The sequence below is a fragment of the Heptranchias perlo genome, chromosome 2 (assembly GCF_035084215.1).
Source record: "Heptranchias perlo isolate sHepPer1 chromosome 2, sHepPer1.hap1, whole genome shotgun sequence".
Taxonomy (NCBI): Eukaryota; Metazoa; Chordata; class Chondrichthyes; order Hexanchiformes; family Hexanchidae; genus Heptranchias; species Heptranchias perlo.
Window position 1 is genome coordinate 63,225,772 of NC_090326.1, and position 72,089 is coordinate 63,297,860.

Sequence of the window (72,089 nt, forward strand, 5' to 3'; positions counted from 1 at the left end):
TTGAGTTTACTATATGGTACCTTATCAAAGGCCTTTTGAAAGTCCATCTGTGTCACATCCACTGCATTACCCTTGTTTACTCTTTCTGTTACTTCTTCAAAGATATCAGTAAGGTTGGTCAAGCATGACTTTCCCTTTTGAAATCCGTGCTGACTATTCTTTATTATGTTTTTGGTTTCTAGATGTTTTTCTTTTACATCTTAGAGTAAAGATTCCATCATCTTTCCTGTCACTGACGTTAAGCTAACTGGTCTATAGTTCCCTGGATTTTTCTATCTCCCTTTTTGAATATATGAATAACATTAGGGGCTCGATTTTAGGGTCGGGTTTCCAGCGGGGGGGCCCCGAAAATCCCGATATGAGGTCACGTGACCGGATCGCGCCGCGATCCCGACCACTTCCGTGTTCCCCGATGACGTGCGGGGCTGCGTGCGTGGCCCCCGCTGGTGGGAATCCCGCAGGCAATTAAAGCCAGCGGGGTTCCACTTGAGAGTACTTACCTTGCTTGTTGAGGTCAGTTAATGAGCTGAATCAGCTGTCAAAAGAGGAAGTGTGGGATTTTACCTGCATCGCAGACTGTTTCACACACTGGGGGAAACAGTCTCTCTCCAACCAGGCGTGTTGCAGCCAGCAGCCTGTGGCAGCTGCCAAGGTGCACTCCACGGGGGAGAGCCCTCACCCACGCAGGAGGCCACCGCGTCACATAGGGCAACCCCTGCCCCCCACCACCCCCCGCCAAGCCAGAGGACAGACCGACACGAAACCGCAGCCCCAGTCCGAGGAACCACCCACCTACCCTGCACAACCCCTCAGACCAACACCTGCCAGATGGGTGGTGCGTGGACACCCTCGGAGGACGAACAGCATGACCAGCCTCGCAGTCCACGCCGTCCGCCGCAGAGACATGGAGCCCCCCAACACGGTGTTGTTGCACGCCCACCTGCACAGCAGGAGGGAGGGCTACCGCAGAGAGAGACGCATCGCAGAGGGCACTACCCTCGCCACATGGTCCACAGACCGAGGCGAAGCTCCCCGGACCGCTCCGAGCAGCAGTGCACACGGAGGCGCAGATTCGCTCGACATTTAGTCGTGGAGATCTGCAGGCTCTTTCATGCCGAGCTGCTCCTGGCTGGCCCCAGCACCAAGTGCTTACCTGTCGCTGCCAAAGTCACCACTACCCTCCACAACTTCTCCTCCGCATCCTTCCAGGGTGCAGCCGGCTACACCGCCGATGTCTCTCAGTGGTCTGCACGGAAGAGCCCTGCAAATACACCTGCACCTACTCTGCAGTAACACGATGGGTGGCATCAGTGGTGGGTCCTCATAGTGATACCCAGGAGCGGGCATTATTGGACACAACAGACAGGATTCGCGGAGACATGGCAGTGGTGGTGCCAATATAATGTGTGCTGTTTGTTGCTCTGAAATTCAATATAGGTAACACCCATGGCAAACCCTCCGACACCCTTGTGCACCCCCTTCATGCTCACGAAACATTTGCCTTACGCTGCCTACTGCACATATGTGATGCATGCCCTGTGGCTGCAGCACAGGTGGTGGCAGGTTGATTGAGGCTGGCCGTGAGGGAGATGCACGAGAGGGCGAGTATGGGATAGAGCCATGAGATTGTATGAGGATTGGGTCGCGTGTTAGTGGCAGGATGAGTACTGGCGAGGTGAGTAGGTGGAGGTAAGATGAGGATGGGGTTTGAGTGGGTATGAGGGGTGATATTACAGAATAGTGTTGGCGGTGCCGAAGGAGATGTGGGGTTGGGGCAGTGTTGTGGCAGATGGAGTGTAGGGGAAAGACTTCGTGTTCTCACTGTGACTGACCTACTGAGGTCATTGCAGCGCCTCCTGCACTGTATGCAGGTGGGCGATATGTTGGTTGCGCAGGTGACCCCCTCTGCCACCTCGAGCCAGGCCTTCTTGGTGGCAGAGGCTGGCCGCTTCCTCCCGCCCGCCGGGTGGAAGATCTCTGTCTTCGCCCTCCTCCTCACCCCATCTGATGATACCTGGGGTGAGGCATCATTAAACTGGGAGCAGCCTTCCCCCTGGGCTGCTCCATGCTGAAATTTGTTCCATTGGTTGCAGCATCTGTCAGTGGAGGACTGCCCCTTTAACTAGAGAGCCTCCAGCTGACAGATCGTACTGCGCATGCGCAGCCCGCCCGACGCGCAGACCAGCAGCGTGGATCCCGGAGGAGCAGGTAATTGATTCCTATTAGTGTGTTGCCTGCTACGATCGCGTGGGCAACCCACTAATTTCACCGAGCGTGTTGACCACGCTCCCGAAACCCAACCCGCCGGAAACCCGCTGGCCTGGTAACATCGAGCCCTAGCTGTCTGCCAGTCCTCTGGCACTATTTTCTTTTCTGTTGAGTTTTTATAAAGATATACAGTACTTGTGCCTAATAATGCAAATTAAATTTATTAGACTTGCGTGTGAACACATTTACCAATCACAACAAAATATATTTATACATCATAAGCTTTCTGTGTGCATATATAGTAGCTGAGTATAAAATAATTTACATATATATTTGAGCATTCAGCAAGGTAACTTTTCAGGGTTGTCAATGCAATTTGGCATAGGTTGTCTCATCTTATTAGTAGCAAAGATTGAATTAGTGATTACTGCATTAATATAGCCTTTATGGAAAGTACATTTTCATTGAGCTAATAATTCAGTGGGAAAGTATCGTCGCAACAGTTATATTTCAGGGTTGATTGAATTCTTCTCCAGGAGCAAAAAATGAATATAATTAAAAGTTTTGTATGTAGCTTGCATTCTTTCAAAGGCATCATCCCTGAAATTCAAGATGTCACACATTTATACAGAAAAAAATGTGAGTGACTTAAATAACAACTTACCTGTTAAGCTAACATTAAATATCTACTTCAATAAATCTGAATAAATCAAAGCTAGCATAAAAAGTACCAGTGAAGAACGAGTAACTTAAAAAAAAATTGAATAGTCAAATCCCTCAATTTCTTTTCCGAGCTGCCATTCGACCAGCAGGTACCGTACCACAAAAACAACCATTCAAATAACATCTGTTTTCAACTGCCATTTTTCTTCTTCGGACAGTGAAATAACACAAACACATAAAAATTACATGGTTCTGAGAAAAAATCACTTACCCATAAAATTGATTGTTTAATGTTAAAATTGCCTACAAAAATTACTTCTCACATAGCTTGCCCTTCTGTCTGGATGGAGCCTGGGACTTGATTTGGAAATTTCATCTTGGCATGGGTATGCTTGATCTCCAGCTGGTTGTGGATGAATTCTGTATATGAGAGAGATGTAAATCATGGGAGTTGTATTGGAAGTACTATACCCCCCAGACTGCAGCACAACAAAATATTGTCAGATGACAACCGGTTAGATGAAGATTTTGAAGTTCTAGCTTCGGTGGAGAAATTCCTTGTATTAGAGAGATGCTACAGAGCGTACTGTAGCAATTGGACACAAAATTTGTGAATAACCAACAGTCAGGCATAGGGAGCTGGGTAAAGAATCAAAAATCAAAAAATTCCCTTTTTTTAGTGTTTTAAATAATTTTAAGTTGAATTCTGAACTGTTGTTGTTTGGGAAGAGCGATAGATGCTTTGTGACCAAAAGAGGATGCGACTGTGACAACTTTGGACAACTGCTGAACTTGGACATTGTGGCTGGAGTTGGTTGCCAGTCAGGCCTAGGCCATGGGGAAGGAATAACTGTTCAGGTTCTGGTCATCGTAGACCTGAAGTAGGAGTACCTCCCTGCTAAATCAACTACTGTTTCAGTAAGAACTACAAACCACCAAAGGTGAGAAAAATACCTTTTATAATAGTTGTGTATATGACTTAAAAAAAAAAGGAAGGTTTTGAGGAGGGAAGAATGAACAGATATGGTTATTTGTATCTTAAAAAAATGCTGAACCTCCACTGGGGGAGGTACAGAAAAATAAATGATCATGTAAGTAACTGGGATTTGGGCATTTTGGGAATGGAAGAACAAAGTTGCTTGCATCTTAAGCAAGTTTTGGAATGGTAGATAAACAGTATTACAAAGATTATATTGTCAGTTGTGATGCATTGCTTTAGTAAATTTGCTGTATTACTGCTGTCATGTTCAGGCTACAGTAGAACAGCAGTAAACAGAAACCACACTGGGCTACCTGTGAGGCCTGTATTTACCTTCACTTGGCACTTTTTTAAAAAAGCTCCTCTTATTGTAGTTTATTTTTTGTGTTGAGAGCATAAATGTAAAATCATCTCAAAGAACAAATGATGAGTTTAGGAGAATTTTTTTATTTACACAGAGGGACATGGAACACCATACCAGAAAAAGTGGTAGAAAGAGAATTCACAATAGCGTTTATAAAGGAAATGGATAATTTGGAAAATACATTTTTTAAAGGGCATAAGGAAATGGAACTAAGTGGTTAATTTTCAGAGAGCTGGTGTAGACGCAGAGGGCCAATTGGCAGCTTCCTGTGCTGTAAAATTTGTTGTATGGCAGACTATGAACAAGAGCCCAATGCTCTAGTCTGCAGCACTGGACCATCTAGTTATCTTTTTTCCACTACTGTGATGGTTACTGGTTTGGGAATTTTTGAAAATTAAATTATTTGTACAGTGTTCTTTTACTGTAACAGCCTCATTCACTATGTTAGTATAATGAATAAAAATGACTTTTGAAGAAGCTGAGGATGTTGCGATAATATGGAGTATATATTTTATATTGTGACTAGGTTTGTCTTCAGATTTCACCTGTGAAGTACACGGACACCACAATATTCACATACTTGAAAATAATGTTAAGTATAATGTAGAATAAATCTACTGTATTAATCTTGTGATATGAAAAACAATTGAAGAGAAGGAAATGTAGATTCAATACAAATGTCCTATAACGTTGAGGGGCATTGATTTTAAATTTCACATTCTCCTTTGCAACCTGAGTTAATATACATGTAAAAGGTTTACCTGCGTTTTCCTTAACAAATTATTACAACTTCAAAAAACTGAAAGGTAAGAACATTTTTTTTCTTATTTTTCCATTGTTTTTGAGTACGAATGTAGTGCATTATTTCAAAGTTGAGAGGTTAACTTTTATTGCTGAAGTTATTTTCTTTGCATTATTTAATTGCTATGAATGTTTGTTGAGAGTTTTTCATTCATCAGTGAGATTGCCAATCAGGTACTGGATTAAGACTGACCAAACTTATTTCTTGTATAACATTTAGCTGGCAGATACAGAAGGCCCGAGACCCAGACATAAAAAGACATTATGTAAATTTACCCTGCTGCCCATTCTCAATTTTTTTAAAACAAGTTTGATTGTTGTAGGTTGTCACTGTCAGTTATTGAGCTATCTCCACAATATTACACAAAAGTAGCCAACATAAAACTATGTAAACATGCTATATGCATTTAAATGTTATTAAAAATGGATATTTTCTTCTTGCCAGTTTTTTTTTCTCTCTCCCTCTCCTGAAAGAGTTTACTTCTGGCTGTGGTTTGGTTCCACAGGTGCCAGTGGCCCTGCAGTACCTTCCCCAAGTGGCTATTTTTTATTAGTGAGCTTTCACCACGAGTCTTGGCAATTTATTTGACTGTGGGGAACAGCACAGCCAAGTTCAGTTCTATCCTCGCCCAATATCCATAGAAGTGCACTCCCAATGGGAGTCACTGGATAGTGATCAAAAACGAGGGCACAGTTGACATTTCCCTCTCCCCCCCCCGCCCCCCTTCCCAACCTGGGGCACTAAGTTGGAGATCGAACCTGGTGTGTTCTTAGTCAGTCTGAGTCATTTGTTCACTAGATAAACCCATTGAGCCATAGAGAGATTACTTTAAAAAAAAAATACATTTGAAGATGAACTGTGGAGATTTTTGTGGAAATTCATCATCGTCCCTTTCATTCTAATATAAAACAAATAGATAAGTCTCAGTCTTGGTAATTTTTTGCAAATATATTTTTTTACAATTCACAGTCTAGTTTCATCCCATTTAAATGTTCCTTTTTAATGTCACTTCTTTTCCTCTACAGGGATTGTGAAACACTTCGAGATCAACTGGATGAGTTGTTGCAGAAATTTGCACCTCTGGAAAAATGCAAGGAAGAAATGGATGCTATGAGGGTAGAACTGGAGGAAAAGAGGGTAATATGGTCTGGATGAAAAGGGCTGTTGAATTTAAAGTTTAAAGGCCTGCGGGCACTTTCTCTTGAGTCCATGTTAATTACTAAATCTCTTTGATTATGTCTGAGAGATATTTGAGAGATTGTGCTAAATCATTACCCTTACCAAGTTAATGGGATTATTATTATGGCAACAGGTTAAATGTATGCTGAAAACTCACGTTAAAATAAAAACACATCTCATTGACGGGTCATCAAATTGAAAAGTACTGACCAACAGAGACTCTTTATCTCCCCCCCCCAACCCACTTCCCCAGTTTAAAAAAAACAATTCTAGGTCTCTAATGCATTTCCTGTCTTTGTTGATTTTCCTGGTAGAGCTCCATCAAGATGTACCAACAGACCCATTTAGAATTCAGTGAATTGCAGCAAGAACAGACCAGAAATGATGCTCTGTAAGTGCAGAGTTTTATGTTTGTTGATTTTCTTGTTTTAGCCAACATGATCTTCTTTTAGATTTGATTTTTTTTCTTAAAATTATGTTTTAGGAAGAAGAAATTGGAAGCACGGATAAAGAGACTGGAAGGTAACTAATCATATAATGCACTATTCTATTTTCAGAAGTTTAGTTTCTTTGGTTCTGGCAACTTTGCACCCAGCAACTGAAATCTACAGTAATCTGATTGCTATAGGCCTCAAAAATGTTAGTGGGCTACTATATTTCTGACCTTGAAAGCCCAATTAGTTACCTGTATTTTGTCATGCAGCACTCTTCTATTGGCAAATGTTCACTCCAAACATCTGGTAGAAACCTATAATATATACTGTTTTCATCAAAATAATTGGAGCCCACCTGCAGTCACAGTATTACATCGAGTCTACAAAACAGAAACAGGCCATTCGGCCCAACTGGTCTATGCCGGTGTTTATGCTCCACACAGGCCTCCTCCCTCCCTACTTCATCTAACCCTATCAGGATACCCTTCTGTTCTTTTCTCCCTCGTGTGCTCATCTAGCTTCTTCTTAAATGCATCTATGCTATTTGCCTCAACTACTCCTTGTGGTGGCACATTCTTACCACTCTTTGCATGAAGAGGTTTCATTGAATTCCCTATTACATTTATTAGTGACTATCTTATATTGATGACCTCTAGTTTTGGACTCCCCCACAAGTGGAAACATTTTCTCTATATCTACCCTATCAAACCCTTTCATTATCTTAAAGACCTCTATCAGGTCATCCTTCAGCCTTCTCTTTTTTAGAGAAAAGAACCCCAGCCTGTTTAGTCTTTCCTAATAAGTATATCCTCTCAGTTCTGGTGTCAACCTTGTGACTCTTTTTTGCAACTTCTCCAATGCCTCTATATCCTTTTTTATAACATGGAGACCAGAACTGTGCACTGTACGCCAAGTGTCGCCTCACCAAGGTTCTATACAAGTTTAAATTAACTTCTCTGCTTTTCAATTCTGTCCCTCTAGAAGTGAATCCCAGTGCTTGATTTGCCTTTTTTACGGCCTTATTAACCTGCATCACTACTTTTAGTGATTTTTGTATCTGTACCCCGAGATCCTTTTGCTCCTCTATCGCATTTAGACTCTTATTATCCAAGCAGTATGTGGCCTCCCTATTCTTCCCACCAAAATGCACCACCTCACACTTATCATTATTGAAATTCATTTGCCAATTACACGCTCATTCTGCAAGTTTATTAACGTCTTCTTGCATTTTAACGCATTTTTCCTTTGTTTTAACTGTACCACACAATTTTGTGTCGTCTGCAAATTTTGAAATTGTACTTCCAATTCCCGCGTTCAAATCGTTAATGTAAATTGTGAACATCAGTGGTTCCAGCACTGATCCCTGTTATTAAAACAGATCCCGCAGTCTCTTTTTTTTTCACCCTCCACCCCCCATCAAGCAAATAAAGACCATTGTTGGCTCTAGAACTATAACTAGTGAAAACAGAAAACTTTTTTGTGAAGCATCTGGGGTTTCAAAACTCAATGAACTTGCCAAATGGATAAATTCTAACTTGCTGATGAAAAAACATTACATTTTTGTTTCAGTAAAATAACACCATACTGTATCAACAAAAGCATTCCTGTAACTCGGTACAAGTGTGAATTTTTGGAATGTCTCACTTGACAGTCCTGTGATCTCATTATAACAAAGTTTTATTTTTCCTTTCCAACAAAGAAACAACAACAAAACAAAATGCAGAAATAAAACAGTTGAAAAAGGAGAAGAAGACATTGGAAAGAAATTTAAAGAAAACTCAGGTACAGTTTAAGTATTTTTAGGTAAACAATGTAGAGCCAATTTTAAGAAATTACACTCCATGTAGAGAGCCTTGCCCATTAGCTTTAATAGACAAAGAAGTGTGGTGGAGGGGCAAGTACTCAAATTCCTAATATGTACTCCTGGCAACTGAAACTCCCTGTCAGGAGCACGAATTTTAAAATCGGTCCTTCTGTGTAACTTAAAAAAAAAACAGCTACTGGGATAGAGTCGGGTTAGTCACCTCATTATTGACAGGTGATCTGCTTCAGTTTGCTGTTTTTTGGACTATTAAATGGGAATGCAAGATTATGATATGGAAAAGAGAATAATTAAAGGGAAGGGCAATTATGGGAGGTACTCTTTATTCAAGAGACGTCTCCATTTTATAGAGAATGATCTCACCAAAATGTTCATTTTCTTTTTTTTAAATTCTTAGATGCTGGGAGGTTCAGTCATTCCTCCCCCCTACAAGGCTGCTCTGAAGTCACAACAGTACCCAACCAGCAGTGTGGTTTCTGAGGGTCCTACGGCTTCAGAGTGACTCTGGAGCTGATCAGAAATCAGCCCCTTGATGTTTGCAGTCCAGCTGCTTTGGGACACCTCCCATTTCTATGACACATTAAACCAAAGCCCTGTCTGCTTTTTCAGATGGACTTAAAGATCCCATGGTATTATTTGAAGTAGAGTAGGAGAAGGGAGTTCTCCCAGTGTCCTGGCTAATATTTATCCCTCAACCAACACCACCAAGAACAGATTAACTTATTATTTATCTCATTGCTGTTTGTGGGACCTTCCTATGCACTAATTGGTTGCTGGTTTGCCTACACAAGCAACTGTGAATACACTTCAAAAATAATTCATAGGCAATGAAGCACATTGGGACATCTTGAGGACATGAAAGGCACTATATAAATGCAAGACCTTTATTTTACATTATTTTTCTCTCTAAAATAGAGAATAATAGCTACTCCCCCAGACTTGTCCTCTCCAAGTTATTTCTTTCCTAAGTCACAATCTTCATTGCGCACTAGCTTCCACTGAATGAACAGGCAATAATGTACTCCTGCGTTAAACCATTATAGGTCTGTGACTTGGTGAGCTAGAGTGACCATAGCATGGAATAATCTTGAACTTATTTTAAGAACATCTATGCTAATAGGTATTTGCTCTTCTTTAATTCTTGCTGGTTTCTTTATTTTAAGCACAAGTTTCAATTTGTGTCAAATATACTTCAAATCAAAAGGCTTTTTATTGTACTTGGCAATCGAGGCCAATGTTTGGGGATTGAGAATGGAGAAACAAAAAAGATGAAAAGTAAACGTGAAACATAAACATTGATTTCTAGCTGTAGATTATAGTGACTGTTGCAGATATAGCTAACAGCAAAAAGTACAAGATCACTCAGTGGATGTTGATGACAAATTTAAACATTATATTATACAAGTCAGCTGCTGGGGAATGATACGCAGGAGGATGGGGGATAATGGATGCCACTACATTATGCCAAGATCCATCGCATCTTTAACTGAAAGTTGTATAGGAGTTTTCTATTGTGCTGAAAGAGTTGTACTTTGTTATTTTGAGGTTGGTAACTTTTTTTAAATCAACAGGAAAAACAGATGGCTCAGCAGAAGAATGGTATAAAAGGTAAAAAGCACAATCTGTATTCTGAAAAACCTTTTCACTAATTTTGTGTCAAGTACACCTTTTTAAAGTATGTGCAATATGATGTCTTACAGTTTTGAAAGATGCACAGACACAGAATGCCACACAAGAGGAACCAACAATTGACAAAAGTAAGCAATTCAGCAGTCTCAATAAACTTTGGTGTGCATGTGTATTATGGTTTTGTTTTGATTTTAAAGGGGCTATTGATCATACCCCTAGATTATATAAGCACAGTCGTTGTGGAAGAGTTTGTGTCTTTGCTACATACACGTTGATTAAGAATGTAGTTATCATTTGGCTACAAATAGCAAAAAGTAAATCTACCCATCTCATGATTAAACCTGATGATGTCAATCTCTATGTTGGTTGTGAATACTGGATTTTTTTTAAAATATAAAGAATATTTAGCCATCAATAAGATGCTGAGATGTGTATAATTAGCAGTTGTTGAATTTAACTTATAAGCAGAAGATATTTGTATTTTGGGCTGGATAATCAAAGATACAGGAAGAAATAATAGGGACTTGTGTGAAAGGAACAGCGATAATCGTGGGTGATTTTAATCTGCATATAGATTGGAAGAATCTGATTGGCAAAGGTAGCCTTGAAGATGGTTCATAGAGTGCTTTCGGGACAGTTTCTTAGAGTAGCATGTTCTAGAGCCAACCAGAGAGCAGGCTATTCTAATCTGGTAATGTGTAATGAGACAGGATTAATTAATGACCTCATTATAAAGGAGCCTCTAGGTAGCAATGATCACAATATGATTTGAATTTCGCATTCAGTTTGAGGGAGAGAAGAGTAGGTTTTAATTTTAAATAAGGGCAGTTATGAGGGCATGAAGACAGAGCTGGCTAAAGTGAACTGGGAAATTAGATTAGGGGATAGGTCAGTAGAAATGCAGTGGCAGACATTTAATGAGATATTTCATAACACTCAGTAAAGATACATTCCAGTGAGAAAGAAAGACTCTAAGGGAAGGATGTTCCATCCGTGGCTCGCTAAGGAAGTTAAAGATAGTATCAAATTGAAAGAAAAAGCATACAATTCCATGAAGATTAGTGGCAGGTCAGAAGATTGGACCGAATATAAAAAACAGCAAAGACTGACTAAAAGAATAATGTAAGGAATCTTACAACACCAGGTTATAGTCCAACTGTTTTATTTGAAAATCACAAGCTTTCGGAGGCTTTCTCCTTCGTCAGGTGAGTGACGAAGGAGAAAGCCTCCGAAAGCTTGTGATTTTCAAATAAAACAGTTGGACTATAACCTGGTGTTGTAAGATTCCTTACATTTGTCAACCCCAGTCCATCACCGGCATCTCCACATCATGGCTACTAAAAGAATAATGAGGAGGGCGAAATTAGAATAAGAGAGGAAGCTAGCTAGAAATATAAAAACAGATAGTAAGAGTTTCTACAGGCATTTAAAAAGGAAAAGAGTAAGTAAGGTGAGCGTTGGTCCTCTAGAGAGTGAGTCTGGGGAATTAATAATGGAGAATAAGGAAATGGCGGATGAATTGAACAGATATTTTGCGTCCGTCTTCACTGGAGAGGATACAAATAATATGCCAGAAATAATTGTGAATCAAGAGGTGAAAGGGAGGGAGGAACTTAAAACATTTACAATCACCAGGGAAAGGGTTCTGAAAAAATTATTAGAACTAAAAGCTGACAAGTCCCTAGTCCTGACGGACTTCATCCTAGGGTGAAAGAAGTGGCTGCAGAGAAAGTGGGTGCATTGGTATTAATTTTCCAAAATTCCCTAGATTCTGGAAGGGTCCCATCAGATTGAAAAATAGCGAATGTAACTCCTCTATTCAAGAAAGGAAGGAGACGGAAAGCAGTAAACTACAGGCCAGTTAGCTTAATGTCTATCATAGGGAAAATGCTAGGATCTGTTATTAAGGAGGTTATGGCAAGGCACTTAGAAAATCTCAATGCAATCAGGCAAAGTCAACACGGCTTTGTGAAAGGGAAATCGTGTTTGACTAATTTATTAGAGTTCTTTGAGGAAATAACAAGCAACGTGGATAAAGGGGATCCTGTGGATAAAGTGTACTTGGATTTCCAGAAAGCATTTGACAAGGTGCCACATCAAAGGCTACTACACAAAATAAGAGCTCATGATGTAGGGTTGAGGTCACAATCAGATCAGTCATGATCTTATCAAATGGCAGACCAGGCTCAAGGGGCTGAATGGCCTACTGCTCCTAATTCGTATGTTCCTATAATATTTGGGAATGTTTTGATAGAGCAGATAGTGTTAAATGGGAAGTGATCAGGACTTGTATTTATATGGATGATTTGTAAAAAGGAGAAAACTCTGAAATGGAGATGTTATTTTGGCTGCTTCCTTGGTGTACTTCAGAAAAGAATTTCAAAAAATTTTATTAGTGATGAGCTAGAATTTTTACAACTCCGTTTTTCAAAATGCATTAACTGCACTAACGTATAAAAAATTCACAGCATCATATTTTTACTTGGGCTCCTCCTTTAATGCTTGAGAAACTTTCTTTGTAAAATGTCAGAGTAATTTGATAGCAAAACATTTAAACAAATGCAAGCTTTCTATTTCCTGGGATCTTCAGCACTCAGAGAATTAAGCGTTTTTTTAAAATATTGACTGATAGGATTTCAAAAGTTCTGTCTTAGAATTTAAAAATCATGGTTAATTTCCTGATTTTGTGTTCCTGTCAAGAGTCTCATCCACCAAGAGCACATATTGGAAATTCGGGCATGCATTGCCACAATTTTCTGACCATTATTTTAAATGGTGAAGAACAGCAGACTCTGCATGCTTGAAATTTCAATATGTACTCTCAATGGGTGAGGCTCCCCACTGGAAGCACGACATTGGAAAGTTATCCCAAATATTTATATGTCCATGCTTGATTTCTTCTTTAACATCATGTAAATCTTAATTGGTGAAGCTGAAATAGCAGAATGATGTGTTGACTGTTGACTGTCCCCACAGAGAAAGTAAAACTGTTGCTGGAAGAAATATGGATGTGCATTGAAAAGCCTATTGTAGAAGAGAAGCCAAACAAGGGAAGCACATACAGCCCAGGTATGCCGAGCCTAATTTGGATTGCTTGATCCTGTCACTGGGTATAAAAGTGGATAGCATGAACATTCCTCACCTTTATAAGCAAAGAGCTTAAGTGATGGTGGTGGTTGATTGGTGGGGGGAACCTATTTAAAATGTGCAAATGTTTGAAGATGTTTTAAAATTTTTGTTAACTTTTTTTTCAATCTATGCTGTTGTAGGCAAGAGAGGGAATTCAAGGAGGAAATCTAAGATCCTTAGAAGCAGTTTAATTAACCCAAGTCACAGCAGTCCACTAGAAACTGCAGAACTACCAATATCCCCGCCCTCACGTCAGCTGGAGTGTGACCATGGGGAAAATGATCTCACAGAGATGGATGAAAGTTTGGCTGAAGAAGGACTGAAAAGTAATAGTGACAGTGCCTTCTATGATGACAAAACTGTAGAACTGACTACACAGAAAGATCCCGTTGACAGTCCAGGTGCTTCAAGTACTGATACCAATAGTGATGATGATGATGATGATGATGATGAGCAAGATACCTTAAGCCAACAACTTCAAGAGATACTTGATTGGACTGAACCTCTTCCGCCACAACTGTCTCCGCTGCCGTGTTCCCCTTCAACTAAAAAGGCAGGTCTAAACAAAAAGTTGGTAGTTGTTATAGAACAACTTAATTTGATACATTTTAGCTCCACTTGTTTTCTCTTTCAGGCTATGATGACCAGTTATTATTGTAATCAAATATTCTATCGGTTATTCCAATTACCGGTTTAGCACCCATACTCTCTCAGGTCCTTGGGCTGCTATGTTTTCAGAATATTGCAGTGCAACACTAAATATTTAATTAGAGTTGTTGCAATCAATGCCAAGGTCATTTGGGCAGGGCTGAGAGATACCACAGAGAATTACCACTCAGTTTGTTCTTGTTAACGGTCTGGGAAAAAATGTAAATGCTGTTTGAGATAATGAGTGATTCATTGAGTTAGCACGCTGTCTTACCCCTTTTAAAACCTGGGCTTGAATCCAGCCCAGACTAATGGGATGAACATTTCCTTTCTCTGTCCAGTTCTTGGTGGGCATAGGCCCACAACACAAGTTGACTTCCTGTAACTCAGCACACATAGGAATTAAATTAGTAATCCTACACAGACAAAGAGCCAATGGTTGATCTGCAGCCTAAAATTTACAAGCGATTTATTGACTACTGCAGTTTGCAACCATCTACAGTTAACCTGCATTTATATATTTATATCATTTCCCTACGCAGAGTACTTAAAGGGACAGGTCAGGTTAGCATTTAAAACATCAAAACTGTACTCCAATCACCATACTACTCACAAGCACCACGGAAGGATCATAGTTGCGATAGTCACATCCTTCTAGATTATCTTTAGGTTTAACAGTACACAAGAAAGGCTACACAGGAACAGATGGGAATTATGAGCCCAATTCAGGTTATATCTTTCAGTCCATATATGTTAATAGAGAAAGCAAATGATACTATTTGGTTTGTTTTCATAATCATGTCAGCAGTCTTCTATTTGGGTATGGGATTATATGATATATATATATATATATATATATATATATATATATATATATATATAATGTAAACAGAATTCACTCTTGCCCATACTGGCATAGCTGGGAGGTCAATTATTGGTCAGTTGAATTTTATAACTTAATCTAGTTAATCACATTTTGGAAGCCAATATTTATATTTACAGTGGTCTTAATGCATGATAGTGCTTGCATGCCTTTGCATGCTCAGTGGTGCTCCAAGCTTCACAAGAAGGCAGAGCACCCCATGTGTGTAGTCAGCATGACTGAAGCAGTATCATGTGATGTCACACTGGTTGATATATCAAGGGCATCAAAGTCTATCGATGCACAGGTAGCTGTTGTCAAACAACATTTCTAATACAACCCGAGATCCAAGAGGACTATTGGAAGTGGTAAAGGATCAAAGTATGCCAAAACTGATCTACAATGAAAAAGGATGTTGTCAGTTGTGTTCTTAAATCTTAAAAGCGCCAGTAGCTCAGAGGAATTCCAGCTCACTGGGGCAGACATTTTTTTTTCCTTGCAAGTTGTGTCCCCTACCCTCGTCTGAAACTGTTAACTCTTCACTTAGATACAATTCCAATCTAGTCAGCACCCTCCACCTACTGGCCCAAGTAACCATTATTTGTATGTGAACCTAGGATTGAGTGTCCACTGGCTATTCAGACATAGAGCATCACAGCCAAGTCTGATTTTGTCGTCATCTATATTCACACATCTGCATTTCCAGCGGCAGTGTTGAATGGCAATCAGGAATCTGGGAGCAACTTTTTTCCCTTCCACAATCCATGGATGCTTAAGTGATTTATAGCATCCCAAATACTACCCTGACTGAAATTAAAAACTCGGCTGAACATTTACACTGGGACCTTCCTGATCTCTATGGCTTGGCTACTAAGTAAGATATCATGGAAGCCATGGCCATGATTTATCTTACCTTTTTAAATGATGAAAGGGTAATGTCATGCTAGTTCACCATTTTCTGCTCAGCTTCTAGATAGAAACAACCTGAATATCAAACAACTGAATAAAATATTTTTTTTTCCTCTTACGCAGCAAACCTTATTTGGAGATATTACGGATTCAAGTGATGATGAAGGTGGTAATCTTCCTGGAAGAAACTGCAGTGAAAGTGTTTCCGAGACTGATTTTCCTGTTGATCAACTTGATAGTTCTGGATGCACCGAGGTGCTGATAACCGATCAATTATCAAAGGTGGAAGCGGGCATTTCTGAAAGTACGGCTGGAGAGTTATCTGCTGAGAAAATGGATTGCACTGAGGCACAAACCGAAGACCTGAATGAGCAATGTTTGACAAAAACTGAAGTGGAGGGTGAATTGTCAGATCTTTCTTTGATTGTTGGAGATGTTCAGTGTAAAAATGAGAACAGGACTGAAGCTCAATCTTTATTTGAGGAAACTGTAAAGGACTCTGATGTGTCCAGAACGCCAGAAAAATACAACGCTGAATCTCTTCTTGCACCCAATGCTGTTCATGAAAAGTATCTGACATCTCTGCAACACAATTGCAATGACAGTATGCAGGGAGATGATATTGCAGAAGGTTCAAAAGACACTGTGATTTCAGTAATATCTAATCTTAAAACAGTGGAACCTGAACTTGAAAGGTCAAGGTCATGCAGCAAAGAAGAATATGAAATAGGCACTTGTGTTAAAGAACTGGACAGGGCGGAGCTCATATTACAAGAAGCCAATGCTTGTGGACAGCTATGTACAACTTCTGAAGAAATGGAGGTGGAGGAAATTCATTCCAATAGTTTTACATGTGACAGTCAAAAAGATGAATACGCAGTGGCTTTAGTGCTGCCCTCTGATCTGGAGCACACCAAATCAGAATCAATGACAAATGAACAAATTGGCACTAGCAAAGTGGAGGAAGTAATACCACTTTCACAGTTTAACAGTACAGTGGTACATGGCGTTGCTCAGGAGAAGTCAGACGAGTGCATTCCTACTGGGGGTATGGAGATGGAGGAAGTTAATTGCAATAGTTTTAAGTCTGACAGACAAAAGGGTGAATGTATGTTGCAGCCAATTGATGTGGAGCTCCCCCAAGCAGAGTTACTGACGAAAAAGCAAAATTTTAACAAAATGGAGGAGATAACACCACCAACTGAGGTTTACTGTTCTATGGAAACCGGTGTCTCTCAGGACAAGTCCAAGAACTGCATTTCTACAGAGTATACAGAAATGAAGGAAGTTAATTCTGATAGTTCCATATCTGATGTTCAAACAGATAAAAGCACACTGAATTCAGTGCCAGCCTCTGATGTTGAGCAGACCCAAACTGAATTTGTAGCAAAGGAGCAAAGTTTACATGACAAAATGCAGGAGATAACACCACTAGCAGATTTTGACTGTTCTATGGAAACTGGTGTATCTCAGGACAAGACAAAGAACTGTGTGTCTACAGAGGATACAGCGATGGAGGAAATTAATTCTGATAATTCAATATCTGACAATCAAAAAGATAAATGTACACTGACTTCTGTATTGTCCAATGATGCTGAAGAATTTGTAGCAAAGGAACAAAATGGGTTTGACAGAATGCAGGAGACAACTGTACTTGCCAAGACTGATAGTTCTGTCATAGCTGATGTTGCTAAGGACAGGTCCAAGGACTCTGTTTGTACTGGAGGCATGGAGATAAAGGATGTAGATTCCAATAGTTCTACTTTAGACAGTCATAACAATGAACTTACAGTACCTTCAGAACAGGAATTTATTCAACAGACCCAATCAGGTTTAATAATAAAGGAGAAAGACAGTCTCAACAAATCTGAGGAAGTATCTTCATTTGAGTCTGACTGTTCTGTGGTAGCTGATATCACTCAGGACAGTTCTAAGCACTACATTCATATTAGGAGTATGGGGACAGAGGAAGTAGATTCCAATGGTTCTACATCTGACAGATTAAAAGATGAATGTATATCAACTTTAGAGCCATTCAGTACTCAACTGACCCAGGAAGAGTCTGCAACAAAGGGTCAAGATTGTCTTAACAAAATGGAGCAGACCTCTCCACTTGCTGAGTTTGACAGTTCTGTGGTGCCTGATGTTATTCAGGACAAGTGCAAAGACTGCGTTTCTACACAAGATGTGGAGGAAGTTAGTTCCAATAAATCTACATCTCTTGAATGCGCATTGATTACAGTGCAGCCCTCCATTGAAGAATCTGAAACTAAGTTCACAATAAAGGAGCAAGACATCATTACCAAAACAAAGGAAGCTTCTTCATTTCTTGAGTCTGATTGTTCTTTTGTGGTAACTGGTCTTGCGCAGGACAAATCCACGGAGTCTATTTCTACTGTTGGAATGTCCAACAAATATGAAAAGCAGGATTTTCTTTACACACGGCCAGAATCGACTGAAGATACTGAAAAGGTAAAACACCCTGTTTGTGAAAGTCCAGTTGATAAGTTGAATGAAGGAAAAGACAAGTTAATGGAAAACAAGGAAAAAGAAAGAAGTGATGTAGGGGAGAAAAACAACCTTACTGTAAGGCTATCAGGGGAGTGTTTGTCTTCTGATCAAACTGCCACACAGTTTGAAATTGATGCTTTTTCAACTGAATCCTCAAGTCCATATTTGTTACTGGATATTGTTGGGCCAGAAAGTTTTGTTAAAGTTGGACAGAACAAAACAGGGGATACTTTTAATAATAATGTAGTGGATTCTGAAGAAAATGCAAACTCAGAAAAAAGTGAGGACATGCCTTTGAAAAGTAGAAAGGTCCTTGGTAATGAGATACAACAGTCAGTTCAGAAATCTTGCACAGCCTCAACTAAGATTTGCGAGATGAATGAAGATCCACAAAACTCTGAGGCACAAGTCTCAATGTTGGTTAGAAAAATCAAGAAAAGAAAGCAATGGCACAGAAAGATTCTGACTCCTGAGAGGGAAACACAGGACACCATTAATCATAAAGTGGTTGAAATGGAAATTACAGCTGAAGTTTGCACCGCTGAAAATCTACCTCATGAGTTAGAAGTTCAGACCGGGAGTCACAAAACTGAAACTGAGCAGCACTCTCTTCCTTTTAATAACCATGTTAATGTTCAATGTACGGACTTGCCTTTTGATTCTAAAAGTGTATCAGAATCTAATGAAAATGTTTGTAATATTAAAAGCATAGCAAATGCTAATGAGGAGTCAATAGCTATCCATCCTGGCTGCAGTGGGAATAAAACTGAACTGGTGACTTTGGATGAAGGTTTTTCACAAGAAACATGTCAAACTCCCTTGCTCGAAGCAAACAGCGACACAAATATAAATTCTGAAGATGCAGGTGAAAATGGTAACTATACCACGTCAGTAGAATGTGAAGCTTCAGCTTTAGACTCCGATACAGATAACCCTGCACTAAAAAATTGTGACAATGAGACTCTTTCAGAATCGAGCCCTAACAATGACATGTTGTTAGGTTGTATGCAAATAGAAAAAAAACATTTGGTGGGAAATAATTGTCTACAGAATAATCCAGAAGTTTTGGAAAAATCAAAAAGCTCTTCAGAAGTCTGTTCCAATCAAGATAGTAACATTTGTACAAAAGAGCACTTTGACATCCAAATAAACAAGAATACATTTGGAATTGCAAAGGAAATGCCCAGTTGCATCGGAAGTGTAAAAAAAGTGAATAATTCTACAAATACACCTCTAGTGGGAACCTCCAGTTACATATCTCTTGTACAAAAAGTAGATAGTTCAACACAAACTGAATTAATAAATGATGTTTTACAAACTGTGGTTTACACTAGCAGTGATCTATTAGCTGCTTCTAAATCCGTTCCTCAGATAGACACTGTTGATGAAGGTAAAGTGGGAGCGACAAAGGCAAAGAGACCATCGGATGATTGTGATCTGTGGAACCTGTCACTTCCTGATGTTCCTTCAGAATATCGGAGACCCATTCACTCAGTGGCATCACATGGAACAGAGGTATTATTGGAAAGTACAGTTGGCAATTCAGTGGATATGGAGTCATTTGGAACTTCAGAATGTGAGCAGACCTCCAAAATGACTGCAAAAAACAGAAAAATACAATTGTATAAAAGTTTACCGCGTGCTTTGACTGAAGGAGATGGAAGTGTGCAACAAGATGGCAGTTTACAAAAGTCAAAAATGCAGTCCACCTACAAAAGTCGTGTAGTTTTAAGGAGAAAGAGCAGAGGTTCGAATCCAACCAATCCACCTGTACTAGCCAATGCTGACACTTCCGCTCCCACGTTGTGCACACAAGAAATCCACCAAGTGATGTTAGAAATGGGACAACCTCTACCACCTCTGCTGCCACCACTTGTAGCCACACCTCCAAGAACTGCAAGAGCTACAAGATCAATATCCCCTCTTATCACTACATCTAGTGTAGCCTCCTTGTGCTCCCCTGTAGATGATTTGGCTTCCCCTTCAAAGGCTGCTTCAGTTTCACCTCTGTTTGATCACACTCAACAAAAGTCTCCATCAATGCAGTCTCCATCAATGCACTCTCCATCCCCATTAGAATTTGCAAGAAATGAAAGAATCCAGTCCTCTCCATTACAGTTTTGCACTGCAACCCCAAAACATGCTGTTCCTGTGCCCGGGAGACTACCCCAGTCTGCATCAGCAACTGCAGGTTCAACTTTACCTCAGGAGAACTCTGTAAAAATTCTGGATGCTATGTATCCCAACCTCTCTGCCCGTGCAAGAACTTTGAATATTCTCCGTGGAAATGTTCAGCTCAGCATACGCGGCCCCGTGGATGGTGAGAACCAAGCCGGGGCTGTGAACCAAATCATGGGGTTCAAAGCAATCAATTCAACTGCAACTGCATTTGTGAAAGCAGGAAGCAATTCTAGGTCTGAAGGCACAAAAACTGACGGACATGCAAAAGATTTGGAGCAGCAACAACCAGTTGTTGCTGGCACGTTGAATGCAGTGGAGAGACCCAAACAAGACCAAATGGCTGCCAAAAGAACTGCAGAAGATGATGGAGCAGGAAATGCTAAACGATTGAAAACAGAAAACAGTTGTCAGCATGGAAGTAATACTGCTGATTTAATCCCCCCAAAAGAGTCCTCTACTGCAAATTTTATAAACACAACCAAGCCACTTTATAATGGGCTAGTAGAACAGAAAACAGGAAGTAAAGCTGATCTTGAACTTTTCTCCCAGTCTCTTGAACCTGTTAATTCAAGTGAAGAGGCTGTAGCCAGTGCCTTATTGAAAATTACTAAATCCTGCTTTGACCTACTTCCTGTTATTCGCAGCCATGTGTTTGTTGGGAATATTCCTCAGATCCCAGTGCTGCGCGATGAAGAGAAGGAAGTGATCTGTGAATTGAGTGGCAATAAGGTAAGCATATGCAGCCAGTTCTATTATTGTGCTGCAGTAGAATATGCTTAATGGGCTCTTGATGTTCAATTGATTTTGTCAAACTATTCTCATGGTAGTAATTAATGTCTTGTAAATGTTCAAAAATTCTACGGTAACTGCCGATAATGGAGGAAGACAAGGACATATAAAAGTCCCACTGAAGGCTGGGTTTTTTTGTACTGTCTGGTAATAGTAACTACACTTCAGAAGTAATTCATTGGGTATGAAGGGATATAGCGCCATATATCGCTCAAAAACAATTGACTGGTCATTCATTTCACTTGCTGTTTGTGGGATCTTGTGCACAAACTGGCTGCTGCCCTTGTCTACGTAACAACAGCAACTACACTTCAAAAGTAAGTTGCTGTTTGGGAAGTGCTTTAATAGGTCCCAAGGACATAATTAAGCATTATACAAATGCAAGTTCTTTGTTTCATATAATTATAATTTTTTTTTTCATTCCTTCTCTCATTCCTTCTCTCTTTATAAAATTTGCTTACCTATCTACACATACGGCATTAAACTCCCCAATGAAAACACCTCAAAAAGGACACTGCTTAGTTACTGTATGCAAACAAAAATATTGCCCTTTCGTTCGTTGTACATACATCTCCTAATACAATAATGATTCTGTTGCAAGACTGAATAGTTGCTATGATTCCAAATCAATTTTCTTAGTCTAGTGTATCAGACTCTTATATTGTCCCTTTTTAAAAAAAATACTAATAACATAAAATCTGTGTCACAAATAACATGGAACCCCAATTCTCAGTAGTTCCCAAATTTAAAGTTACATAAGTTAGTGCAGCAGGTATTAAAAAAAACAATTCTGTAAATTTTTTTAATGAATATTTTATTTCAAGAAGCCAAATACCAGAAGCAACCGGATTACAAGTTGAAACAGGAAAACTAGCAAACTAATGGTCAGGTATAAACATTTCTTAATTTTTTTTTAAAGAAAAAAATCAAACACTGGTATTGTTCTCAATGGGGCATTTACAAGAGATACATTGACTTGATAGTTACCCATATTTGTACAATAATGAACACATTTCAGGTCTGAGCAACGCAATTGGACAGGATACACGGGCTATTCCACCTTTTCTTGGGTGTTTTTGGTTTGAGTATTTATTCTAAATAGTTGGGGACCATTTGTGCGCTATGCTCATACTGGCATCATCCGGTCCTTCGTTCTGTAGGGGTGCGTTATGAGAGCGGACCTGTTGTATAGGCTTCCAAGAAAGAGGTCCAGACTGCTTGATTTTTTTTTCCAATTGTAGGCAAAGACTGCACATCACATTCAGAGTTTTGAGGGCAACAGTATTTATTTACATTGCCAGAGTAAAAGTGTAATTGAATAAGAATAAGTAAACATAAAACTCTTAAAATATCACACTATTCATACAATGAATGGCCGTAAAATAGGGGAGATAGTGAATGTTACTGAACTGGTTCAGGGAGAGGCTGATATGGATGTGATAATGGACTTGACACTTGCCATGTCCAGTCATTATAGGAGTAGTAATCAATAAAACAAACAAAATGTTTTATTGCCAATCAGTAGAGTATAATTCTGAGATCATCATGCTGTGGTTTCACATTGCTGTGGTCAAATTGCACCTTGAATATTGTATTCAGTTCTGGTCACTGAAGCACAAGGAAATACCTAAGCCCTGAAAAAGATGCCGAGCAGGGCCACATAACTGATCCCCAATGTCAGAGAGGGATGTGTTGGGAGGAAAAGTTAAAGTTCAGATCCTTCAGCCGCGAAAGGAAACAAAAGGGAGAGGACCTTTTATAGAAGTTTATAATGTATTAATTTAAGAGCTAGTTAGATGTTTTGATGGGGTGTGTAGGTTTCTGTGGAAGGATGAGCTAGATGGGCTGATTGGCTTCCAATTTATATACTTAGCTGTATGTTCTAGTGAGTACTTGAGCAATACAAACCAAAAGATTCTAGCCTGCCAATAGTCAATGTCGAGGCTCACACATAAATTATGGCCACTTGCTGAGATACCTGAGGGCGACTGGCCAAACTCCAGTGAGAAATAACTCCTTGAGGGTAGGGGAGAAAATATAGTGCAAAAACAAATTACAAACAATTTTCAATCAAAAGAACACCTTTCTTTATAATAACTACAGATAACGAAACCTCAATAGGCTGCTGTTTATATTCAAAATTGCTCCAGCAGATGGCAGCTAGGCTAAAGACAGCTTATGCCATTTGAGTGATAGAAGTTGAGCTGATGGGCACAATTTTCCAATAGAAAAGAAACTGCAAATGCTAGAAATTTAAAACAAAAGCAGAACATCCTGGAGATACACAGTAGACATAATGGGGTAGAGTTTCCACTTTGGGCACAATCGATAATTGAGCACAAATTGTGCCGGTTAGATTACAGTTCAAGTTTCCGCTAAAATGTATTTGCATAATCACAAACGTGAAATCTTCCATGAATTTATTTATTTTATTTTATTTGCAATAAAAAATATTCATTGATTTATTTAAGCATGGTAACCTGGTGCCGTTTTATTAATTCAGCTGAAAATGGGTTAAAATAAGCATTTTTAACAAGTGCCTAGTCCTCTGCCTGTGAGTAACCTGATTTTAAATCACTGAAAATGACTAGGAAAAAACTATACTGAACCATTTACAACTTTCATTTGTGAACACTAGTCAGTTTCTTAGTAAATTAAATATTTTTAATATGTAAAAACGTTTAAAATGTGCCTACTAGTACCTGTGCACCTAAGAAAACGAGCTCAATTTGAAGGCCCTCCTCGAATGGGTAAAATCGGCAGAAACTCGCTATCCTCATTATTTCGATCTGGGGGCGTGGCCAGTTTTGTGGGCGGGGCCGACTACAAGCGCAATGAATTTTGAACCAGCGCTAAAGATTGCGAAAGTTCGATTTGTGCCTGATGTAAATTGCGCTTCATTTTCCGCGATTTTCCATGTTCTTTTACGCTGGTTCAGGCGGATTGCACTGATAAAACCAGCGCAGTCTAGTATAAACTCTACCCCATTATCTCATTTGATGCTCTGACTTCACAGGCTGCACAGGGTGTTTTTTTGTAAAAAAAAAATCAGATTTAGCTAAATTTAGTTGTACCATAAATAGCCGTCATAATTCTTTGAAAACACCTGTTAAAAATTAATTTGATGTATACAGGATTGTTCGATCTATGTAAAACGAGTGCATTGTTTTTCTATAAAACTCACTCTTCTCGACAGTTAACATTATAATCCCTACTCTAATGTCATTGGGCTGGATTTTGCTGTGAGCAGCTAACAGAGGGCTCTTGCTGTTCGTTAGACTTGCACTTGCCCACAGACTTACTGTGAGCTCTTGCACGGCAACTTCCTGTAAAATAGAGAGCCAAAAAGCGAAGTGCCCTCTACAGGGCATCTGGGACCTCTGTGAACAGGGCAAGCAACTATGTATCCCCATAACCAATCAGATTGAAGCAGCGTTAATAAGCCGTGCAAAGACTGAACCAGGAAGTGTGATTTAGAATAGTGAATTCAATGTCAAATCAAGTACAGAAAGCGAAATAGAGAGCAAAAGAAAGATTGGATTAAAAGGCAGAGATAAAAGAGACAGAAAGAAAAATTAAACATTATTTAAATGATTTTTTTTAAGAGTCCAACAGCAATTCAAATCTGTAGGAATGAGACTCCACAGTTGTTAAAGTTAATTTTCAGTGCCAGAGAGGTTGTTTGGCAGTAATTAAGACTTACCGCGCCATTAAAAGGGTACTTACATCAGAACGGACAAGCCCTAACTTTTCCCCCTCTAACTACTGCCAGGGAATGATTACTTCCTCTTTCGATGATGCGCATATGTGGGACAGCGATCTTGCCGCGCACGTGCATTGTAGGTAACCAAGTGCCCTCGCTGCCATTCGCTAAAAGCGCGGCCTGGAGGCCAATGGCCAAGCACCAAAAATGTAGCTAGTGCAGATAACTCTAAGGGGGGGGGGAGAAGAGCAGAGCCCAGGGAGAAGAAGCAAGAGGAAGGGGGGAAGCAGGAGCCTGGGGTGGGGGGAGAAGGGTGAACTCAGGAGTCTGGGGGGCAAGGGAGAAGCAAGAGCCCAGGGGGAAAGGGGGAACAGGAACCTTGAGGGGTGAAGCAGGAGACCAGAGCGGGGTGGGGCGGGTGGAGAATGTGATCCATATTTGAAGGGGCCCACAAGTCAATTGCTGAGTTGGCCTGGCGTGGAGTGTTTTCAGAGTCAAAGCGAGGTGGGAGGCTGCTCAATGTGGAGGCCTCACTCTTCCAGCAGACAGGGGAGTTTCGTGGGGGTTTTTACAGATCATTGTGATAGTGTGCCATGCATGATGCCAGGTTCACAATGACTGGCACAAATTGGTGCCATGCAGCCTTCTATAGAGTGGCTTGCTAGTGGAAATAATCTTTCACTGTTTACCCACAGTAAGGTCCTCAGATTTCCCTCACCCCTTTACTAGCTGCTCCTCTCTTGGCATCGCTCCCACTCACCATGTTCTTGCTGCTGCGCCCGACTCTGCCCGACTTAACCCATTCCTCTCTCCCCACCCCCATTCCCCAATCTCCATTTTATCAGGTCGCATTTAAGTCTACACTGCTGTAAAGTAAATAGACCCAGCTCTTTATGCCTATCTGAGTAACTAAGGTTCTTTAAGCTAAGAATTATTCTCGTAGCTCTCCTTTGAACCTTTTCCAAGGCTACTATATCACCTACCATGTGAGGGGACCAAAACTGGGTGCAGTTCTCAAGATGCGGTTCAACCAGCGACCTATATAATGATAGAAGAGGGTCCTCAATTTGTATTGAAAGGTTGTATTATTAGAACCAAATACCGTTAGCTTTAGCTACAGCTTCTCTACGTTGGTCATCAACCTTCAGTGATCTGTGCACAATAACACCTGGATCTTTCTCTCTCAACCTCTTTCAGTATTATTCCCTGTAAATGATCACGTATTCTTTGCTGGTCCTACTAACATGCATGACACTACATTTATATGTTATTTGCCATTTTGGGGTTTAGCAGCAGACAGGCCTTCATGGTAGCTTCACTAGGTTCATAGGCCATTCAAATGTTCACCTGCTGCAGCTCCCCAGATGCCTTTCCACACCACATATTGCAGCAGGCCTAGTCCTCAGACATGGTGGTGATCGATGACAACTGGCCATGAGGTTGAGGACGAGGGGGGGATAGTGCACCATTGCGACAGTGAGTTCCTCACAACTTAATGGAGGTGAGGGGTAGGTAGGGGCAAGTTTATGGAAATGATTGATGGTGCAGTAAAGAAGCAGAGGGTTATCGTTGCTCTCCATGATGACCTTGGAGTAGTAGGCGGTCACTGAGGCACAAGGGAGCAACTGATGTGCTGTCATCAGTGCAGAGAAAAGCCACAAGGAGGATTGCTGGTATAGGAGAAAACAACATAGGTTGAAATGTCGGAATAATATCAAGAAATCATTCTTCATAAAGAGGGATCAACACTTGATTCAAGGCGAGCCAAATTTCCTTGCTTATCCATAGTTATCTTGTGATTTTTGTTGAATGAAGAGAAGGAGCAATGCAAGGAGGATGAGTAGCATTCACTGTGCAGTCTGTGTTGCCTGCAATTCCCAACAGCTATCACCTGTATTCCAAAAGACACTGTGCGTTATCTGCAGCTAAGGAGTAGAAGGCACTGCTGCTATCCATTGGCCCCATATCTGTCTGACATCTTTCCCACAACTCCATGTTTGAACCTCTCCAATCAGACTTCGGCCCTAATCAAAGTCAATAGTGACATCCTCTGTGGCTATGGATGTGGTGCACGATCCCTCCTCATCTTTATTTCAGTAGTTTTTCAACATGGTTAACCATACCACCCTTCTCCAACACCTCGCCTCCGTAGTCCAGCTGAGTGGGAATGCCCTTGCTTTGTTCCACTATTACCTATTCAGTTGTAGCCAGAGAATCTCCTGCAATGGCTGCTCTTCCCACCCCTGCATCTTTATCTCTGGAGTCCCCATGGATCTATCCTGGGCCCCCTCCTATTTCTCATCTACACGCTGCCCCTTGGCATCATCCAAAGAAATGACATCAGGTTCCACGTGTGTACTGACGACACCCAGCTCTACCTCACCATCACCTCTCTTGACCCATCCACTGCCTCTGTGTCATACTGCTTGTCCAACATCCAGTCTTGGATGAACTGAAAATTCCTCCAATTAAACATGGGGAAGACCAAAGACATTGTCTTCAGTCCCTGCCACAAACTCCGTTCCCTCGCTACTAATTCCAGCCCCCTCCCTGGCCACTGTCTCGGGCTGAAACAGCCTCATCCATGGCTTTATTACCTCCAGATTCAACTGTTCCAATATTCTCCTGGCCAGCCTCCCATCATCCAAAACTCTTGCCCGTATCCTAACTCACAGCAAGTTTTGTTCATCCATTACCCCTATGCTCACTGACCTATATTGGCTCCCTATCTGAACTCAGTGGCATCAGCGCTGTGCGGTCTCTGAAATCGATAGTGTTAGCACTGTGCCTTGTCTGAACTCTGTAGACTTCCTGCCAATGAATGGATCAAATTACACATTCCAGACAAAGGTTTCTGTGAGTATTGCGCCCGATTTCCTGTTGGTGACAATAGCGAATTATCTTAGTCCCACCACTGTGGTGGAAATAGACGTGACCAACTTTTTTTGGTGTGATTAGCCCATGCCTATGATGTGAGTGCAGGAGCTTCACCCTGTTCCATTCATTTGAATGGGGAGCCAGGCGGTGAGGTGCCGTTTTTGAGGAGCTTTTTTTTGACTCGTTGATGGGATGTGGGCGTCGCTGGCAAGGCCAGCATTTATTGCCCATCCCTAATTGCCCTTGAGAAGACGGTAGTGAGCCGCCTTCTTGAACCTCTGCAGTCCGTGTGGTGAAGTTTCTCCTACAGTGCTGTTAGGTAGGGCGTTCCAGGATTTTGACCCAGCGACAATGAAGGAACGGCGATATATTTCCAAATCGGGATGGTGTTGTTCCCATGTGTCTTCTGCCCTTGTCCTTCTAGGTGGTAGAGGTCGCGGGTTTTGGAGGTGCTGTCGAAGAAGCCTTGGCGAGTTGTTGCAGTGCATCCTGTGGATGGTACACACTGCAGCCACGGTGCGCCGGTGGTGAAGGGAGTGAATGTTTAGGGTGGTGGATGTGGGGTGCCAATCAAGTCCTGGATGGTGTCGAGCTTCTTGAGTGTTGTTGGAGCTGCACTCGGCCAGGCAAGTGGAGGGTATTCCATCACACACCTGACTTGTGCTTTGTAGATGGTAGAAAGGTTTTGGGGAGTCAGGAGGTGAGTCACTCGCCACAGAATACCCAGCCTCTGACCTGCTCTTGTAGCCATAGTATTTATGTAGCTGGTCCAGTTAAGTTTCTGGTCAATGGTGACCCCCAGGATGTTGACGGTGGGGGATTCAGCGATGGTAATTCCATTGAATGTGAAAGGAAGGTGGTTAGATTCTCTCTTGTTGGAGATGGTCATTGCCTGGCATTTTTCTGGTGCAAATGTTACTCGCCACTTATCAGCCCAAGCCTGGATGTTGTCCACGTCTTGCTGCATGTGGGCTCGGACTGCTTCATTATTTGAGGGGTTGCGAATGGAACTGAACACTGTGCAATCATCAGCGAACATCCCCATTTCTAACCTTGTGATAGAGGGAAGGTCATTGATGAAGCAGCTGAAGATGGTTGGGTCTAGGACACTGCCCTGAGGAACTCTTGCAGCAATGTCCTGAGGCTGAGATGATTGGCCTCCAACAACCACTACCATCTTCCTTTGTGCTAGGTATGACTACAGCCACTGGAGAGTTTTCCCCCTGATTCCCATTGACTTCAATTTTACTAGGGTTCCTTGGTGCCACACTCGGTGAAATGCTGCCTTGATGTCAAGGGCAGTCACTCTCACCTCTGCAATTCAGCTCTTTTGTCCATGTTTGGACCAAGGCTGTAATGAGGTCTGGAGCTGAGTGGTCCTGGCGGTACCCAAACTGAGCATCAGTGAGCAGGTTATTGGTGAGTAAATGCTGCTTGATAGCACTGTCAACGACACCTTCCATCCCTTTGCTGATGATTGAGAGTAGACTGATGGGGCGGTAATTGGCTGGATTGGATTTGTCCTGCTTTTTGTGGACAGGACATACCTGGGCAATTTTCCACATTGTCGGGTAGATGCCAGTGTTGTAGCAGTACTGAAACAGTTAGGCTAGAAGCGCGGCTAGTTCTGGAGCACAAGACTTCAGCAATACAGCCAGGATGTTGTCGGGGCCCATAGCTTTTGCTGTATCCAGTGCACTCACCCGTTTCTTGATATCACGTTGAGTGAATCGAATTGGTTGAAGACTGGCTTCTGTGATGGTGGGGATATCGGGAGGAGGCCGAGATGGATCATCTCCTCGGCACTTCTGGCTGAAGATGGTTGCAAACGCTTCAGGTGATCATTCTGAGCCATGCTGGCGAGATCAACACTATCCTCTCCCCTGTGCTAGATTATCACACTGCACACATTGCCTGCAAGTTTTCTGATCAGAAGCAGTAGATTTGGCCATTGATCTGGTAAGAAACTCTGTCTGGAGTGTGGCCTTCCTGTACCTTCTCTGGAGACTAGCTGTATGCTTGTTGTGAAATTCCATCAATTATGGTAATTGTTCAGCAAATGAGTGAGTGGAGCAGACCATCCAGTTCAATATGATCATGTTGAGGAAATAAAGAAATCAATTTGAGTCTGATGACTCTCCAAGGTGTATGAATCCATGGCAATAAGCAATTTCCTTGTTTGAAATGCTATGTATGATTTGCAGCTTTATTAATTGTTAAAGATATCTTTTTGGGTTTCCTTTGTGTCAGGCAGGGTTATAATCTCACAAGGAATCACTGCTCATCAGTTTTTCCTGTTCCACTGTGAGAAAATAAATGACTGAGAATCAGTCACCTTGATAGAGGTGAGCAATGTCATGAAATTGATTATTTTGCTGTTGTAGTTTCCTTACAAAGGAATGTTTATAATCTTTAGTAAAGGAGGGGTAGAAAGATGCCGCTACAGTAAATTGAATTCTTTTTTTAAAAAAAATAATCAAATGTGTGGAGACTTTGGCCCCGATATTTACGGGGAGGTGGGGAGGAAGCCAGTAAACCTGGAAATCCCGGGAAGGCGGAGATCCTGCCGAATTTAACCACAGAATCTCGTTAAAGTTTTTTTACTCCATTTCCCGCCCAGCAGCTGGCCAGATTGAGAGGCTGGCTGGCTGCTGGGTAGGAAAGCCTGCTGTAGTAAGCCGCAGCTGGGAGCGCTGGGGACTGTCCCTGGCAATCAAGAAGATCGGAGGTTTATGGGGGGTGGGGGGACGGGGGCTCAAAGGGAGGGATAGAGAGCGGGGAGTGGCAGTAAAGATAGAGATCGAGGGGGTGGTCAGCCAATCGTGGGGAGGGAGAGATCACTGGCAGGTGGAGTTCGCGGCAGAAGATGTGCTTGAGGGGCCGGGGGAAGCGCTCCTGCTCCTACTGGCCCACAAGCAGTGTTAGAAAAGCACTTACCTGCTGGATCTGGCAGTTCTCGCCTCCCTTCAGCTGCCGGGTTTCTCGAGCACTGAGAAACCCAGCCCTCAGCTGTTAAATTTAAATAGCTGCCAAAATCTGAGGAACACAGCCTCATTAAAATTAAAATCACGGACCTTGCCTCCAGAATGGGTTACTCAGCCGCTCCCCAAACTGCCGGGGTTAAACCGGAAGTAGGCAAGTTTGGATTGGGGTCAGGTTTCAACATCCTGGGGGATTAAAATTACCTCCTGTTTCTCTGAACCATCAGGAAGATCTGAGGTTCAGTCCTTGATCTGTGCTAAGTTACCTGATCACAGTTGGGTTGGGTGGAAGGGCCCTACAGTTGGTCTCAGCGCTCTAGATTTCCTCTCCTGATTGCTACTCAACAATTCCTGGCCTAAATATGGACACCAGGTGAGGACAGGGATCAGGCTTTGCTATGATGCCTTTTGTAGATGAAAAGCCTGCTGCCGCTCACATCGATATTTGCCACATGGGTAAGGTACCAGAAGGCAAACACCCCAGACTCCACGTCTTTAGTGAGAGGAGAGGAGGGAGATAATGGGTGACTATGACGTAGATTAAAATGGTGTGGGTTAGGTAAACACATTTGTTCGGCAAATTCACTTCAACTTTTCTTGGATTGTGTGACGAGAATTATCGAACTCCCTAACATTGCACACTTGAGGTTCTATAGAAAACCCTGGTTGGACAGCACCTGGAGTACTGTGAGCAGTTCTGGGCACCGCACCTTCGGAAGGACATATTGGCCTTGGAGGGAGTGCAGCGTAGGTTTACTAGAATGATACCCGGACTTCAAGGGTTAAGTTACGAGGAGAGATTACACAAATTGGGGTTGTATTCTCTAGAGTTTCGAAGGTTAAGGGGTGATCTGATCGAAGTTTATAAGATATTAAGGGGAACAGATAGGGTGGATAGAGAGAAACTATTTCCGCTGGTTGGGGATTTTAGGAGTAGGGGGGCACAGTCTAAAAATTAGAGCCAGACCTTTCAGGAGCGAAATTAGAAAACATTTCTACACACAAAGGGTGGTAGAAGTTTGGAACTCTCTTCTGCAAACGGCAATTGATGCTAGCTCAATTGCTAAATTTAAATGTGAGATAAATAGCTTTTTGGCAACCAAAGGTATTAAGGGATATGGGCCAAAGGCAGGTATATGGAGTTAGATCACAGATCAGCCATGATCTTATCAAATGGCGGAGCAGGCACGAGGGGCTGAATGGCCTACTCCTGTTCCTATGTTCCTAAGACCAAGTGTAGTATTCAGGGCAAGCATAGTTAGAGGATGGGGGGAGTAATTCGACGTGGGAAGGAGGTGGTTGAAGATGCATATGAGAGAAGGAAGAGAACAGGGGAAAGAGGAGGGATGTAAGAAGACGAAGTCAGAGGAAGATGAGGGCACTGGGGAGAGGAGGATCGAAAGGAGATGGAATCGGGCATCCAAAGGCAGAGAAACTCAGCATGGTTTCCACCTTTCCACCGCAGGGTTGATTTTCCTATTGGGGGTGTTGGTAATGGAAACAGTTATTGTGTACATGGTGGGGGTGGGGGAGGGGTAAAACAATGGTCCAAGTCCAGTTTCCTGCTCATTGGAGGAATATTAGACCTGATTTTCCTGTCTATGGTGGAGGGGCTGCCAAGCCAGAAGATGTTCTTATTTGGGAGGGGTTAGAAGATTATGCATCAAGGTAGGTGGTTCAAGGTCGGGTTGTTTTCTCTGTGGTGGTTACAGCACATCTTTTCTTGCCAGTTGGAAGGAAGCAGCAAGTCACAGTTATTTGTAGTGTGGAGGGGAGCAGGTTCAATTTTATCCCCCGGAGTGATGGGGGTTCAAAATACTCTGCGGGCGGCCAAGACCAGATTTTCATTTTAGGTGAGAAAGATAGCCATGGAGTGGGAACAGAGGAGGTTTACCAGGATGATACCAGAGATGAAGGACTTCAGTTATGTGGAGAGAATGGAGAGGCTGGGATTGTTCTCCTTAAAGCAGTGAAGGTTAAGGGGAAACCTAATGGAGGTATTCAAAATTGTGAAGGTTTTTGATCGAGCAAGTAGGGAGAAACTGCTTCCTCTGGCAAGTGGGTCGGTAACGAGAGGTCATAGATTTAAAATAATTGGCAAAAGAACTAGAAGGGGAAATGAGAATTTTTTTCACGGAGGGTTGTTAAGATCTGGAACACTCTACCTGAAAGGGTGCTGGAATCAGATTCCATAGGAACTTTCAAAAGGCAATTGGACATGTACTTGAAGAGGACTAATTTGCAGGGTTATGGGGCAAAAGCTGGGACGTGGGACTAAATTGGACAGCTCTTTCAAAAACCTGGCACAGGCATGATGGGCCGAATGACCTTCTGTGCTGTAAGATGCTATGATTTAGTCATAATTTGCTTATTTTTCTATTGCTGGGATAGATTGCATGGTTTTGATTCAGATCATCAAGCCATTAGAGTGAGAGGAGGCTCTTGTGGGATATAAACACTGGCGTAGACCAGTTGGGCCGAACGGCCTGTTTCTGTGCTGTAGATTCTATGTAATACTATGTAAAATATCAGAGAAGATGTAGATTATTGGTAGTTGTTGATCTTTCCACTTGATTCTTTAATGGCAGGATTTAGCAGAAGCTTTACTGGTGGCTATCATCAAGAAGCTGAAGGCTGAGCAAACGACCCTTGATGACAACTGTCTTCAGGCACTTTGTCGAGTTTATGTTGCAATCTGCCGACAGCAAGGAGATCTAGAAAGAGCTCGCCTCCTTTCCTACAGTATCTTAAAGGAAGGTAAGAAAGTGAACCGTCAGGATTGCATAATGACATGGATGCAAAATAAACTAATGGAGCCTGTTATTTTGGATCCTGTAGTAAAATTATAATTGGTGGCATTAATCAGATCCCCCTCATTAAGTAAAATCTTTCCTTATTAAATACATCTCAGTTTGAGCCCATTAACCCTATTCCCATTAACTAGGGTTATTAGAGCTATTTTGAGTATAGTTTTAATTTGTATTGGAGTTTAGGGAAAATTCATAGCTGTGTATTTCAGGTAGAATAGGGTAGGGGAAATTTACTATTTTTTTAATATATATATATATATATATATATTAGTAACTGGCAAGAGTTTCATAATTGTGGCTGTCCCTACACACCCTTCCCCTCCACCATTTAGTATTTACAGAATCTTTTATCATCTGATAGACTGCAGCCTTTCCCCTCTTTCTATCTGTGCAAAGACCATAAATCTGCACATTTTCTCTTTTTGCATCCCTCCGCAGGGAAGCATATGGCCTTTCTCCACCTCCTCCCTTTTCAGCCATCACATTACTTGAATGTATGTTGGGGAAAGAAAAGATTTTCCAAGTGGTAGAATCCAGGCTTAGACATGCATTTTATTCAATATATTTTTAAAAAGTGAAGTGCAGAACATCAGGATACTTATAGAAGTTCATAAGTGGGAAATTAATGTACAGTTTTTTTTTAGCAAACTGAAGTAGGATTGTTTTTTTCATTGCCTTAGTTTAGAACTAGAAGTCACATTGCAGGACATGTCTTATATGGAAGCCTTTAAGATACCAATGTCTCTATATCAAAGTTTTGGAGTGTTCTGGTCCCTATGGTTAAATTATATTGAATTTTACTTCAGTATATCCCCCTCACCTCAACTCTGTGGCACTGTGTTCCACCCTCAGACAGGCTGCAAGCTCAGTACAGTAGCTATAGCCCTAAACCTAGTCAGACGTCAACTCAGTGCCGGTCTGCTGATCGTTCCTCTTTGCTGGTCAGCATGCATTCTAAAGTCCAAAATCCACTTGTGAAGCAGCAACATTGAGAGCAGATGTTTCCTATGTTACTGGGCCCCTGCAATTTCAAACAGGTAAACCTAGTGTAAACCCAGCAGCATAGCATAGCACTAACTGTTCAAACTCCCAGTATCACACTGACTCTTCCTATGCTGCATAGAGTCAGACAGGGGAGGATGGCATATTGTGCGCTGACCAGGAGTCGGAAAATGGAGAGCAAGAGACTGGCAGACCAGCACTGAAGTCAAAGTACGACGCAGCGACAACATTGCTGTTAGGTGAGATTCATGAATACTAAATATCCTTCCCCTGTAGAAAATACAAGCAACCTGCGAATCTAGATGAGTGAGTCGAGGCCAGAAGCTGAAATTTTTGTTTGTCAAAGTCTTGATATTTTGAAGTTTTTGCCAGCTACCTCAGGCTTTGATATATTGAGACTCCAATGTATTTCAAACGGTATCAGAAACTATTTGTAAGGAAGAAACATTCAATGTTTTTATTCAACTGGAATTACTGTATTTCGTAAGGTATGAAGCTGATGTCTAAAATTCTGCTTCTCTGGGCGACTCATAACACTGAATTCTGCTTGGTGTATAGTTTTGTTTTGTTTTGTTTCATCTCGTCTGGGAAATTTTTATTGCAATTCCACATGTCCCATAAGTGTGCAGATCATTGATTTACATGCTCCTGCTCATTGCATACACCAACCATACTGTTTGGTAATGCTATTTTTACAGACTTTCCACATTCAAGCAAACTGTTGTTGCTCATCTTAAGTGTTTGGCGGAATATATTTTCTATGCAAGGACCAGTTAATAAAGCTATGCAAGCTGTTGCCAAGCAACGTGCCAAAGGAGACGTTCTGAATTGTTTGGGCGCATACCTCAACTGGGAGAAGGTACTGTCTCTTTATTACATTTTCAGTCTTGTAGTGCATTGTGAAGATGTTTATTTTATTTGCCATTAGTAGCCAGAATCTTTCACATTTCACAGCATTTTCCTTCTGTGCTTTTAACATGGGGAAAAATGTTTGCCAATAAATTTACATCAGTCAAATAATTCGACACATATCATTTGTAGCTTTGATGTAAGAAACTAAATGGTAATATTGCATTATCTGCAGGCTGATGTTAAGCCCCAGTTTGCTGCTTTCATTGTCGGCAGTGATATCATTGTCATGTTACTTGCAACTTCCTTTGGTGTATCTTGACCTGTTGCATAACAGAATTCCACTCTAAAGGAGTAATGTTCTTCGCTAAGATATTGTTGGAAGGTAGAATCACAAATATTCCAGATTGGTTCCCAACAGTATGCTAATTAAAAGTGCAAAAAAAAACATTGACCTCCCATGGTGCTGCTCACGGATAGCCCAGGGTCTGCAGCACATTTGTAATGTTTAGCTGCTACCCTGACCTACTTAAGTGCTCCATAGGCGGAGGGGCCTTTGTAGACAGATCCAGGTAATTGCAGCTTCTTACCACCTGAGGTCAATCAGACAGCAGCTTTAACTGCTTATAAATTTCTGGCTTCAGGTGAGAAGATTCTGTCATGAAATTGTTGGCTTTCTCCCTTTTTTTATTGTTCAAAAAACAATTGTTTCTCACCTGTGACAAAGTGAGACATTTTTAAGTGTGAAGACAATTGTTAGGTGCAAGACTTTTTTTTAATAGATTCACTAAGCATTATAAAAGTACCATCTTGCCAGGGATGCCATTACGCACGGAATGTAGATTAAGTAGACTCCTCAAGTCAAGTAAGGTTAAAGGCAGGGGATAACTGAAGGGCTGATTGGAGGACTGTGACACTGGAGGTGGAAGAGGCTACGGGGAAAGCTTTAGCACTGTGGGGACGATAGAGCAGGGTGGGGAGGGAGAAGTTAGAGCATGGAGTCGGAAGGTAAAACTAGGTGGGAGGAGAGGGGAGAGGAGATTGTGCAGTTTTAAGTACAGGCTGCATTTTGATGCCCGTATTGAGGGGCGTGAATACCACGGCCTAAGGCATCAGGCCGCCGGCAGGGGGAATCATGTGCAGGATAACTATTTCACTGAGGGGAAACTAATTTGTTGGGAATTAAATTTGTTGTCCTTTTGGCTGGGGAAAGAGGTAGTTGCCGGGGCTGGATTTTAGTCTCAGTAGGGTGAGAGTTGGCAAGTCAGGGCTGAATTTCAGTTTTGGTGGGGGCGGGGAGGGGCCTGCCCACAATGCAATCTAGATTAAGAGTTTTACAGGCCACGTAAAAGAAACTCTATTTAGATGTGGAGGTGCGAATAGGTTGGGGACATGTTTTGCTGTCAGCAGGGGAAATGTCCAGGTCTGCATTATAGTCTGCGAGGGTTAGGGGCGTGGTAGAATGACTGGTTTGGCTTATATTACATCAGATGTATTTAATTGGTGGGGCACAGAGGTATGATTTACTGGCTGAATATCTGCATTCCTGGAAAGTTTCAGGAGTCAGTCAGCGAAGGCGCAGTGCTCGAATAGTTTTGGTGAAGGTCAAGGAAGGTGAGTTAAGGTTGAAGGGAGGAATGTGATTCTATGTGAGCACATTCACTTTGTGGGGCCATTGTAGAGGGCTCTGAGAGCTGGGCTCCTGCCCAAACACACAGCGTGGCCTCAGCTGAGTCCGAATTGACATAGGAACTGGAAACTATGTTGAGACTGGCCAAACTTATTTCATGTAAGGCTCTTGCAGCCATCAGAGCAGTGTTGTTAACTTTTTGTTGAGTGCCATCATCCCACCTTGGTCAACATCCATCAGGTGGGCAGGCCACGAGTGGATGCCCAGAGGCACGTTTAGCAGCACGTCCCTCAAGGGCTGCAGGTGAAGCAGAGGAAAGCCACAAATGGCCTTTGGGTATCAGTCCCAAGTTCCAGAGGTGAAAGGGTGTTGTGCTAGCCCACTGTGCTGCCTAATTTCTGTATAGATCATTAATGAAGCTGTATATTTGAAATACTGGAAATGTTTAATTTTTAAAATTAAACATGTTTTATTTCTAGAATCCACCTCTGGATGTAAGTTGTTTGGTTTCGAGTTTCCTTATAGCAATGCAACAGAGTCCTAAAGTAAGATTCCAAACTAGTAATGAGTACGGAATGGATTTCAACGGTGATATGTGGGAGCTGATTTATGCTATCGATCTGTTGTGCTCCCAACAGCAGTGGACGTGGACACATGACAGCTTCATAAGGTACTTCACCGATATGCTTGGACTAATGAGCTCCAAGGCATGGAAAATTAATAAAATACTATTGATTTCAAGCAACCATATAACTATTTTAATTAATTATATATAAATTGTTATAACTCCCTGCCTAATAGCACAATGGGAGAACCTTCACCACATGGACTGCAGCGGTTCAAGAAGGCAGCTTACCACTACCTTCTTAAGGGCAATTAAGGATGGGCAATAAATGCTGGCCTTGCCAGCGATGCCCACATCCCAAGAACGAATAAAAAGAAACATACGCGCTCTTATTTTCTGGTATTCAACTCACTTGATAAAGGCAAAGCGATTACATAGCAATCAGAGCACACAACCCATCAGCTTCTGCCAAGATACCCTCTTCCATGGAAAAAGCAAAGACCCACAGACTACATGGTACAGCTTGCTCCATAGCTCCATTCATAACAACCGTATGGACCTGAGCCGTAGTTAGCTAATCTCAGCTAGATGCTACAATTAGCCTCAGCACCCCAGGCTAGGTCAGGATTAAAATCAGCCAGGTTCACACTCATGATGCTATTCAACCACACTTGCAGGAAAGTGCATGCATTTGGATATCTGGTGTTCACCTGGGTGAGCACCGAGGATTTCGAAGGTCTGCGGAGGTGTAGCCAGCACAAGCCAGTTTAAGTAATTTTAACATTTTGGCAGTGTTTTCAAGGTTGCAATCACACAGAAGCATCAACTGAGAGCCATATCATCTGAAATCCACTCAGAACATTGCCTTGCTGTCACCCTAGAAATCATTTGCTCTTCAGAGTCCTCCAGAAGCTATGACAATTTTGTTTTAATAATTGTTCATACTTATCATTTAAAATGGCTGTTCAATTGAAATATATGGCTAGCAGCCAATCTCTAAAACGACCATAAGGAAATTAACAGCAGCTAGTTGGCACACTGCTATAAAATTTTCCTTTGCATGATGTCACTAAGTGCGTACACTTTGCTTCCAGTTCAGTGAAATATCAAACATGCAAGAAGTTAAGTGCTTTTCTTTAATAGTATTTCCCCATACATTGCTGTTCATCTTTTCACTGGAAAGTTTGCAGTGTGCATTTTCCTTTCTTGATGGTGATTGACTTCTCTGCTATGGTTTTTTTTTAGGAAGGAGGTATGGCCTGTGATGGATAAGTGGATGAAACGCAGAAAAGGATATAGAAATGTTCTACACATTCAGGATGCCACGGTTGCAGGCGTCATGAGACTTATTGGTAATTAACTTGATTGCTGGTAACTGTATTTGCCTTAGCTGAAGATCCTGCTAATCATGAAGCACTCCAATTAAATTCCATGCACATCATTATAAATTTTGTTAAATACAGCTTTTGCCTTTTAAACCCCCAATTTTATAAAAAATTATATAATGTTTAATTGAAAGCAAATCTTCACCAAAGTGAAAATATAAATCCTGAATGAGCGTTAACTTTGTTTTGTAGGGAATCAAGTATTGAGATTCTAATCTTTGTAAATGCACTATTTAATTTTACAAGATTCCCAACAAAGGTTATCAAATTAGATTAAACATCTTTTTGCAAAGAAACAAAGTCCATTAAAAGTCCATTTAATGCCAATTCAAAAATTTCTGTAATCAAAATTATCCAGAAGACCATAGGAAAAATTTAGTTGAAGTGACAGGGGCACTGTGATCTGGAAACCAGATGGGGTTGATAGCATTTTGATACCCGTACCTAATGTTTTTGGGATTACTAATATGGCAAATAGAACTGGTATGTCTAAAATGTTATTTTGACTGCTTGTTTGCTAAATTTGTCTGCCACAGTATTTGCAAAGGAAATGGTGATTCTGGGCTTACTATTAATGATAGAACAGTGGCTGTTATTTTTGTATTTGATTCCTTCCACCGGTCGAGTAGAATAAGCAGGGAAACCTGAATGTTTATTTCCCAAAACGAGTAGTAGGATGTTATTTCAATTTTTATTTTTAAATCTAAAGTTTCCATTGTCTTACACACAGTCCGGTATAAATGTAAATGGAAGTTTGGATTTGGACAGCGCCAGCAAGGCTACAATTATTGCCCGTTCCCCATTGCCCTGAGATCAACATTTGGCTCTGCCTTCTTGCTATTTGAACAGTAATTGTGGTGCATTTGAAGTGTGTTTTACATGATATGACGTACCCTCATGGATACGTGCATGCATGGCTTCATTGAGAGTGAAAAATCAGTGTTAACTGCCATTGTTGACATTTATTTGTGTCCTTTTCAGTTTGGGTAGCTGAGAGCAGATTTTTAAAAAATTAACTTTTATAGAGAGTAGGAGTAGGCCATTCGGCCCTTCGAGCCTGCTCTGCCATTCAATATGATCATGGCTGATCCTCTATCTCAATACCATAATCCCGCTCTCTCCCCATACCCCTTGATGCCTTTTGTGTCTAGAAATCTATCTAGCTCCATCTTAAATATAATCAGTGACTTGGCCTCCACAGCCTTCTGTGGTAGAGAATTCCTCAGGTTCACCACCCTCTGAGTGAAGAAATTTCTCCTCATCTCAGTCCTAAATGTCCTACCCTGTATCCTGAGACTGTGACCCCTCGTTCTGGACCCCCCCAGCCAGGGGAAACATCCTCCCTTCATCCAGTCTGTCTAGCCCTGTCAGAATTTTATGTGTTTCAATGAGATCCCCTCTCATTCTTCTAAACTCAAGTGAATACAGGCCAAGTCGACCCAATCTCTCCTCATACGACAGTCCTACCATCCCAGGAATCAGTCTGGTGAACCTTTGCTGCACTCCCTCTATGGCAAGTATATCCTTTCTTAGGTAAGGAGACAAACTGCACACAATACTCCAGGTGTGGTCTCACCAAGGCCCTGTATAACTGCAGTAAGACATCCTTGCTCCTGTACTCAAATTATCTTGTAATGAAGGCCAACATACCTTCCTAACTGCTTGCTGCACCTGCATATTTGCTTTTAGTGAGTGGTGTACAAGGACACCCTGGTCCCTTTGTACATCAACATTCCCCAATCTATCACCATTTAAATAATACTCTGCCTTTCTGTTTTTCCTCCCGAAGTGGATAACTTCACATTTATTGTAATTCTTTTCCTGTTGTGTAATAAAGGTCTTGCATTGCAAGTACACAGCATATGCTATTGCAGTGAAATAGGTGGTATACATTTAGAGCTGGCTTGAGGATGACCCTGGCAGGTTATTATAGTGAGTGATGGTTCTGTGTGGGAACATTGCTCGTTTCATTTGGTTTCATCACTGTAGGTGTGGGCCTGTCACTACGATATGTCTGTTGGTTCAGTGCTCAGACTGATTGCTGCATATCCCCATTGCTGAGGGGATGCACTTGCCTGATTTTGGTGAGAAATAGGAACCATATTTTCAAGATTTTCTTTGCGAGGGGGAAGTGACAAAGTAAAAGTGGCAATCCTGTATCAATCTGTGCATTAAAATAATTCAACATCACTGGCCTTCTTTAAGACCTAAATCAGTGTTGGCCAGAATTGTGTTGTTCCACACATTTATGTTTAACGGGGCTTTATTTAATTGCCAGGACGCCTCGGTCAGCAGGGACTGAAGAAGGGATCTGCAGCAGCTGTAAAAAACATTGCTACAGTGATAAACAAGTTCCTCCAACAGGCTTTTCAAGAGGGTAAGTGTCCCTGTATATTTCACTCTGATTTCTGAAGGAGCTTCCTTGCTTAAATTTTGACGCCTATTAAACACCTGATCAGGAAAACTTCAAGAATTGCTTTTCTGCACAGAATCCCTGTTTACTAGATCATCAGTAGAAGAAACTGGTGACAGATTATCTCTGTTAAAAGCTAAGTTTAAATTGGAATGATAGATATTTTAGCCCCTATTGATCGTTCGGTCTTGTTTTCTGAATCGTTGCTCAATGCTCTTTATGGACTGATGTTGCTATGTGCCAAAATCAGCTAAAATTTTACAATTTTATTCAGCAAAAAGAATGTTATCTTTCCTTGGCTGTGGATCCAAAGCAAACATTTTCATGCAATTTGCCGTGGTGTAAAATACTATCTGCTATATCCTCAGGCTGATCGAGCACTTGCTTATCAGTGGACTCCTTCAAGGAATTCATATATTCTGCCAGAAATAGCATAGACAATATCATTAGAGTTGAATTCCACTCTTCTGCTGTAATCCATTGCTTTAGTCTGTAAAAGTATCTTATCTTTTGCGCAAGAATTTATGCATTATATGCTCCTGAGCAAACTGGGAAATAGTTCTTCCTCTTAAAAAGCATTGAGTCTGGTGTCAAGTATGAGTTTAAAAGCAGAAAATGCTGGAATGCACCAATGGCCTGTCAGTATCAGTAAAGAGAAAAGACAAGTTAATGTCTTGGATGGGATCTTTGGCCAGTAATGAAAACTAGAAAATAAGTGAGCCCCTTAATAGGATGGAAGGAAAAAAATGGTTGGGGAAGAGCGATAATGATGATTTGAATAGGTTCCATTGAAAAGGGTGGGGTGGAGTAAAATCTGGTGGAGGAAGTGAAGCAGTGAAAGGACATTAGAGGACAAAAGGGCATGAAACTAGTTAGTGGGAGAAAATTATAATGGAAATCAGAAGCCATAATGCAGCGGACTGCCCAAAAAGAGGAAAGGCCAACATCTTTGGCTGAGGAAAAAAAGAGGACATTTCATAAGCTCTGGTGCCAAAACTGGATTCATCAGAGCAAATAGGTTGAAGACGGGGAAACTAGGGAGAATCGGTCGGAGCCTTTACAAGAAGCAGATGGAAAGAAGCATGAATCAGGTAGCTGCAGGTGTCTGTGAGCTTGTATTACACGTCTGTGACAAACCCATTGCCGGAGATGGAGAGAGCGTAGCCCAGTAATAAAAGGGAAATGTCCAAGATGGACCAGGTAAAAGCAAAAGATGGGTGTACATAGGAAGCATAATCAATAACATTCTCAAGATCAGAGTGAGAGCAGAAAGTGGCACTAATTCATTCATCAGTTTAATGGCAAAAGAGGTTAGGGAGGGGGACTGAGTATGATTGGAACAAGGAGTGTTCTACATAGCCTACAAAAAGACAAATAATTAGGACAACATTCAAGAATGAATAATCATCTGGAATCCAATAGAAAGTTACTAATCTAAATCTGGAGTTGAGGATCACTCTAAGGAACATCCAAAGAAAACAGTTGGTTGTTATACATTTAAAACAGTTGTTTGCTCTAGCCTCAGTATATGCTGTCTCCTGATATCAGTAATGCAGTCATGGACTTGTAAATCTTCTGCTATGCATTAGGAAGATGGTGAAGTTGTCAAATGTCGTGAGCTGAGTGTAGGAAAAGCACAGGTTTGTTCATTTAGAGGTCATTTAATATCTGCACTCGGGTATTATGGTCTTCATCAGAGGTAAAATTCACTTATTATGGGGATCCGTTCCAGTAGAATTGTTTCAGTGCCTGCCCTGAGGATACTGTGCTTCAAAATCATCTTCACAAAATGTTACAAACTCCAAGATTTTTTTTTGGCACTGTACCTGGAATAGTGATGTAAATCAGTATTAAAATGCCCAATGTCTACACTTCCATTGCAGTTTTCTCTGCACACAAATATGCAAGGTGACATAGTCACTGAAATGCATACATATTAGGATTTCTTCTGAAAATTGAGCTTCTGGATCCTGAGTTCACTACAACGCTGTGTTTGGCAAATACAGTACTGTTCACCTGTAATTTCTTGACTTTGCTCATTGAATGAGGAAATACCTTCTCTCTTTCTGAGCTGGTATAGCTTGTGGTTGTTTTATCGTTTACTGTAGATGTATTTTGCATTTACTTTGGAGCTCAATGTTCCCTCTTTTAGTCAAAGGAGAGATTTAGTCAGTACATGGCCTAGAATGAGGCCTTATGTACAGCAAGGAGGAGCAAATTAATTTGATCCAGGTACTGTGCAAAATTATCAAGCATGTCCGTAAATTTTAAGGATGTACTGCAGCAACTCGCCAAGGCTTCTTGAACAGCACCTCGCAAACTCACAACCTCCGTGCCCTAGAAGAACAAGGGCAGCAAGTGCATGGGAACACCATCACCTCTTACTTTCCCTCCAAATCACACACCATCCTGACTTAGACATATATCGGCGTTTCTTCATGGTCGCTGGGTCACAATCCTGGAACTCCCTACCAAACAGCACTGTGGGAGCATCTTCACCACACGGGCTGCGGCAGTCCAAGAAGGCGACTCACCACCACCTTCTCAAGGGCAACAAGGGATGGGCAATAAATGCTGGACTTGCCAGCGACGCCCACATCCCAAGACTGAATTTAAAAAAAATTATCAGATGGCCTCACAGAGTGTAAAAAAAACAAAACTTGTTTTAACTTCAATGGAGGACAGTGCCCTTAAAAGAATAAAGGCACTAAGTTAAGTGCAAATGAGGGTACATTTATATTTATATCTATAAAAGAAATAAAGACTTGCATTTATATAAGCACCTTTTGTCAGTCAGATATCTCAAATTACTTCATATAAAGTTAATTACTTGAAGAGCAGTGACTTGTAATGGAAGTAAATATTATGGCCATTTGGCACAGATCCCACAAAACAAGAATGAATAGTTAATCTGCTTTTGGTTGCAGGAGAAATGTTGGCCATGTTTACAGCAGGAGACCCTGCTATTCTTTGAATTTGTCCATGCTATTCTCAAACGTTCACTTGAACTTGAGGCTAGGTCAATTGAAATTTTCAAGACTGAGATCGATAGATTTTTGTTAGGTAAGGATGTTAAGGGATATGGATGAAATGCAGGTAAATGGAGTTAATATACAGATCAACCATGATCTAATTGAATGGAGGAACAGGCTCGAGGGGCTGAATGACCTACTCCTGTTCCTGTGTCACTAACGGTATGAACAGGCAGTCAGAGCCTTGAATTAACATCTCATTCCAAGAACAGCACCTCCAACAATGCATTACTTCACTGGAGTGTCAGCCTAGATTACCTACTTAAGTCTTTGAGTGGGTCCTGAAGCTACAACCCACTGAGTCTGAGGCAATAGTGCTACCAACTGAGCCAAACCGACTCCTGATAATTTTGTCTCCACTCCTATATGCGATTGTGGCATTAAAGGACACTCCAGTGGCAGAGTCTCATGCGTCTCATGTATCTCATTAATACTGCCTCTGCCCCCCCCGAACCCCCCCTTGGAGAGTGGAAAGTGAATGCAATGCGGCATATTTTAACAGCGACTCGTCCCTTTTCCTCAACAGACGCTGGGTTCTTGAAATGAACTTGTTGTAAGTTTTCTATATGCCTGTGATCACTAACCTGATTACCTTGGGAAATGAAAGTTGAAAATTCACAACTTTGGGCAGCAAAAATTTATATAAAACTGTAAAATATAATTTCAGTTCAATTTTTGTGTTGCCAGTTTTATGTATTAATAGAAAAATATGACATCTCAATGAACTTACCAGAAATGTTCCTTTTATGATTTATTCATATTTCAGCAGTATGTTATGTCTTATATGACCTGATCATTGCAACATTCAACTTTCTTGTTTGTTTTTAAACTGTCAGAAATAGAGTGACTGGAAAGCTGGGTGGTTTAGGGAATATCCTTTCACCTCCTAGAATTTAGGTTTGATTGAAGTGTGAGGCTGAACAGTGCTGGAGCCAACATTTGGTGCAAAAGGAAAATCTATTCCATTGCTGATCCAGCACCTTTAACCTGTATGTATTAGACGTCCTTTAACAGACCATGATATCTTGATATCTCAGTGCGAAAAGTAGGAAAATAATCCAGTCCAAAGTCACTACTACTGATTGTGTATTGTATCTGATGTTTTGAACTGACTACACGTTGTATATATTATGTATTGTGCAATTTGTGATCATGATTTCTGATCTGTGCAACATTTCCAGGTGTCCCATGGCCTGTACAGTTATCAGCAGTTTATGCAGTTTACGACCTGGCTCCTAGTAACCCAAAGGGAGCCCTGGAGGCCCTACATACATGGAATGCATCAGTCACTGAGCCAATCCCTTCTGTGGCAAGCAACTGCCTAATGGAACTGGAGACTCTGTGTGAAAGATTAAACTCTGAAATAAAGAAACCATAAGAATTACATCCAGCAAGCTCTTGAAAAAATCATCAATCAGTGATGGTCACTTATTGGGCAACTAATACGAAAAAAAATGTTTTTTCACTTGGAGGTGATAACAACCTGAATTGCTCCATAAAATATCTGACAATTAAACCAATATCTGTATTAACAAATCTGAATATGGCATTAGTATTGAGAAACCCCCAAAACTTTACTTAATGTAGAGATGGGAAGTAAGTTTTCATACATCTTGGAACTGTGATGCTGTGATTTACCTGAATATGAAGATGCATTACAGTATAATTTGTCAGGGATATCTAAAAGACAATTTTCAGTGTCAAACTTGCTATACCCCACTTTTTCTTTAGATTTGTTAAAAAAATCATTTTCAATGCCTAAAGCAAAAAAAATCAGACCTCACATTATAATTAAACATTTCTATTTCTATGAAAAATTCTGCCTGATACAATAAATTTTTAAATTACAAGGAGTTCAAAACTTTTTTTTAATAGATGTGTGCAAACACTAGATTGTGTTTTTACAATTTAAATAATGGCTCATCACTGAAAGTCGAGTATTTTTGACTCAAGTCAGAAATGCTGAAAGCCAGCATTCCAAAGTAAAGCTTATTGAAACCCTAATCCTGTTCCTGAAATAAAAACTGTAAATGCTTGTACATGAAAAGATGTTTTTCATATACTGAAGGACCTGCTGTGTATGTCTACCATTCCCTATTTTTATTTCAGGTAGCCAGCATTTGCAATCTTTTTTTAATCTTAATTCATTTTCCCCAGTGTTTTTTTTGCAACATAAACGATGCTAGCTGAATACAACCAGAATATGCATGATTGATGTTCTGCCCTACAATAACCAGTTTTCAAAGGTGAGGGCAGTGCTGTACAAAATCACTCTACATTTTTGAAAAAGTACAATTATAACCACCTAGGTCTGGTGGATTGCAGCAGAAAGCTCTGCTGCCCTTTCAGTCTCACTAATCCCCTATTTCTTGTCGATTATATATCTTCCCCCATCATGGTTTAAAACATCCATAGAATCTTACAGCTCCGAAGAAGGCCATTCGGCCCCTGTGCTGGCTCTTTTTGAAAAGAGCTATCCAATTAGTCCCACTCCCCTGCTCTTTCCCCATAGCCATCAACACTAATGCCAAAAAAAATCAAATGAATTAGTTACAAAATGCAGAAAAAGTGGGGTAAGAGTAAGGAGTATGGTCTTGACCCAAAATTACAAGACTAGAAAATAATTTGGGTAAGTGAACAGAGAGAGCAATTGCACTCATTGAATAATGACCAATGAATCTGGTTTTCTTCATACTGTGAAATAATTTTAAACCCAGTTATAACTAATTCCCATTCTGGCCATTTTTTCACCTCTCAGCCCAGTCAAAGGCTTGGATAGCGACACGGCACCACAGTCAGTTGTAGCATCTTCCCTGCTAGGAAAGGGTAAAAAATACCGGTCAGGGATTCTGCTCCTGAATCCCACCCAGTGACTCCCTGCTGAAAAATGTGTGTCATCAGAATGGCCACTGGGCAAGATACTTAAGGGCTACTGATACCTTTGGCACTGTACTCCTGAGGACACTGACCCATGTAGGAGTCGAGACGAGAAGAGTTCATTGAGGGTGCAAAAATGTCTTTGGAGATAAGGCAATATTGTTGCCTTAATGTTGCTGAAGTCTAGTTCACCATGTGCTCTCAAAAGAATTGACCATTTTGTATACAATGGGGAGCATGGTGACTTCATTGCATGTGGTGTCACTAATTTTTTTTAATCATGATTCGATTTAAAGTTAAAATCAAAAATTGAAAAACCGCATCCCAAAAGTTTGTTGCAGCAAGTACTATTTTTTGGATATTTGAACATATTGCCTGTGATGAGGCAAACCTTTATCATAGTAAACGGTTTGTTCTGCTATATGTTAGCCCCATCAGACAAACCACACAGCGTTATTTGCTTTTTCAGTGCTGGAACATGTTTAATGCCATCAGACTATCCTGGGAATGATTTCAGAATGTGTACAGTAATCGCTGGCCAGAGTGTAACAGTAGACTTAAAAGATTTTTTTTCTTTTCGTGTCACCAGTAGTCTTGACATAAAGTCAGACTAGGTCAAACTTAGAAACGATGACTCCACCCCACCCCTTCCTCACTCCCCTGATAGTTCAATTGGAAAATGCACTGCATGATATACAGTATGGAGTCCTACACACCAAGGCAGTTCCAGGTTTTCTGCGTTGTGTGGGCTGAATTTATTAATTTCAACAAAAGGAGCTATTGGCCTCAATGCCCTTCAGACTGAGAAGGGGAAAATTCAATCTGGATTCGTGCTACTAATCAAGGTCCAGTGACTTTAGCTGAAAAGTGTGCCTGCACGGCCAATATTCACCCTTTCCCAGCAGGGAAGTATAGGCTCACAAGGGAGAACAGCCACTTGTATGAGGCACCAGAGGGCTATCAGTGCTTATAGAATTATATCTCGTCATCAGCCACTGTCTTTGAAGAAAGGGGAGAAAATTGGCAGAGGGAAAAAGGGGGGGGTGGGGGGAAAGAGAAACAGAAACAAGCATTTTTATCAACCTTTGTGAGCTTCTAACGAAATCTTAGTATGCTTTTCATAATTTTGTTCCTTGGCACCATCCTTTACCACTTTCCATCGGAGTCTCTAGCTATTTGGTCAATCAATGAAAATGGTAGTACATCTTTGGTATCAGCCTTGTGAATCAATCAAGTTCTCTGATGTGGGTTTTGTACAGAATTACCAGCTAAGAATTGGCAGATGCCCACATTAGTCCACTGCGTGGCATTGTGAAGATATTGTGAGCGGGCCTAAAGGGAGGGAGTAGATTATGTTCTTCCTCAAGTCACAAGTTAAATTATTTTCCAGTATCCCACCATTCCAAGTGGTATTTCTAATTATACTGCACTTAGAAGTACCAGGCACTTGAATGGTAGAATAATAATAAAAATCTGGAACATACTATTTTAAAAATGATTTGGCTGGAGTTCATCTGACCACAGTAACCATTTGAAAATAGCCCCATTTCACTTCAGACCACATGTTGTTTAATGCTGTATTTGTGCCCTGATGATTCACATATTTGTTTTTAAGCTGTTGGATAAATAAGTCCAAATTTATACAGAAAATAACAATGTAGATATTGTGTTGAGTCCCCCAAATACCTGGATTGACAGAAGTTAGATTAAAATGTCTCTTGCTTATAGCTATGTACATATGATTATTCATAGTGAAAAACGTAATGTTTTTTTCTGTGAATGCTTGTAATTAGATGAAACTTTGTTTCTGAATATTTTTGTTCCATTTGGGAATGTTTATTATGTATAAAGTCACAGGTGCAATGTAGGTTTTGGGTTATGTAAAAAGATTACTGGGTAAATATGTATAACACTGTTCTGTTGAGAGTTTTTTTAAATTTTTTTTATACGAATTCTTCTGGAATTTTCATGTGCAACACATTTTATATTAAAGTAAAATATTGAATCACATTTCTTGTTTTGCTTTCATGAGCAGCATTCTCGTTTGTCAGAAGTGAAATGGAAAGTAAGTTGTAACAAAAGTATGTCAATTGACAAATGCTGTTTTAAAATACAAATCCTTGGGTTTCATGCCCAGATTCTGAACACAGCCATTTGACATTCTCTGCCAAGCTGAACAGGTGAGAACTGAGCTGAAGCAGGGCTCTCTTTATCAATAACAACTTGCATTTTTATAGCGCATTTAACGTATCAAAATGACCCAAGGTGCTTCACAGGAGTGTTAGGTGTGAATGGAGCCCATCCACACAGACAAACGCATAGTGGAAATCCACAAGAGTCACTTTTGCACGCTTTCATGTGTCTGCCTAGGGTAACATTGGCTGAGGTCACCATGAGGCTGACTATGTTGCCTACCCAGCCACCCTACTAGAAATAATATGTTGCATTTTTACATCAAAGATCCCTTCTCCTAAATTTACCCATTCACAAGATGGCACTGTGTAATGAAGCAAATGTTTAATAAAGCACAAGGTGCACATCCGAGTGCTTCAACTTGTTCAGGTTCACTAGGAGATCTCATCAGTATCTTAATATTTTCCTTCAGTTAATTAGGCAGTACTATTCAAGGCAAAGCTTGACCGGACCAAGCAATCAGAATTAACCAATCTGAATATTTTTTTCTTGTGCAATTTTTAAGGTGATGTAAGCATTTTTTCTGAATTTTTTTAAAAATTAAATACTGCTGAGTATTTTAAGTAATACGGATATCCCCACCCTCCCTTCCTGCTACAATCAGAGCTGGCCATGAAGTAGATGCTCGAGGCCTGGGTACAACGGTGGGGGGGTGGGGGGGGGGTGGGGGAAGAGGGGAGGATTTCTTACAATTTTCCCCATTAAGGAAATCTTTTTATTTAAAACAAATACACAGCTGGTCATTTAGGGGAGCTCAAGATCATATTGGGTCGCGTGGCAGGAGTGGGGGTTGGCATCAGCAACGGAGGAGAAGTGTGCAGCTTGCCATGTGGTGCTGTGGAAAACAGTGCCATCTATCTCGGAGGTGTAACTGGAAAGTCTGCGATAAGAAAGCAACAGCAACACTCATCCTGGAGATCAAGCTTGGAGGACTCAAATCAGGCGCAAGTAAAATGAACGGGTAAGTTTATTCATGACAGGTGGGTCTTGGGAACAGGCACGACAGGAAGTATTCAAGTGTTATTTGGCAGGAAATATGTGCAAATGTCAGACTTAGCATATTAATTATAGATGGTATGGTTTATGATCACAAGTTGGTAATTATGCCTGACTATTTTGTTATAACTAACAGTGATTCCAGTTTTATTGTCACCTGGTTTAGTAAACATTCTGTCTAATTAATGTAAAAAGGTACAGAAAGAGTTGTCAGCCAAGTCTCAAACGCACATGCAAAAATCTATAATTCAGTATGTATGAACAGATTTTATGATGGGTTTCTGCTATAACAACCCCCATAGGATTTGTAACATTTTAGAACCATCCTCTAAATTCACCCAGTGAAACTTAATTCTAGTGAATTAAGATGACAGCACCTAAAGAACACTGGCTGGAACTAAATGAGCTTTTAAAGCAAGTTGCCCATGTGGAACTGTCACCTAAACAGTCAACTAGTGTCAATTCATTTTACTGAAAGGATCTGAATTTTTAATCGCATAAGACGGTGCATTTTAATACTTTTTTTTTGGAGATTGTTTGCAAATAAGGCAGTACTATCGCTGCAGCATTCAACTACTGCACTTAGCATTCAGCTGTACTGGCTCATGGCACTGAGATTTATTTCTATAGGTACGTTACTGACAAAATGAGCAGTTTTAGGTCTCTCTTACGATGCCCTAGTGTAGAGTATGGACTTTCAGGCTGCCTATACGGACAAAGGAAAGAGTCATGATTACATGTTCCAAAAAAATATACATCTATTCATCTTGGATCTCCTATGGCATTGGTCACAGTGAGTTGAAGGGTATGCTGCACTATAAATGTGAACGCAGGAAATAATAGAAAAAAGTTAACACAAAAGTGTGACAATCAGCAACAACAAAAAATAAGGTTTTGTAGACAAAGTACATGCAGGCATAAGCTTTTTAATAAGATATTATAGTCTGTTGGTTACATGTCACGTGTCATAGCTTGCTAGAGAATGGCACTGAAATTTTGTTATGTAAGGCTGAGGGACAAAACGTATCATTTATAACTAGATTTGCACATAGTGGCAATGACACAATGATTTTTTAAAAATTAATTCTAGGGATAGGGCTGTTGCTAGCAGGACCAGCATTTATTGCCCATCACTAGTTGCCCTTGAGTAGGTGATGGTGAGCCGCCGCCTTGAACTGCTGCAATCCATTAATAAATAGTTTCTCTGAAACTCAATAACAATTTATATACATCATAAATTTGCTTACAAGATTCTGTGTGTTCCCAATTATTTATGCTGTACTGTAAGATAATGGTCAAAACTTTAGAAGAGGAAAAAAAATCCCGAACTTTTTCTTTCCCTAGCAGTAGGAGATTCATTGATTCAATATTGTGATCCTCCACTCTGCCATAAAATTAATTAAGTGTCTCACATAAATCTGTGGGCAGATACCCAGGACTGTTTCAGTACCAAAAGGCCAAAAACCATGGAAACTGTCTGCAATGTTTCTTTCATCATTTCATCCACACTGTCTATCGTGACACTAAGATGAGTCAATAATAAGTGATATCTTAACTTCTCAAAGTTACAGTGTAAAATATTCTGCTGACACTTTGGAAAGCAGTTTTTAAATGAAGAACGTTAATCAAGATAGCTTCAAAATGAGGGCTTTCTCGAAACATTCAGAAAGCCAGGGTCAGTATTGCCTTCTAAAAAATGATCATACAACCATTATGCTTCTCATTTAACAGCATTGAGTTAATAACCAAAGTCAAATTGAGATAGACTGGGAAAAAAAGTAGGATTCACAATCTAACAAAGTGGCTGCACTATATCACAAAAATAATGTGATGAGGTGGGACAACCAATATTAGCTTCTTATTTACACAGTTATTTAATCAAGATACATGGGGTACCACTAATTGATCTCCATTGGCATTACACATGGGGATTCAAAAGCAAGTGTAGTCTTCAGGTGAAGCAATGCTGGAGAGTAGGGGATAATTGACCACGGTGCACAGATGTAATTCAGTCTCTATTTTAAAGTCATATATTGTGCCCTTATTTTCATATACTTCTATTTAATATTATTGTGAAATAGCAAAACTTATGTCAATTTGGGAAGCAGAGATGTAGAGTTGATTGAAGCTTCTCTATAATGGAGTTTGAGGAGCTGGACAATGTAAAACTGAGACTCTACAACATCACCACTGAACGAAGGGTGTAGGTTACTGTGTAATGAGCATACATAGATAGATTCCATTATAGGTGGCCATAGGAATTTATAATGAAAAAAAGTTGACACACAAGTGACACAAAATCATGACAAAAAGAAAACAGGTTTTGTCGATGGGAAGTGTAGACATGTAAGATTTTTAATGTATTATAAATTAAAGCAAAATGTTGAATTCATTGGCAATGTTTATTCCATAAGGGAAACTGGTCCTTAAATGATGAAGTCATAAAGGTGTCATAGAGGTCAACTAAACATTGTGTTTGGCATCATACTACAGTTTTCTGGTTTATATAATGTATGCATCTGATAATTAATAGAAATATAATCTTTTCAATGAGTTCTGAAGAAGAAACTATGTCCATTATAGTATAATTTCTCTTTTCAGATGCTAATTAACGTTTTCTATTTTTATCTCCGATTGCCAACGTTTGCAATATTTTTTCTTTTTAATTGAACTCGTCATTTCTGCGATGGTTTTTGACTCCAAATGCAGAAGGCTTTTCCTTCCTGTGGTATTCATGACTTCACAGTCATCATGTCCAGGAGAGCATGCGTTTTATGTTGGGGTGATGACACAGGAACTCTCCGAACTAGCATGCAGTTACTATAATTTAAAGTTTTGGTTTCTGCTGGTGATTTGAAGTGCTGGAGTACTTATGGTTACAAGGTTACCTCACATATTTTGTGTTTCACCACCAGTGTGAATACAGACTGCAACAGAAATGTGTATAAATTCAAGTTACAAATGTGTTTTTATTTCTTACAAAAGATAAATGGTTACATAAGAACATGTGAAATTTTATACACAATAAAAAGTTATTTGGCCATCTATTTTTGATCATTCCTTTCTCCCAAAGCACAGCTAATTACTTCTTGAAACTATTTATACTATTCATGCCAATGGCTGTCCATTGTGACTTTTGGGTGAAAATGTCCCTCCTGACTTCACTGGGTCTGGTCCAGAAACAACTACTTAAATCACAATGACCTAAACTCTTCTAGTTTGTCTAAAATCCTTTATTATAATCCCATAAAAAGCAGTGTCATCACAGGTTATAAATGTAGTGCTTTTAAATTCCAATATCATATAGTGTGACACAAACTGTCAGCAATAAATAAGCCCTCAAACTACACTGTTGCATCCTTACATCTGACTCATGGTCCTTTTACATATATTTTAACATTGGGAGTGTGAGATTGCTTACTTAACTCTTTTATGTATCACACAATTAAATTGTAAGCATACTATATCATTTCAAGTAAATGGGGCCAATATTCTCTACTACAACAACAGCAAATTGCATTTATATAGTGCCTTTAACGTCGTAAAACACCCCAAGGCGCTGCACAGCAGCAATTAGCAAACAAAATTTGACACCAAGCCATGTAAGGAGATATTAGGGCAGGTGACAAGGTAGGTTTTAAGGAGCTTCTTAAAGGAGGAGGAGTTTAGACTGGTATGTGTAATAAACTGAAACAATCTTTTGCTGGGTCTTCCTAGATGGCAGCCTTTACAAATCCAGCAAATTTACATTGGTGTTGTTGCCAGTTCCCCAAGACTTGCACTTCAGGAACTGGCGACACAAACTCCCCACTGACTAGTATACAAACAGCCAGTTGACACCAGCTGCACAAGATCTGCATGTCAGGAGCCGTCGGCACTAATTTCCCTCTAAGACCAATATAAAAGCAGGCGTGATACAACTACTGAAGAAACAGGGCTTCTTGGAGGGAAATTAGTCACCATACAATTAATCTCATTTGATTTGATTCAGTTCTGGCCTACTTATTGCTACATAATTATTCTAACTATCCTATTTTAATTAGCAACAAATTAATCTGAAATGAATGTGCTTCCTGCCATCTTTTGTTTCCTAGCATTGATCACATTTTGGTTTTATCATGCAGCTATTAGGCTGGTTATGAACTTCAAGCTTTCTAAATATGCCCACTGGTCCTTCAATAAAGGAAGTCATATTGAATTAAACTACAGCTTAGAAATTGTCTGGCAGTAAGTGACCAGTAATGTCAAGTGTAGCGTAGTGTTTGCTTTACTGACTGTTTGTTTCTCATCTGTTACAAAATTGCTGTTTAAGATTTTTTTATTTGAGAATAGGCATGTTCAAGATGTGTGATAGACCTGTTAATCTAGTTGAAACCAGTAGATTAGGTAGTCAATAGTGAAGCGCCCATATTACAGTACTAATGCATTGCTTGTTCAAAGCATGCACCTCACTCAAATGGAACAGGCATTACTGGAGAACCTGCAGTGTGGAAGCTGCAGTCTTCATTTAAAGGTGACCTGCTACAAATTTTGTCTCCGCATTCGAAGTTTTTTGCAGACCGTTGCAATTGTATTCAGTGCTTCACCTGCATTGGACTTGACACAGGAGGATCACAAAGGTAGAAATGGGTTACCAGTGATATTAGGTGGCAAAGACTATCAAGTCCCATTGTTTCAATAGATAGTGTGTCTACAATACCAGACACTCCTACCTGGTAATGACCGTAGAGAAGGAGGCTTTGGGTTTAGTCGGGAATGAGTGACAGCACTGGGTATCTTCTTCACAAAAACATCCAGACAAAATGTAACAATCTTATGACACTGGCAGTGGCTATTAAAGTTAACATGACCTCTAACTTTTATGCATCAGATGCCTTCAAGATTGCTATTTGCGGTGGACGATAAAACTAAATATAAAATAAAACACACTTGATGCAGAAAGCCTGAAGTCTCCATTTAGCAACTGCCTCTTCATTGCTAATAATTAGCCAATTTTAGGATAGAACAAAAAGTACTTGTCTCCTTCCAAAATGTGACAGGGAGAGGGAGATAACTGAACAGTTAAAGTCACCATTTAATTGAGTCACCAGTTGATTCAAGCAAAGAGAAAATGTCGAAGAGGTAAAGGAGGCAGCGGTGGTAAAGCCCATGCAAAAGCCAGGATACGCTCGTCTCGGGCCAACCTTCAGTTACCAATCACTCACGTCCACCACCTGCGAAGGTAACTATGGTGACCATGATGGGGCTTGGGCCCCAGTCTACTTGGCCACCATCCTTGAGTACCTGGCAGGCAACGGGAACAAAGTCATTTTGCATCATCCCCCTACCTGCTACCTGCAGCTCCCATCCGCAATGACGAGGAGCTCAACAAGCTGCTGGGTGGTGTCACCTTCGCCCACGACGGCGTCCTGCCCAACATCCAAGCCCTGCTCCTGCCCAAGATATCCGGCTCTAACCCGCCACCGGTGGCGGCAAGAAAAGCTCAAAGCAGTCACAGGAGTTCTAAAGGCCGGAGGGTGGGGTGGGGGGGAGCGACTGGTAGTGGCAGGGCTGCCTGATCCAAGTCACAGAAATTATGAAAGGACCAAAAAAAAACTGAAGACACTATTTACATACAGACACATCACTGAGGGAATCGCACTTTAATGAGGAGCGAGCAGCTGATTGAAGTTGCTTGAAGACCTGACTTTGCCTGAAATCAGCAGAGCTTTTTAAATCGGTGTATACAGGGGATTACCGAGGTGTGAAGAACTTATTGAGCTGCCCGAAAAATTTGTCACACTTGATACGTTATAAGCGGTGTCTTTATAATTGACTCTTATGGTAATGGGAAATGGTGAGCGCTATTTGCCCAATAGAGGCGGCTGCCTGTGATAAGTGATAGGGACTCTACAGGTTAAGGGCATTACTAGATTTTTTTAAACTTATTTTCCTTACTGTGAGATGACAGGTTATTCGTTCATTAGAATTTTATGTTGGCGCTCAGAGGTACTTTCCCTTGCTTTGAGGGCATGTTTAGAAGATTCTCTGCCACCCTCTAAAACTCTGACATTTTTTATAAAGCACAATAGAAGATGATGAGGAAACAAATATTCTCTGATTGAATGCACACATTTCAGGCACCTCTCTGCTGGTTGAATGCCTTCAGAAGAGTGGAATGGACATTTTTGGTTTTGGGTCAGGAGCATTTCAATGACTTATATTGATGTAAGGATTTCCTAAATCTCAGTGTGCAACCACCAGCCAATGCCTGCTTCCTCACAAGCTCTTGCCATATCTTCAAATTAAGGCAATGATGTGGGTGCCATTATTTGAAGTGGAATGAAGGATAGGCTTCCAGGGAAATCAAGGTGAATGTATGCAGCTATGGATCATAGCACCTGTATGGCACCAACAGACTGAAACAGTGCAAGTACAATGATGCACATGCTACTTCCAGAACTATTATCAAAAATACATTTGGGATCTTAAAGTAATGCTTCACATACCTAGACCAATCAGGGTACCCTAACAGTACACCCCCCACCACCACACCTCAAGTTTCTAGTATAATTGTCATCTACATAATCCATAACTTCACCCTAAAAAGAGGCCTCAATGTGCAGGTCAATGACCCAGCTGACAAAGACAATGGTGAAAATACCAGTGAAGAATTAGCAGTGCTACCAGCAATGCAGCAAGGAAAACTGCTGCACCAGGCATTAATTCCAGACACCTAAGGAGTGCCACAGCTACACCATTTCTTAAAAGGACAACAGCTGCAAATTAACTGTGCCTAAACCCTTTTGTCCTATATTTTCATGCCCCAATTCTTCAAATATCATCAATTGCTGCCTTCTGTTGGGCTGCTTCTATATTGTAACCAATGACACACAAATCCACAGCACAATGTTCAAATCAAATATAGTGGATTTATTTTCTGCATGGTGCAGTGTGTGAATATTGCCAGCTTGAATTAGCACGGTGCCACCTTTGTGGCTTGTACAGTGTTACAGACATGTGACACCTAACTTACTTCTATGTGATTTCCTTGCAGAAGGAGTAAATGTGTTGGTTGGCTTCAGGGTTTCATTGAAAGCTTGCTGAGGTTTTGGTGGCTCCAGACTTTTTTGGACGATGCAGTGTGTGGGGGCCCTGCTTTTGAGTCAGCCACATCAGGGCCTGTGAAGGTTGTCTGGGTGTTGCCTGCTTGCAGTCATTTCTTCTAATGCTTGATGCACTAGACACTTTAGAGGAGGAAGTGGGTATGAGTCCCATAAATTCTGTTCTTCCTCTATCTGACTCTTTGCATTAGGATTTGCAGCATCTGAGCTATAAAATTGTCTTCCCTTACTCTGTAACATTCAGTTCTACAGCAGGATTACAGACAGAATATCTGTCCCAATGATATTCCTGGTGCTAAACTGGCCCTAATTGCAGACCACAGCTGATTATGAAGATTACTAGCTGGCTTTATGAGAGATAGAGCCCACCTTTAGCCCACAGCCTACAAGAACAACATCACATGTAAACCAGCTGACTTTGTTATCCCTAAAACTATTAGGGGTATAAAATGGGCCACGTAGCGCCCATTTGGTAGGTGCTGCGCGGCCTCCTAAGGATGCAAAATGGTGACTGGAATGTGCGCACACACTTATAGTGTGAGGTGCGCAGGACGCCATCTTGGTAAAGGCGTTTGCGCATGCGCAGTTAACAAACAGCGGCAGCATGTAAAGTAGAGAGAATATGCAGTAGATCAATGTGCACCGCTGATTTAAAGGGACAGATGCGATTTTGGAGCTCAACGCTCCAGCCAACGCATTGTCTTAACCTCGCATAGCTGACCAGGTCGTAAAGAGGATGGAGGACACCCCATTTAAAGGAATCCTGCAGAAGTTGCAGGTTAGTTGCTGGATTATTGCTTCTGGATGCTGATGCATTCACACCTGTTTTTGGAGGTCTCCTATACTTGAATACTAGGACGAGGAGACATAGCCTAAAAATTAGAGCCAGGCGTGAAGTTAGGAAACACTTCTACACGCAAAGGGTGGTAGAAGTTTGGAACGCTCTTCTGCAAATGGCAGTTGATGCTAGCTCAATTGTTAATTTAAAATCTGAGATTGATAGATTTTTGTTAACCAAAGGTATTAAGTGATATGGGGCTAAGGCAGGTATATGGAGCTAGATCACAGATCAACCATGATCTCATTGAATGGCGGACCAGGCTTGAGGGGCTAAATGGCCTACTCCTGTTCCTATCTTCCTACGTTCCTATAATTAAGTTTCAATACTTTACAGGGAATGAGCTGGCTAGCTGACAGGCAACAACAAGGGCACTGGCAGAGTGGCAGGGGTGGGACAGGAATGCTGTCATCCAGAGAGAGGACAGCAGGTTCATGTTCCATGAAGCCACTGCCACTTGCTACCTCCTGTTATGCACCACCTTCTCCTGCAAGAATGTGGAACATTTGTCGGTGAGTGTCCTGCAGGATGTTTGGGTGATGTATCTGTCACGGTTGAATAGCTGCCACTGTGTGGCCTGTGAGTTGTGGGTGTGTGGCTTGCAACTATGGCAATGTGTGAAGGTGAGAGGAAGCATCTGGTTAAAAGAGTTGAGTACTGATTGAAAGAGTTTGTTGGTATGTGGGTGATGGGGGGTGTATTGCGTAATGCAGTTGGTAGGAGACGCCATTTGACAGTTGACCTCACTCACCTTGACCACTCATGTCAAAGCATTGAAATTCTTCATGCACAGCATCTATGTTCATGGTGCTATCTATATGCCTGGGATTGAATTTGTTCCCTACTGCCTCCCACTGCCTCTTCAGCATATGTCTGGAGGGCCTGTTGCCCCCCTGCGGATACAGGATGCCCATCCTTCTGTCCACCTCTTGCACCAAGGCCTCTAGTGCATCAGCAGAGAACCTTGGTGCACGCTGTCTCACAGGGCTGGTACAAACTTAAACTGGCAGATTGGTGAGGTCCTGCAGATTGGAAGATGTGGGATTTAGTAGTGCGCAACCTTTATTCAATGTTTTAACATAACTCAACAGTTTGTAAACATAGGGACAGGACCTGCACCTGTGTTTTACGTGTGTGATGTTGATCTCCTTTCTGACTCCGTGAGGACTCGTATCTTATATTTTGCAAATAGGAGGTGCAGGCTGCCTTTATGTGGTGCGATATCGGGGTCCCCTGCAGGTGAGCAGCCACTCAACAGTGCAGCTAGGCCTGGCTGCTCACAGGTATCAGGTAAATCACCAGGCAGCACAAATGTTATATGCTGCCTGCATCTCAATGAACGGACGTGGGTTAATCACGCATCGCGACCCCTGCATCCGGTTTCAGGGGTTATCCAATTTGACCCCCTTAGTAACTTATTGTTAACTCCTGAATATCACTCCATTTGCAATTTCAGACTTACATTTTTTGTAAACTGTTTTGATGGATTAGTTTTGGTGCAAATTGATGGATGATTAAGATTCTGAAAGTTAATTTCTCACTGCCATTCATAAACCCTTGAAGCTAAGTACTACAACTAATCATTAGTGACATTACCGACTGATCTGTTGCTGGTAGAGGTGTTTTGATTAATATTGTGAATACTGTAATTGCAGCAATCAGAACAAATCTTTATAACAAAATGTTTATATCTTTAATGAACATCATTACAACCAAAAAAAATTGATACCCCATCATGTACCCCTAAAAAAATAAAACATATCACTAAACACATTCAAAAAAATAGATTGACATTGAGTTGATATGGATTTAGGAATAATCCTATTCTTTTTTTAAGGAACATTAAGATTTATATACATCTGTCCATTTAAGAAAACAGTGCTTTAGGTGTAGAATGGATTCATTTATTAAGTTTTCTTATTTCCGTACACGTACACAACTGGCATTTGTTTCTAACCTAGCAAAATCTTGTAGGTCACCAACAACTTTCTGGTATCAGCATCTGAAACAAAGTGAATATAAGTGTTGCTTCCAATTTTATATTTGAGTCTTGATGTTTAGAATCATAGAATGGTTACAGTACAGATGGAGGCCATTTGGCCCATCGAGCCAATGCCAATTCTTTGTAAGAGCAATCCAGCTTAGTCCCATTCCCCCGTTCTTTCTCCGGAGCCCTGCAATTTTTTCCCTTCACATATTTATCCAATTCCTTTTTGAAAGCCATGATTGAATCTGCTTCCACCACCCTTTCAGGCAGTGCATTCTAGATCATAACCACTAGCTGCGTAAAAAAAAATTTCCTCGTCGCCTTTGGTTCTTTTGCCAATCAATTTAAATCTGTGTTCTCTGGTTCTCGGCCCTTCCTCCAATGGGAACAGTTTCTCTTTATTTACTTTATCCAAACCTTTCATGATTTTGAACACTTCTATCAAATCTCCTCTTAACCTTCTCTGCTCTAAGAAGAACAATCCCAGATTCTCCAGTAACTGAAGTCTCTCATCCCTGGAACCATTCTAATAAATCTTTTCTGCATCCTCTCAAAGGCCTTCACATCCTTCCTAAATTGCAGTGCCCAGAATTGGACACAAAACTCCAGTTATGACCGAACCAGTGTTTTATAAAGGTTCAACATAACTTCCTTGCTTTTGTACTCTATGCCTCTATTTATAAAGCCCAGAATCCCATGTGCTTTTTTAACCGCTTTCTCAACTTGTCCTGCCACCTTCAAAGATTTGTGCACATATACCCCTAGGTGTCTCTGTTCCTACACCCCCTTTAGAATTGTACCATTTATTTTATATTGCCTCTCCTCATTCTTCCTGCCAAAATGTATCACTTCGCACTTCTCTGTGTTAAATTTCATCTGCCATGTGTCCGCCCATTCCACCAGCCTGTCTATGTCCTTTTGAAGTCTGTCACTATCATCCTCACCGTTTACTACACTTCCAAGTTTTGTGTCACCTGCAAATTTTGAAATAGTGTCCTGTACATCCAAGTCCAAGTCATTAATATATAGTAAAAAAAGCAGTGGTCCTAGTACCGACCCCTGGAGGAACACTGCGTACCTTCCTCCAGTCTCAAAAACAACCGTTCACCACTACTCTCTATTTTCTGTCACTTAGCCAGTTTTGTACCCATGCTGCCACTGCCCCTTTTATTCCGTGGGCTTCAATTTTGCTGACAAGCCTTTCAAACGCCTTTTGAAAGTCCACATACACCACATCAACTGCATTGCCCGCATTGATCCTCTCTGTTACCTCATCAAAAAACTCAATCAAGTTATTTAAACTCGATTTGCCTTTAACAAATTCGTGCTGGCTTTCCTTTATTAATCCACACTTGTTGGAGGTTATCTGATTCTATAATGGGCAAGGCATATATACATACAATACGAACATACGAATTAAGAGCAGGAGTAGTTGTGTAACTGGCCTGTAAATGACTTCCCATGTTTCTAGTTGTTCTATGCGTGCCTATATTGCCCACTTTCCTAGTTGTTACCTTTAACACTTTACTGATTCAGGCAATCCTTTTTTGAGGGGGAGATGGTGAAATGTCTAAATTTTAAATCACTTAGAGCTCTCATTCCTAAACCTCACTCACATTGACTATTCATGCTCTGCTCTTGAGCTGTTCAAGAGCTCTAATGCAACGATAATGTGATTACTGCAACCACAGCCATCTCACACAGCATCTGCACTCTTCTTTAATACATAAATTTGATTCTTTTCAGCAGTACAATGATTCAAGTTCATGTTTAGAACAAGTGGTGCCATCAATTAGGAAGCTAGGGAAGCTGCACGGGCAGAGGGAGAGGAAGAAATGAACGCTTCTCCTGTGCATAATGATGTTTCCTTTTAAAGTAGCGCACAATGCAGTAAATATAAGCTGAAATAGTGTTGATAAAATATGATTTAAAAAAGTTCACTGGCCTTACAGCTGCAGTGACTTCAGAGGATTATTCTCTCTTGCTAAATAACTTTAAGAAATGACCTACTCAAAGGTTAATGCTAAGCTGCATCGAAATTTATGCTATAGCTGCCATCTAAATTCTCTGTATTAATAAAGTTAAAAAGTGAAGCTCTGACATTTAGTTAAGCTGTTCTTAAGACTGAATTGCCACCTTCAACTGGAGAATAAAGCATTCATATCCAAGTTATCCAGATTCAAAGGCACGCGTAGTTCATCATGTAATTTTTTTTGCCTCAGTCTTTTCAAGAAAGTACTTTAAACCATTTTATCATCCTTTCTGAAAGTGACAGAAGCATTAGGAAGTATTGCAGTATTTGATCACTTTCTTTTAAAATACTACAGACTGAACATTTTAATCTATGCATTAACTGGGTTATACTGTGTATAAGCTAAGTTACTTTGTTAACTGCGGGAAGGATCATGTATTGTGTCAGGTCTGCTTTAGGTTAACCAAGCACTGAGTGTCACTATTATTGGGTTTTGTGCCCCAGATTAAAGAACAAAGTTACAATTGTAGTACAGTTTCTGTGTGACTATTATCAGGACAACTATTGCATTAAAGCTGAGGGATTTTATGTATAATACAGCCTTATGCACATCCCCATGTAAGACTGAGAGGATGAATACAACCTGTACAACCCTTAAATCGTTGATTGGCATAAAATAGTTGACAGAATAGATACAAGTTTAAAACCAATAGACATTACGGTATACATCTTTTACCAATATTTTTAAGAAATATTTATTTACAATGTTCCATGTATAAGAAGCAATGGCTTGGATTTGCTGGCTTAGTTCAATTGTTAGACTTCACAGAAGGTTATCCACATTTAACAATTGAGTAGGTCTCTGCACTATCAACACAATTCAATTACTCCTACCTGTATCTGCATAACCTGCTCAATGGAATTCTTCTGTCCACTATTTTAACAATTAGTTATTTTAATAAATGAGTTAATGCCATTGTTAACATAGTGGGCTAAAGACTTTCATGCAAGCACATTGGCATATTTGTGCTAATATCACACAGCATGATTTCAACTCACTAGTTTTTCCAGTTAGTGAGTTCTTATCCCTCACAAGGCATCTGCATTTGTTATATTTGGCTTATCTTGGTACAATTAATGTATATCGGAATCTGACATTTTTTACTGAGAAAAGACGGTTTCTAAGAAAACAGTTATGCAGCAGAAATGCTATCTGTCAGTAGCTTACTGTTATTGTATTACCTAATACGAATGAATTAATAAATAAATATTATGGGGTGTAAATGCCAAGAGATCTGAACTGTGTTGTAGATATATGCATGATTATATTAGAAGTAAATGACAAAATCCTTTCTACTTCTATGCACATAAAAAATCAAATCTAACTGGTTAAGAATATAAATGTGTTATTCCGTATCCTTGTGAACCACTTTGTGGAGATGGTGGGAAGAAATCTCTGGAAGAGATTGTTTGAAAATACTTACATCATATGAAAAGAAAATATTAAAAAATCATGAGAGAAATAAGTTATATTATACATAAGGGCAGAAATTACTGTTAGCAATATTTTAATTGAGGCCTTAACCCAATTACTTTAAAGGATGTTAAACATTCATCTGTTAATATCATCAGCAATAATTTCTAGGCTTATATCATTTATAAATCATTGAAATGCTCCTGACCCAAAACCAAAGATGTCCATTCCAGTCTTCAGAAGGCATTCAACCAGCAGAGAGGTGCCTGAAATGTGTGCACTCAGAGAATGTGTTTCCTTAGCATCTTCATTTGTGATGTATAAAAAACACTTCAGAGTTCTAGAGTGAAGCAGAGAATCTTGTTAACATGCTCTCAAAGTAGAGGAAAGTAGCTCTGAGAGACAACATAAAATTCTAATGAACAAGAAAGTGAATAACCTGTCATCTCACAGTAAGAAAAATAAATGCGAGGTGATACATTTCGGCAGGAAGAATGAGGAGAGGCAATATAAACTAAAGGGCACAGTTCTAAAAGGGTTACAGGAACAGAGAGATCTGGGGGTATGTGTACACAAATCATTGAAGGTGGCAGGGCAAGTTGAGAAAGCAGTTTAAAAAGCATATGGGATCCTGGGCTTTATAAATAGAGGCATAGAGTACAAAAGCAAGGAAGTCATGCTGAATCTTTATAAAACACTGGTTTGGCCACAGGTGGAGTACTGTGTCCAGTTCTGGACATCACACTTTAGGAAAGATGTGAAGTCCTTAGAGAGGGTGCAGAAGAGATTTACTAGAACGATTCCAGGGATGAGGGACTTTAGTTTTGTGGATAGACTGGAGAAGCTGTGATTGTTCTCCTTGGAACAGAGAAGGTTGCAAGGAGATTTGATAGAGGTATTCAAAATCATGAAGGGTCTAGACAGAGTAGATAGAGAGAAACTGTTCCCATTGGCAGAAGGGCCAAGAATAAAAGGGCATAGATTGGCTCACCTCCTGACTCCTCAAAGCCTTTCCACCATCTACAAGGCACAAGTCAGGAGTGTGATGGAATACTCTCCACTTGCCTGGATGAGTGCAGGTCCAACAACACTCAAGAAGCTCGACACCATCCAGGGCAAAGCAGCCCGCTTGATTGGCACACCATCCACCACCCTAAGCATTCTCTCCCTTCACCACCGGCGGACTGTGGTTGCAGTGTGTACCATCCACAGGATGCACTGCAGCAACTCGCCAAGACTTCTTCGACAGCACCTCCCAAACCCACAATATCTACCACCTAGAAGGACAAGAACAGCAGGCACATGGGAACAACACCACCTGCACATTCCCCTCCAAGTCACACACCATCCCGACTTGGAAATATATCGCCATTCCTTCGTCGTCGCTGGGTCAAAATCCTGGAACTCCCTACTTAACAGCACTGTGGGAGAACCTTCACCACACGGACTGCAGCAGTTCAAGAAGGCGGCTCACCATCACCTTCTCAAGGACAATTAGGGATGGGCAATAAATGCTGGCCTCGCCAGCGACACCCACATCCCATGAACGAATAAAATAAAAATTTAAGGTGATTGGCAAAAGAACGAAAGGTGACATGAGGAAAAACTTTTTTTACACAGCGAGTGGTTAGGATCTGGAATGCAACCCCAGTGGGTGTGGTGGAGGCAGAATCAATCATGGCCTTCAAAAGGGAACTGAATAAGTTTTTGAAAAGAAAAAAAATTGCAGGGTTACGGAGATAGGGCAGGGGAGTGGGACTAGTTCGATTGCTCTTGCACAGAGCTGGCACGGACTCGATGAGCCAAATGGCCTCCTTCTATGCTGTAGTCTTTTTATGATTCTAAGTAAATAATGGAAAGGTAATGCCCTTAACCAAGGATGTAATCAATATAATGCACTTACAAGTGTCATGAAAACATGTAATATGCATTCAGTGATGTCACTCTACAGATCAGTATGTCAATAAAAAAAATCCATCGCTTCCACAAATAAAAATCAGAATAACATATTAGAAAAATCAATATGTTGAAATTAGAGGCATCCCACAATCTCAGGGCTAAGGTACAAACTGATCAAGCTTTACTTTCACCACATATATCACTGACTTTCAGTTGTGTAACTAGCCTGAAAATCTCTCCTGCCAGCGTATTTTCTGTATGTGAGGCGGGGGGAGTATCTAAAATCCAGATATACAAGATAAATTTAAAATATATTTGCCTCTGAAAAGGGAGGTGGCGTTACACATTCAGGTATGAGTAAATGAGTTTAAGGATTTTCCTAACATCCTACATGATTCTGTTTTCAAGGTCTTTTGCACACGGTACAATGTCCCTAGTGCACTGTATGGAAAGAACATTGTTGTCTTGTAAACTGAGTGAACTGAAAACTGCTGAAAGTGATGTAACTGAAGATGTGACAGTTCCATCACTGAAAATGAACGGCTGCAACAATGACAAGGACAGAGTAAATTACAGATCCACACAAATAAGCAACTGAATTTTAAAAAGTATTTTTGTATTTATTTTGAACTGCGATTTAACAGTAAAGATCTAAAACAATCGGGTCTCATTGTTTAAAATCAAGGTCGCTTTAACAGTCGATCTGCCTAAAAAAGAAATAGAAGTCGAAAAGTGGGACAGCATCTTGGTTTTGAAAGGAAAGAAATTAAAATTTATAACTGAAGGGAAAGTAGAAGTAATTCAGAAAATGATGGCTTTTTTAAAAATAACTAGTCAGATACAGCTGGATTAATGGATAAAATGGTATCCTGCATTAAGAAGTAACCTGCATTTTACAGATACCATTTTCAGTTGCATCAAATTCATTGTACTGATTGTCCATTATCTGTCACGTCTGTTCCTCAATTTCCTTCTGCTTTATCTGGATGGGGAAAACTGTTTTGGGATTAAGTTGTAGTTAATGCTGTATTATTTGAGACAAATTTGAGAAATTGTAATGTAAAAATATTATCTGGTAATACAAATCTTTGTGGAAATTATAGACCAAAAGGAAAACTGTGCACAATGTGAATTCTGTTCTTCAGACCTGGTTTAGGATGTGTTAATGATTCCAATCTGTAATTTAAAAAGACACATCAGTGGATCTGCAGCCAACGTTGGCATCAGGCATTACGCTGTGTGATAATTACTGTGTACATCCATAAGAGTATTTCTTTTACTGAATATTTTTGTTACTAGTTTCTTACTAAAAGCCTACTGGTAGTGTGGCCCTGTTTTACAGTATGTTAGCGTGCTACAGAATGGTAGGATGTGACTTTTCCACACCAGCTGAGATCCCAGATAAGTCACGCTCTTGGGGGGGATTCCGAGAACCCAATGTCAACCACAGCCTATTATTTTCCATTTTGTTGCTGGACCATGACACAGGACTGCATTTGCTGGATCACTGGGTCACCCAAGTTATTTTTTAGGATGCATGTTGTACCTTATCAAAATACTTTGCACAGTATAGATTATAGAGCGGGTTCAGCTGCACTAAGGAGTGCATGTTACGATAGTTCAAATGTTGTCCATTGCTCCATGTATGCTATAGCATGGTTGAAATCACTCTGGATTTTGTAAGTTGAGGATCTCACTTATACACATGAGGGTAAATCTTGTGAGGCTCCACCAGCGGTGCAGGCCTGAGTTGTGGCACTCTCGATTTTCTGGTGATTAATTTTAGAAACCAGGAAATTGGGAGTGTTGCAAATCGGACACACTGAACTTCGCACCCAAAAATACTGTCTCATCAAGCCAGGCGCTTCACCCTTTGCTGCTGACTTGTTTTTCACAAAATTAGTCATTCCTTATTCTAGCCATCAGCTTTGTATCTGTCAGAGACAGGTATCAACACTGAACAAATCCTTGGTGTGAGATATCCAGCCGAGAACCATTTGTCGGATCCATTAACTCATGACAAAGATATAATTCTTCTCCAGTATGTAGTTATTTTAATTTTGGTTCTGTATTTAGTCAATCCACCTTATGCATTCTTATTTCTTACTTGCTTTAGAATATCCAGCTTTTACGAGGTATCTTTCTGTCTATGCGTTTCTATTTCTGTGCCAGTCCTGGTGTATTTTTTTTCCATACAGCGTCTATTCCTCTCAAACCATTTTCTTAGCTTTACATTGCAATTTGTTGCTTCTGTCTTTTCTTACCACCTTACTTTCCTACTTTTATCAGATGTAAGGAATCTTACAACACCAGGTTATAGTCCAACAGTTGGACTATAATCTGGTGTTGTAAGATTCCTTACATTTGTCAACCCCAGTCCATCATCGGCATCTCCACATCATGGCTACTTTTATCAGTGTTAAGGCCTAGATTTGATTGATTCAGGCAACCTGAACTACCTCATCTCTGTTGAATGCATATGGTAAGAAGCAGAGCGGCCAGTATAGCAATATTCCTTTTCTCCATATGCAGGATATCTTCATGACCTTAAGCCTCACTTCAAGCAGCTACAGAGCCACTGACACTCTGCTGTCTCGTTGCAGTATTACGCTCTCCCTACAACTTTTGTTCACTCACAGGAGCAGCTCGTGCTCACATGTCACTCTGGTATCTCTACCTCTACCCCGAGTTTCCATGGCTACGCCGTCTGTGCTGCGGGGGCGTGGCAGGGCACTCCAGCACTTGCACAGGAGGTGTTTTATAAATATATGCTGCAGACAGCAGGGGCTTCCAATGGCCCTGCAAAGAGCTTTAACCATTGGAGTGCACATGCAGAGAACTGTGATCCTCTAGCATAAGGATGGCAACTTGCAACCCCTAACATGAGACTCCTTCCTGGATCTGTGGGGGCTGGTCAGCCCAGTCAGAAAATCCTACCCCACCCCCCCCCCAATATTGATTCTATTTTGATGACTGATATCTAAATATTTGAACTGTGAATACTAATTTTAAAGTTTGACTGTTTCCTGTTTGGATTTTTAAGTTGTTTACTTGTAATCGGCATTTTTTCTACATGCTTAAGTTACTGTTTTATTTTTTGCAAAACTTTTAAAAATAAACATTTTTTGAAAAAATGAAAATCTCCCCAAAATTCTGTGACCCCTGATATGTTAACAAATACACTTGTGATAAAATTCTTACCAATAAAAGATTTGTCAATAAAATGAAGCACCACAACTAAACGATCTGGACAGATGCAGCCACTTCTGTCAATTAGACCACCTTTTTGTAACATTGGAACAATGCGGACAGGAAAAGACCCTATCATCGATCCAGCCTATCCCACGCAATTGTGATACTTTGTGCATTACAATATATACACACCCCACCCCACCCGAAACCATGTGATCTCTTGAGAGAGGCAATAAACCAGATTAAAAACCCAGGCTAATTTGAGGGGAAAAAATCTGGGCAATTCCTCTCTGACCCCCTTAGGCATTCAAAACTAGTCCAGGAGATCACTCTGGCCCTGACTATTTTATAAAAAAACATGCAACACTATTTTCAGATTCAGGTATAAAACCTCATGGTCATGTGAGCCTTTGTTGCTCATTGTCACATTTTCAGTTAGTAAAGAGAAGGCAGCAATCACACGAACCCACTGCACTGGATAATTAGCAAGTGCTCCAGTCAGGGGGAATTAAAGGGAAATCCCTCTGGAATCGGCCATAAGGAGCTGTGTGGGAGTGGTGTGGGTTCTCCAGTTTGTTTTCCCTTTAGGGACGTACCACTTCTAGACAGCCCAGCTGACGACATCATTGTGTGTTCCTTCAAATATAAAATATATTTTGCCATCGTTTTCAAGCTGTCACTTCTTTTAGTCCCTTCTCTAGATAACTGTAAGAAACCGACAGCTCAGAATGGGGCAGTAAGACATTCACAGAAAGTTATTAAAAATGCTTACAGTAGTGGTGTTGAAGGTTCACAGAGAAATAATCTAAAGATGGTTAGTTATTGTACCCAATGTATATAAAACCACTGAAGGCACAACCCATGTGTGGTTTTTAAGGCACTTTTGACAACAAATATTTTTAAATAGGGAATATTCTCCATATTTTGACATGATAAAGGCACTTTATTTCTCCTCTTAGCTCCCAACATCAATGTTGGTGGTTGGAACAATTTCCAGAAAATTGGTCTTTGAAAAATAGAATGTCCTCACTTACATTAATACATCTGTACTGAATTTGAGATTCCTTCAGTACCCATTTCTTGACATACAAATCATGTGTTGAGAAGCACATTGTGACAGCAGCCTTATGTATAGATGATGTGAGGTGACAAACCTGTTTACCACCAAAACTTCAGCTTTGTGTCATAGAATCATAGAAAGGTTACAGCACGGAAGGAGGCAATTCGGCCCATCGAGTCCGCACCGGCTCTATGCATGAGCGATCCAGTTAGTCCTACTGCCCTGCCCTATCCCCGTAGCCCTGCACATTTTTTCATTTCAAGCACCTATCCAGTTCCCTTTTGAAGGCCATGATTGAATCTGTCTCCACCACCCCCTCGGGCAGTGCATTCCAGATCCTAACCACTCGCTGTGTAAAAACGTTTTTCCTCATATCACCTTTGGTTCTTTTGCCAATTACCTTAAATCTACACCCTCTGGTTCTTGACCCCTCCGCCAATGGGAACAGTTTCTCTCTATCTACTCTGTCTAGACCCTTCATGATTTTGAATACTTCTATCAAATCTCCTCTCAACCTTCTCTATTCCAAGGAGAACAATCCCAGCTTCTCCAGTCTATCCATGTAATTTAAGTCCTTCATCCCTGGAATCATTCTAGTAAATCTCTTCTGCACCCTCTCTAAGGCCTTCACATCCTTCCTAAAGTGCAGTGCCCAGAACTGGCCACAATACTCCAGTTGTGGTCGAACCAGTGTTTTATAAAGGTTCATCATGACTTCCTTACTTTTGTACTCTATGCCTCTATTTATAAAGCCCAGGACCCCGTCTGATTTTTTAACCGGTTTCTCAACCTGCCCTGCCACGTTCAATGATTTATGCACATATACCCCCAGATCCCTCTGTTCCTCCATCCCTTTTAGAATTGTGCCCTCTAGTTTATATTGCCTCTCCTCATTTTTCCTACCGAAATGCATCACCTCGCATTTTTCCACGTTAAACTTCATCTGCCACGTGTCCCCCCATGCCACCAGCCTGTCTATATCCTCTTGAAGTCTATCACTATCCTCCTCACTGTTCACTACCCTTCCAAGTTTTGTGTCATCCGCAAATTTTGAAATTATGCCTTGTACACCCAAATCCAAGTCAATCATATATATCGAGAAAAGCAGTGTCCCAGCACCGACCCCTGGGGAACACCATTACACACCTCCCTCCGGTTCGAAAAACAACCGTTCACCACTACTCTCTGTTTCCTGTCATTTAGCCAATTCTGTATCCATGTTGCTATTGCCCCCTTTATTCCATGGGCTGCAATCTTAATAGCAAGCCTATCATGTGGCACTTTATCAAATGCTTTTTGAAAATCCATTGACACCACATCAACTGCATTGCCCTCTTCTATCCTCTCTGTTACTTCATCAAAAAACTCTATCAATTTGGTTAAACACGATTTGCCTTCAACAAATTCGTGCTGGCTTTCCCTAATCAATCCACACCCATCCAAGTGACTGTTAATTCTGTCCCGGATTATCGTTTCCAAAAGTTTCCCCACCACCATGGTTAAACTGACTCGCGTATAGTTGCTGGGTTTATCTTTACACTCCTTTTTGAACAAGGGTGTAACATTTGCAATTCTCCAATCCTCTGGCACCACTCCTGTATCTAACTATATCTGGAAGATTATGGCCAGTACCTCCGCAATTTCCATCCTTATTTCCCTCAGCATCCTAGGGTGCATCCCATCCGGACCAGGTGACATCTATTTTAAGTACAGCCAGCCTTTCTAGTACCTCTTCTTTCTCAATTTTTGTCTGGTGCCACTCTCTACCTATATGTTTCATTGTAAATATTTCACAAAGTGCCACTGCTGTCATAAGAGTAAATGCAGTCAAGCCAGAAATAAGCTATCCTTTTCAGAGTTTCCAATCGTTAAAGGATTTTGGTGTTTTTTATTCTCATATTTTGATCTCTCTCCCTATTAACCTTTTGAAATGTACAGTAGCATTTTAGGAAATAAATACAAACTATACAAGGATTACTCTAACTTCATTTACTCGAAGGATCAGAGTTAAGAATTGTTTTGTGATTCAGGTGGCACACAATACATTTGTTTATAAATCACTATGTTACAGAGTGGCAGGACATGTGATTGTGCCTGTGATTTCTCCATACAATGATTACCTGAGCTGTATCAACCAAGCAG

General features: G+C 40.7%; 1 protein-coding gene across 1 annotated transcript; it reads left to right on the forward strand.

The window, feature by feature from the left end:
• The first annotated feature begins 4,960 nt into the window (after positions 1 to 4,960).
• Positions 4,961 to 49,243, forward strand: ice1 (KIAA0947-like (H. sapiens)). The gene is made up of 16 exons (XM_068001909.1): positions 4,961 to 5,020; positions 6,042 to 6,153; positions 6,510 to 6,586; positions 6,680 to 6,717; positions 8,329 to 8,411; positions 10,023 to 10,059; positions 10,152 to 10,208; positions 13,057 to 13,149; positions 13,350 to 13,762; positions 15,752 to 21,049; positions 33,259 to 33,427; positions 35,181 to 35,341; positions 37,441 to 37,631; positions 38,772 to 38,878; positions 41,190 to 41,288; positions 45,538 to 49,243. The coding sequence occupies exons 2-16, from the start codon at positions 6,118 to 6,120 to the stop codon at positions 45,732 to 45,734; spliced, it is 7,056 nt and encodes a 2,351-aa protein (XP_067858010.1). The 5' UTR covers positions 4,961 to 5,020; positions 6,042 to 6,117; the 3' UTR covers positions 45,735 to 49,243.
• The last annotated feature ends 22,846 nt before the right edge of the window (positions 49,244 to 72,089 follow it).

Bases quoted from the DNA above. Each gene is read 5' to 3' on its own strand.
- ice1 (XM_068001909.1), top strand. From the start codon at position 6,118: ATGGATGCTATGAGGGTAGAACTGGAGGAAAAGAGG. The intron at 8,412-10,022 runs GTACAGTTTAAG...TTAAATCAACAG, and splicing joins GAAATTTAAAGAAAACTCAG to GAAAAACAGATGGCTCAGCA. The intron at 21,050-33,258 runs GTAAGCATATGC...CTTTAATGGCAG, and splicing joins GTGAATTGAGTGGCAATAAG to GATTTAGCAGAAGCTTTACT.